This window comes from Gymnogyps californianus, chromosome 27, assembly GCF_018139145.2.
Source record: "Gymnogyps californianus isolate 813 chromosome 27, ASM1813914v2, whole genome shotgun sequence".
Classification (NCBI taxonomy): Eukaryota; Metazoa; Chordata; class Aves; order Accipitriformes; family Cathartidae; genus Gymnogyps; species Gymnogyps californianus.
In genome coordinates, this window is record NC_059497.1 from 5,079,348 (window position 1) to 5,141,192 (window position 61,845).

At 59.2% G+C, this 61,845-nt stretch overlaps 3 protein-coding genes and 1 long non-coding RNA gene across 4 annotated transcripts in view; all 4 read right to left on the reverse strand.

Annotated features, from left to right (window-relative positions):
• TEAD3 (TEA domain transcription factor 3) overlaps positions 1–11,840 on the reverse strand; it is a 24,249-nt gene extending 12,409 nt beyond the window's left edge. The window contains 1 exon segment of the mRNA XM_050911315.1: positions 11,785–11,840. The gene's annotated coding sequence lies outside the window, so the exon portion shown is untranslated.
• Positions 11,841–17,545: 5,705 nt separating this feature from the next.
• Positions 17,546–21,526, reverse strand: TULP1 (TUB like protein 1). The gene is made up of 9 exons (XM_050911226.1): positions 21,457–21,526; positions 21,200–21,334; positions 20,913–21,004; positions 20,476–20,649; positions 19,946–20,058; positions 19,318–19,426; positions 19,011–19,109; positions 18,551–18,722; positions 17,546–17,679 (listed from the first exon to the last, which is right to left on the reverse strand). Exons 1-9 carry the CDS (start codon positions 21,509–21,511, stop codon positions 17,546–17,548), a joined length of 1,083 nt encoding a protein of 360 aa, XP_050767183.1. The 5' UTR covers positions 21,512–21,526.
• Positions 21,527–27,000: 5,474 nt separating this feature from the next.
• FKBP5 (FKBP prolyl isomerase 5) lies at positions 27,001–46,028 on the reverse strand. The gene is made up of 12 exons (XM_050911225.1): positions 45,769–46,028; positions 44,990–45,088; positions 40,066–40,194; positions 38,962–39,106; positions 38,591–38,733; positions 37,618–37,732; positions 33,102–33,258; positions 32,485–32,575; positions 31,520–31,603; positions 30,778–30,963; positions 29,595–29,834; positions 27,001–28,403 (listed from the first exon to the last, which is right to left on the reverse strand). Exons 3-12 carry the CDS (start codon positions 40,168–40,170, stop codon positions 28,296–28,298), a joined length of 1,374 nt encoding a protein of 457 aa, XP_050767182.1. The 5' UTR covers positions 40,171–40,194; positions 44,990–45,088; positions 45,769–46,028; the 3' UTR covers positions 27,001–28,295.
• A 7,738-nt stretch (positions 46,029–53,766) lies between these two features.
• On the reverse strand, positions 53,767–56,158 carry LOC127026286 (uncharacterized). Its single transcript, XR_007767733.1, has 3 exons — positions 55,945–56,158; positions 54,813–54,939; positions 53,767–54,055 (listed from the first exon to the last, which is right to left on the reverse strand). It is a non-coding gene; the product is annotated as an uncharacterized LOC127026286 (long non-coding RNA).
• Positions 56,159–61,845: the final 5,687 nt, after the last annotated feature.

The following is a 61,845-nucleotide window of genomic DNA, read 5'->3' on the forward strand; positions in this document are numbered from 1 at the left end:
AAGGTCTCCGGCGCAGACATCTCCTTTTAAAGGAACTGCAGCAGCCCGCTGGCTCAAGCGCGCTGCGAGGCCTTTTTTTTTTTTTTTTTTCCTTTTATAAAAAAAGAAACTTCCCCCCCCCCCCCCCCCCCCATCTCTCTCTCTCCCTCGCCGTGATGTGATGTCAGCCCCTCCGGGTCCCCGCCGCCCGCCCCTGCCCGCCGTCCCCCCCCGCCCGCCGCTCCCCCTCTTGCCGAGCACTGTGGCCAAATAAGGAGAACTGGATTGTAGGATCGAGCCAGCCGGCCAAGGGAGGGATGGCGGCAGCGGTGCCGGACGGGCCCACGGCACCCCGAGTCCCGCGGCACCCCAAGTCTCGCAGCACCCCAAGTCTTGCAGCACCCCGAGTCCCGTGGCACGCCGAGTCCCACGGCATCCCGAGTCCCACGACACCCCAAGTCCCACGAAACCCCGAGTCCCACAGCATCCCGGTTGTGCCTGCTGCCGGAGTGCTCCGCGCGGCAGCCCCCGGGAGGGATGCGTTGTCCAAACCGAGCGGGGTGTCGGGGATGGGAGGGCGGGGGGACGCTGGGACGAGGCGCTGGGCAGGGACGGTGAGGGTGACACATGGGGATGGCCCCATCGGGACCCCCCTGCTCCCCCCCCGCCACCCAGCGAGCGCAGCAGGGCTCCATCCCAACGTGGCGCCTACAACGGGGCGTGCGGCTGCCTCGGTCGGGTGCTGAGCCCTGGCTGCACCACGGCAGCCCAAGACCCCCCAGCAGCCCAGGACCCCCCAGATATGGGGGAGCCAGAGACCCCCCCCAGCTGCACCACAGCAGCCTGAGACCCTGCAGCCCCCAGACCCCGCAGTCCTGCAGTGACCCCAGAGCCCACAGTGGCCTGGGACCCCATGGCAGCCCCATGGCAGCCCAAGACTCCCCCAGCTGCACCGTGGCAGCTCAGGAGCCCCCAGCCTCAAGATCCCGCAGTGGCCTGGGACCCCACAGCCCTGCGCCAGCCCGGGACCCAGCAGCGTCCCGGGACCCCACGGCACCACGGGGCTGCCATCAGCTCACCCCAAGAGGGGAAAGCCCCAAGAGCTGGTGCTGGGGGGGTGGCTTTGCAGGGACCCACCAGATCCCCTGCCCTCCCTGACTGATGGGTGCTTTTGGGGCCAAGGGCAAAGCTATAGGGCCAAAGACAAAGCTATAGGGCCAAGGACGAAGCTATAGGGCTCAGAGCAAATCTATAGGGCTGGCTGCACCACTGCAGGCAGGATCCTGGAACAAGCAGCGTGACCAGTGCCCTGGGTCACCGCCCCCATGTCGGGCACTGCATGCACAGGCAGGGTGCCGGCTGCCTGCACACCCTGCCTGCAGCACACGTCCCCCCGCTCCTCAGGAGCTCCCCAGCCCCCCCCCTCGGCACCCCCAGCCCCCTCCCACCCCACTGCCCCCCCAGCAGGGAAACCCCAGCCCAGCCTTTTCAGGGAAGCCGGGAGAGGAGGGAGGGTGATGCTGGGGCCCCAGCCAAGGTGCGAGGAAGCAGCTCCTCCTCCTCCTCCTCCACTGAACCTGCTTTTGGCCAGGCCAAGACATTGGATTTCCTGGAGGGAGGGTGCAAGGCACCGCGCTGACGCAAAGCACGGCCGAGCGCCGCACTCCACCCAGCCCTTACAAAACACCAACAACAGGAGCAATTAGGAAACCGGCACGGCTGGACGGCCTGCGGAGGGACCGCCGGCCAGACCTGCTCCGGGCAGGGAGGGGACCGGACCTGCCGGAAAACATGTCACCAGCTCCTGCCTCCTGGCTGCTCCCCGAGGACCAGGGGGGAGAAGCCCCCTCCCACAGCGCAGGCATCTCTGCGGGGCTCAGGGACCCCAGGACCACCGATCCGCAGTGGGGATGCTCACCCCCCGTGAGCAGGGACGCTCGCTGGCACCCATGCCAGGAGGGAGCCCCCGCATCCAGCTCGCTCACCCCTCTGCACCCTGCCTTTATGGGGTGCCATGCTCCAGCCCAAGGCTTTAGAGGGTGCTGGAGGGGGGGCTCCACCCTTGTGAGGTCCACCAGCGGGTGCGGGATGGGTGCCCGCAGCGGGCAGGGGAGGATGCCGCTGGGGCAGCCCTTATCTCCCTGCGAGGCCAAGGCTGCGCCAGGAGACGGGGGTGGCATTCCCAAGGGCTCACAGAGCTCGGCCCCGGCACCACGTGCGGGGGGTGCGAGGGAGACCGGGGTTTTGTGCAGGCAGCAGGGCTGCAGGCAGCTGCCCGGTCAGCGAGAGCTGCTTGGGGCTGGAGAGCCTGGAAAAGCAACGAGAAGCCTCTTTAAACCCTGCAAAAGCAAAGAGGAGGGTTGCAAAGAGGGAGGGGTGCTCGGGAGACGCGTGTTTTCTGGTGGGTCGGAGGAAGGAAATATTTTGGAGGCAGCAGCTGTGGTTGGAGCGGCGCGGTGGGCACCCAGCTGGGGCCGGGCGCGGGTGCCGAGGTCAGGAGGAGGGTGCTGCCGGGACCAGCACAACCAGCCGTGATAGGGATCAGGTCAGGGGCGTGCGGGGCGGCACGGGAGAGAGCACTCGGGCTCGGGAGCACGGGGACATCGCTGCTCAGAGTCGAGGGCTGTGGGGCTGCAACATGGGGAGAGGTGCCCATCACCCCCGCAAAGCCCCCGGGCACGGGGCAGCGCCCTGTCCCCTTCCCTGTCCCATGCTGCCGAGCTCGGCAGAACGGTGTGTTCCTCTTCCCCAGTGTGCTCAGCCCCAAAAGCGTTGCCCCATCTCGTGCACCACGAGGCATGGGCCCGGCAGCCCCCGCACCGCCCCAAACCCCTGTGTCCCAGCCGCACCAGGGTGCACAGCAAAGAACCAGGGTCTGCCCAAAGCAGTGGGGTGATGCCCCACTGCCCACCCAGCCGAGTACCCCACCTCGGCCAGTGCCACGGCACAGGGACCGATGCCTCTTGACATGCTTCTTGCTGGCCCTGGCCACCCCTGCCCTCCTGGCTGGTCCCATGGCCAGCAGCGGTGTCACCCCTCCCTGGGTGCAGCCCCCAGGCTGCTGCTCTCTTGCCCTTTGCAAACTGGGGGGGGGGGGTGGCTATTGCCACAGCATCCCCCCGAACCACCAGGGATGCAGGGCACGGCCACCGGCACCCACTGCACGAGGGGGCCTGCAGCACAGCGTGTCCCTAGCTGACACCATCCGAGGGGACAAGGTGTGGGGCAGAGCGGCCCCAAGGTCCCCTCCTTACCTGGGGCTCCCCCGACCGATGGCGGGGCAGCACCAGGACCCCACAGGACCATCCCCTGCGGTGCTGGGGACGCCGGGGGGGGGCCAGCAGACCCTGCAAAGGGGGAGGGTCTGGCTGCATCCCGGCTCCATCCCACCTTCCCATGCGGGGGCCCTGGGGCGAACCAGCCCTCCTCCCTCCCCCCCCTGCACCCAGACCCCACGGCGAAAGGATAAAAGTTCACCGACAAGCCCGGGCAGGCGCGGCACAGCGCGGTGCTCAGCCTCGCACCAGCACAGGCAAAGCGCCGCCGCCAGCCGCCCGCGCCAGCCCCGGCGGGGGGGACGCGTGAGGGCATCATCACCCCCTCCCCATCACCATGACCGGTGGCACCTGCACCCCAGGGGCGATGGGGGAAAGGAGCCCCCATCCTCCCTGGTGCCAAGCGTGCAGCCCCCCGCCGGGGCCGGCTTGGGAGGGGGGCCGGGAAGCCACCCTAGCCCCACTGTGGTGAGGTCCCTGGGGACAGCTCTCCTGCGGGGACACCGAGAGGGGCTGCTCCGTCACGCAGCAGGCTCTGCAAGACCCCAAATGAGCAAACCCCAAAGCCGAGGCTCCTGGGCACCCCAGCTCCTCCCCGCGCCCTCCCGGCACATTGGGGCTCAGCGAGAACATGGTTGGGGGTCCGACAGCAGGCGTCAATTTGTAGGCAGGCAGAGGCCTTCGTTAACGTGCTCCTTGTTTCGGGCAGGGGAGCGCTGGCCGGGGGCAGCGTCCCTGCTGCTGCCCCTGCCCACCCCGTAACACGGCTGGGAACAGAGCCGGGAGAAACGCTGCCCGCACCGTCGACGCAGCCACCAGCTCCGGAGAGCCCTTCGAAGCAAACCCAAAAGCCTTGGGGCTCCCGGGGGACCCCAGCAAGGCCACGACACGCCAGGGAAGATGCTGCCCTGTCCACTGTCAACCCCAGCACCGTGCACAGAGCCCCGACGCTCTCGCCTTGGCCGAGCACAACCCTACAGCACTTTTCTTGTAATAGCCAAATGCTTTTTGCGGGAACCCCGTATCCCTGGCAGCTCGCCCAGGGACCCTTCGGGAATGTCCTGCCCCACGTCCTGCCCCAGACCCTGCCCCGATGCCACAAGGGACACCGTCCTGGTTGGCACGCAGGCATCCCGGGGACAACCAGCACCCATCGAGGCGGGTGGCAGCAGCCAAGCGAGACCTGGCTCCGCGGGGAGGGCGGTGGAAGGAGGTTTGTTTACATCACTCTCCTCTTCCAAACAGCTCTCGGGGCTGCGGTGAGAGATTCCCCAGCTCGGGAAGGGAAGGGCGGCCACCCTGCTCCCTCCCACCCAGGTTTGCACCTCCCTGCCAGGGAGGACCGGCCACCTTCTCCCCGAAGGGACCCCCGGCGTGGGCTAGGGACCCAGGCGGTGGCAGAGCCCCCCATGCGCCAGGCTGGCTCCCCGTGAGACAGCCCGACTAATTTCCTCCCTTCTATCGCTTCCTGTCCCTTCCGCCTTGGCGGGCGGCTCAGGAAGCAATCGGAGCGGGGAAACCACAGGAGGCCACGTGGCAGCATCCCACCAGGGTCCACAGCGCTGCCCGGGCCACCCCGGGCACGTGCCCCCCAGCTCCGGCCAGACCCCTGCAGCCAAAGGGTCCTCCAGCTCCCAGCGAAGCCCCGAGCCCCTGCCCGGCAGGGATGCGGCTGGTCCTCACTCAGCAGCACGAGGCTGAGGGATGCTCAGACCCCTCGTCCCAAAGGGCTGTGGGTGAACAAGGAGGAAACTTGAGCGATTTGTGCCGAAAAAATTTGGGCAGGGAGGAGGGAGGGGATCGGGCAAACCCCAGGGCACAGCCCGAGATGCTCCCTCCTAACGGCAGAACTGCGGGCGTGCAAACCAACTCCTCCATCTCCTCCTCTTCCTCCAGCCCTGGTAGGGTGGCAGAGCTGGGTTTCGGCTGCTGGAGGACCTGAGCCGGTTTTGCTCAAGCCTCCAGGCTCAAGACCTGAGGGCAGGGGACAGACGGACACCGTAACCCAGCTTCCCTCCCTGGCCCAATTACGGCTGCCCTGCCCAGCCAGGATGGGGTGTTTCACCCAGCAGCGCATAAATAGAAAGCTTTTGCAGCATTAATTGCTCTCTGCATTATGAAACGAGCTGGATGGAAACAACAGGGTTGGAGTTGCCTGCTGGGGACGGGCCACCGCCATGGCCGTCCCGTGACAAACCCCAGCGTCGGTGGCCCGTGGCACGGCCAGTGCTGGGCACAGCACCCACTGGGGACCGTTGAATTCGCTTTGCTCCTGCGCCAAAATGTGCCCATCCCGGGATGTCTCCCACTGAACATCCCCTGTAGATGAGCTCGGAGCGGCCACCGTGTCCCGAGTCCCCGAGGACTCCCAGCACCACTTGTCCCAAGGGGAAGCCAAGGGTCTCTGGGGTCAGGGAAGCCCCGGGGGAGCCCAGGGCCAGGCAGCCCCATGCCTGCAGTGGGATGGTGTCCCACCGCCTGGGTGGGCCAGGCATCCCGGGTACCCTGCCAGCCCTCGGACCCGCTCCTGGGAGAAGAAATGCCTCCACGGGGAAGTTTCGGGTGCTGCTGACCCCATTTTATGCCATTGCAGCAGGGCCGGGGAAAACATCTTCCGGGGGACGCCGGCTGCCAGGCGAGGAGGAGGAGGAGGAGGAGGAGGAAGGTTGCAATGCATTTCACACCCGCCCCCGGTCGCCTCCACCCCCGCGAAACCCAACCCTGCCCAGGGAGCAGCTGCGCCCGCTGCCCGTGCCGCGGCACCCGCCGGAGCCCGGGGCCAGCACCACCGCGCTCCCGGCTGAGTGACCAGGAGGAGAAACTCAGCGGGGTGGGGGGGTGCAAGAGCTGATCCCCCCCCCCGCCAGGCACCCAATACACAAGGCAGTGGGGTGCTGTCAGGCGTTACCGTCCCAGCTGAGACACGGAGATGTCCCTGGCTGCCAGAGTCTGGGCCAAAACGTGACACGGCCATGTCGCTTGGCCACTGTCACCCCTGCGAGGAGGCACACTCCCCTGCCCTCCTGCGATGAGTTCACGAAGCTCGGGGCAGCACCAAGCTGAGGTCCTGCATTTAATGCAGGAGCTGCATTAGCACGTACGCACTGCCCCGCGCAAATCGCACCGCCAATTTATTCCCAGAAAGGGATATTTCGGTTTAGCACCATTTTACTGCGTGCCGTCACCCCAGACCGGCCCGGCGAGCAAACCCTCACCCAGCGAGCAACCCGGAGCGTGCTGGGTGCCCATGGCAGAGCATCGCCTTCTCCTAGCACCTCTCGCCGCTGCCCGAGCCAAGAGCTGGAAACAGGCACAGCGACTCCCGCTCCCGCAGATTGAAAAATTGCTCTGGAATCCTCGGGGAGGAAAGTTGCTAAAAATACACGAAGGCAGTATTCTTGGTAAAAGAAGGAGCTCCAGCAAGAAGCATGGCCCAAGAGTGCCACAGAGCCTGGCACGGCGCGCTAGACCCCTGCCCGGCACGCTGACGTCCAAACGTCAGAGCTGGACCCTGACCCTCCGCTCCATGATGCCGCCCGGGCAAGGCTGCGAGCAGAGCACAGCGGCCACCCCGTGCGAGAGCCGGAGCCCAAACTCACGCCATAGATGAGCACAGGCGCCGGCGAGCACCAAGCGAGCACCAAGCGAGCACCCTGCCCAACTCGTCCGCCAAGCATGCGGGCAATAAGCCGGGCAGGGAAAAAGCAGGGTCTTGCACCAGACCTTTGCTCCTGGACTGCAAAGCGCCCAGATCTTCCCGCTAATAAAAACCCGATGCTCGCTTGGGTCGGGGGCTCGCGTGCCTGCGTGCGGGTGTGCTTTTTCCTAAATCCGAATTGCCTAAGTCGGGGAGGGGGGGAAGGCAGGAGCTGGCTGCCTCTGGGGGAAGGGCGGGCGGCGAGGAGCTGGCATGGGAACGGCAGCCCATCCTCCACGCACGCCGCGCCGCTCCGCGTCTGTAAACTTTGAACATCTTCCGGAGAGAAGTTAGTGGCTATTGTGAACAGCTGGATCTAATTTTACGAGGAGCGAGGAGGAGACAGTCGTGGGGAAATAATAAGGCTTGGCGCTCCCAGGCGAGGATCCCCGAGCCCGGCCAGCCCTCCTGCCTCCACCGCACCCCGCCGGGGGGGAGCGCCAGCGAGACGGCCATGGGGAAACTGAGGCACGGAGCTGCGTGGGGCTCAACTGCGTCCTGGGTAATGCAAACCGGGAGTCCAGGCATCCGGGGCATCGCCCTTGTGTGTGTCCCCCGACTTGTCACCCCTCCAGCAGCCGGGGCATCAGCGGTGGCACAGCTCTCCCCCATGATGGAAAGCCAGGCTGCCGATGCGGGACCACCTCCTCGACCCACGGCAGCATCTTCAGACCCGGGGACCCCCGGCGCTCGGTCTCGATGCTCGTGGGCATCGCAGCACGACACATCCCTCCAGCCGGCTGCTTCTCGCGAGGCTCTGCCCACCTCCTAAAATTAGCTCCAGCTCTGCCGTCCCATCCCCAGCCACCCCCCACAGCCAGGGAAGCTCTGCCAGCACACGCTCCGGGTCCGTACCGATCCCCCCCGGCGGCGAGGGGGAAGGAGATAAACCAGCCTCCTCCATCGCTTGCATCTCGCTCGCCAGCCGCGAGCCACCTGCGAGCAAGCATTTCCCGGCGTTATTTCTTACAGGGTGAAGCGCAGCCCTGAAACGCGCTGAAGTCACCTTCTGTGCCTCTGGCTCGTAAGAGGATGGCTGAGGATGAGCTCCGGGTTGGCTTTAGCCAGCTGAGACCCGGCGCATCTCGTGACACATGCAGCGCCCAGCTGGAAGGCGGCGGCGTGCGCGGTGGGTGTGCTGGGTTTCGGTGCCGCTGCTGTCTCATGGCACCTAACGGGGGACGTCGGGGACATCGGAGCATTGCATCTGCTTGGGACCAGGTGAGGGGACACGCTCCGGCGGGATTTGCACCACCGGGATGGGACGTGCTTCGTGCAATCGGACACTCGTGTTTCTCCGGACCCTTCGCCTGCAGGATCCTGTCGGCTGTGCCAATGTAGAGCCCTACGCGAAGGCCGTCCCCGCAGGGCCACCAGCTGCCACCCCCAGGCATGAGACCATGGGGCTCATGGCCTGTCACCTCCGAAGGGCTCAGCCACACGTGCTCACCATGAAACCCTGCAACAATCTGCACGGGGAGCCCGAAACGGCTCCTGGCACCGCGTGACCCCCCCACTCCCCACCGCCACGGGCAGGCGAGCAGCCATCCGGCACCAGGAGAAGGTTTTGCCGGGGCCCCTCGCTCCCATTTCACAGGCGGGGAAAACCGAAGCACCGGGAGTTGTAGTGGCGTGTCCAGACCCGCAGCAGGATCCAGCCGCGTGTTATCGCAGAGCCGGGGGGGGGGGGGACCGCTCCTGCCGCGTGCCCGCTGCAGGCTGGCGCGGGGCACGGCCCCGCCGGCTCACCCCATCATTACCTTCCCTCCCTCCCTCCCTCCAAAAAAACATTTCATAAGCTGCCACGTGACGGTGGCAATAGCAAACGCCCACGCGCTTCAGGTGCCTGCCCCGACCGCAACACGCAGGTGCCTGGGCTCGGCCACCGCGGCCCCCGGCACGCTCCCGGCCCGGGCACCGATCCCAAATAACACCTCGGATGCATTGCTGAGAAGCTCAAAGCATGGCCTGGCCACCCGGCAAATCCCCCGGCGATGGGAGCTCCCAAAATCAAAGGTATTTGGTTATATCCCATCCATCAGCAGCGCCCAAGGTGGTGCAAACACCATGGCAGCCCCGCCAGCCCCTTGCAATTGCCGTCAAGGATTTACTAAGAGAGAGAAGCTCCTAGAGATGGGACGTCTTTCAGGTAGCATCCGTCCCGTCCGTTGATGGACAGAGGGATCCCAACCCCACAAAGAGCCCCAGGATGGTTCTCGCCACACAAATCCCGGCAGCACCCTTGGTTAGGGCTTTGCAGCCCGTTCTCCTCTCTTGCCCTCCGTCCTCCGCTCCCATGGACGGGAGAAGAGGTACTAAGGCAGGAAAACACATTTTTTCCCTGCGAACAGCCCAAAATTGCCCATTTCCCCCCTTTCCAGCCGCTGCGTGCCTGCACCACTCCCGCTGCCGAGCTCACCTGCCACCGGCCTTGTGCTCGCTGCGTGTTTGACGGGAGCTGCGCAGTTACTCGCTTTTTAATACATTAATTATAGCTGATTACCACTGCCACCCCCACCTCCCCAGAGCCACGACCTGCTCACACACCGCCGGGAAAAGGCTCCTTCCTTCAGCACAGTGCCGGGGCCACCGGGACTCGCCTCCCAACTCACTCAGTGGTGGCAAGATGGGGATTAAATGGCGATTAAAAGGAGATGCTGTTTCTGGTATCGTGATAAATAGCGACCGTATGTCATGGGAAATGGATCCAAGTCCCTTTTATTGATGGACGTGGAGGCTGGAGGGGTTTTTGCTTTGCAGGAGGGGGATGTTAGAGGTGGGATGGCTGCTGGAGGGTTCGTCTCTGTGCCCCTTTGCCCCCCAAAATGCCCCAGTCGAAGCATCCCCCCGCGCCAAGCTGAGCCCCAACACCGCAGTCACGCGGGTCGGGATGAGGGTCCTCAAAATACCTGGGTGCCTCTTACGCAAGGCGGCTGGAGCCCACTGCAGAGCCCACCGCTTCCGACGCGTTATTTTTGTTAGAAAAGCCAGTGCGGTGCTAGCCACGCACCCACCCCGGAGAGGGAGCTGGGTGCCCAAGGTCCCCTGGGGACGGGAACGTCCCCCCGTGTCACCTGGCTGGGAGGGGGCGGCTGCTCACCCCACACCCATCTGCAGCCCCTTCCCATGGGAATGCCAGCCCCGCAAACCCAAACAGGGCCAAATCCAGTGCCTTCTCCCAACAGGACACTCGTGCCCGTCCTCTCCGGTGGGGAAGTGCTGGGAGCACCGCTTGGGCAGCACCGTGGTGACTGTCACCTGTCCCACCAGTGGGGTCCCAGCCCCACCACCCCCCACCCATTTCTCCCCTGGCTTTGCCGTTGGGTGATCATGGCAAGCCCTCGCCCCCCCCCCCCCCCCCCCCCCCCTCCGCTTTGGGCATCCTCTTCCTCCCATCCTGCGGGGAAATGACCCACCCCAAGAGCCGGGTGCAGGGAAGGGCTCTGGGGCTGCAGAGGCCCCCAGGGCCAGCGAGTGCATGGGGGGCTCACCAGCCTGGCAGACCCCCAATTCTCCACCCGTCATTGCGAGCACCCTAAAACCGGGGGTGGGTGGGGGGTGGCAGCCCCGCCGGCAGGGCCCCCCAGGGTGGCCGGGCAGTGCCAAAGCCCTGACTCACGGCGTGCACGTACCCGCGCGGGGTAAAGCGATAGGAGGGGAGAGAGGACGCCGGAGCCCAAAATACCCCGGCGCGCCTGACACCGGAGATTATCGCTTCGCCGGTGGGACGGTCGCCCGGCCCGGCTCACCCCGGCTCCCTGCAAAGCACCAAAACCCCCCAAAACCTCTGCCCTCGCCTTTTCCCCTGCCACCCCGTGCTAACCACCCAACAGCGATGGAGGGCTGCAGGGTGCCAGCCACCCCAGCAGGGCTTCTGGTACCATTTCCAGCTGGTTTCTCCCCAAAATATGGGGTTTTTTTCTCAGCTGGTACAGGCCAAACGCACTGCATAGGGCCTGAGCGGTTTCGGGGGGCGGAAGCTGGCGGCACTGCGAGGGCTTGGCCTTATTTTCCTTCCAAGGGGGTTAGGGGGAAAAAAAAAAACAACAACCCCAAACCCAAGGAGGGTGTAAAAATAAAATAATAATAATAAAGATGACACACTGCTGAAAATTATACATCTAATTGCTGCCTCATTAGCAATGCGCCCCTATGACGAGGCACAAAGTGTTTAGCATACAGTCAGCGTATGGTCATCCCCTACATGCGTGTGACACACATGTAACGTGACACGCGTGTGGCCCCCACACCCCACCCGGGACGCCCCCCCCCCCCCGCGCCGTTTCCCGGGGGGGCTTCGGCCGGGGCCAAGAGGCAGACGGGACGGTTTATCGCTTTATATAACGCCTGGCGCCCGCGCCCTACGCGCTCCCGACGTATGGGCTATACCGTACACAAGGCCTCTTTGTAACCCTATAGCCCGCGCCCGCCGCGCACCTCGGGGATGCGCCGCAGCGGGGGGGACCCAGCGGAGGGGCCGGGGGGGGGGGAGCGGCGCAGCGCAGCCCCGACGGGGTGGGAGCCTGGGGACCCGACGGGGGGGGGGGTTGGGGACACCTTGGGGACACCTCGGCTGTGCCCCACACACACACATTGGGGGCCGTCGGGGGGGGGGGGAGAGGCCGGGGAGCCCCGGGAGCGAGGTACCGGGCTACCGGGGAGGGGAAGCGGCGAGGGCTGGTGCGACCCCGCCGCCCCCCACCATCCGCCGGGGCTCGGTGCAGCCGGAGGGCTGAGGGCCGGGAGGAAGGAGGCGCCGGAGGAGGAGGAGGAGGAGGAGGAGGAGGAGGAGGAGGAAGGGGGGTTGGGAGTCTCTTCCCGGCGAGCGCTTACCTGCTCCGTGCTCCGGAGGGGCTGGGCCGGCCGCGGGTGCCGGGACCGGGACCGGGACCGGACCGGAGCCGGACCGGGGCCGGGGCCGGGCCGGGGAGGGCGGCAGGAATGCGGGGAGCGCGGCGGGCTCCCAGGTCCGCGCACGGAGCCAGGCGCAGGGACGGGAAAGTTTATGCAAGGGAGGAGCAGAAAGTTGGGAGTCAATCAGGAGGCGGCGGGGCCGGGCCGACCCTCCTCCCTCCTCCCGCTGCCCTCCTCCCTCCTCCCCGGCCCTCCCTCTCTCCCTCTCTCCCTCCTTCCACCCGGCCGACCCTCTCTCCTTCTCTCCCTCCCTCCCTCCCTCCCCGCGCCCTCGGGGCGGCGGCGGTGGCGGCAGCGCTCCCCGACGGGGCAGCGGGCAGCGGGGACGCGGGGCTTCCCCTCTGCCAGGAGGATTTTTTTGGGGGGAAAAAGAGCAGCCCTGGAGCCCGGCTCGGCCCGGCCCGGGCTCTGGGAGCGCCCTCTAGGAGCCTTCCTCACCCTCCTCCTCCTCCTTCTCCGGCCCGCAGCCCCGGGATGCAGCCCCGGGCCGGGGCATGAGGTTGCTGCTGTCCCGTCCTGTCACCAGCCGGCCAGGGTCCCCCGTGCACACCTTCATCCCCATCTGCACATCTTCATCGCCCTCTGCACACCTTCATCCCCTCCGCACATCCTCACCCCCCTGCGCTCACCACCTTCATCCCTGTGCTCACCTTGATCCCCCTGTGTTCACCTTCATCCCTGTGCTCACCTTCTTCCCCTTCCACACACCTTCATTGTCCTCTGCACACCCTCATGCCCTGCCACACACCTTCATCCCCTCCTCATCCCCATCCTCACACCCTCATCCTCTCCAAACACCTTCATCCCCCTCCTCATCCCCATCCTCACACCCTCATCCCCCTCCAAACACCTTTATCCCCCTCCTCATCCCTCACACACACCCTCAGCCCCCCGCACCCCAGCAGCACACAGATTCCCCGTCTCTCCCGGACACCCACCCCATCCCACGGTACCCAGGACGGGGATCTCAGCCCACGCCGTTGCGATTTCCCAAGGGAACTGAGCCAGGAGCCAGGCCGTGGTCATTTCCTCGGAGCGAGCCGATGGGTGGTAACGTGCTAAGCCACAGCCGGCTGATTGCATGCGAGTCCCTGGCCGCGACCCAGCCCGACTGTCGGGAACCGCGGCCCCGATACGGGCAACAGGCAGCAAAAATCCCGGCCCTGCCGGCTACGGGGTCCGGCACCTGCCGAGGACCGGTGCCGCGGTACCCGCCGAGGACCGGTGCCGCGGTACCCGAAACCCACAGAGGTAAATCAGGGAGAGGGATCCTCTCGGAGCTCTGCTTGGAGAAGGGATGCTCTTTGCATCCCATCCCTTCTAGAAACATATTTTTCTAATTTTCCTGCTGAGCTTGGTTGTATTCAAGCATTTCGGGACAAGACAGCCAACGCTGCAGCCCGTAAAGTGACAGTCTCCGAAGCATCCAGCTCATTCAGCAATCGTGTGTGATTAATAAAGTCGTATCGCATTCTTCCACCCTTGGCCTGGTGCTAACTTGTAAGAAATCTGGACCAAAAACTGCAACAAAATGGCTGCTATTCTCCAAGGGCCGTTCGGAGCACTCGTTACTCATCCCTTACTTGGGCAAAAATGACATTGACTGCTCCTGGAGATGACAGGCTTAATTGAGTTCAATAGGAGTTTAGGCTGAGTAAGGCATGAGCAAACAAGCGTGCATTAGCCCATGAATAAAAGCCTGATCTGCAAATGTTTAGGAACACATGTAACGCCGCGCAGGGGAGTACCGAGGGGGTCACCGCTGCGCCAGGCCTGCCGGGTATGCAGGGGTCGGGCTTCGGCTCTGTTACAGCATCCAACCCAACTGCTGGCGATGCTGGGATGAGCTTGTTCTGGAGCGCGGCGATTTGAGCCCGGCTCGGTGGTTTGTTTCAGTCCTGCCTCTTAATTTTTATTTTTTTTCCTCCTTCAGAAGTCCGTAATCCTCGTTTCTGCTATTCTTCGTCCACTGGTGGGAACAGCAACTTCCTTTCCCAAATTATAATATAAAAGAGCTGCAAGCAGCAACGCCATAAATAATATTTTCTTATGGCCAGAACATCCAAGTCTAGGCAAGACACCAAGAACAGCTACAACATTGTAAAACTCCAACACTTCTCCAGAATGGATTCACTAATTAAAAAATGATTCCTTTTTAAAAGCAATTGAAAAATATTGGCTTTCCCATTACTGCCTGTCGCTTGCTGCGCTGAGAAAGAGCCCATCCTGCAAACCCGCAGCCCAGCTTACCGGCCACGAGTCTGCCTTTCCCTCTAAAAAATGTCACCAAAATAAATACACAGGGAGGGGAAGGGGAGAGAAAAACACCACGTCACGATCACTTCTTTAATTAATTAATGTATCACCACTTCAAAGCAGGGAGCGAGAGCCCCCGAGGCTGAGGCGATGCTCTCTGCTGGGCAGGGCACTCGCTGGGAACCAAACAGCTCCGGCCCTTCCATTGCCGGGCGAGGAGTTTCCCTGCGCTGGCCTCCCCTCCCGTACCTGCCGGGATGCAGCCAGTCCTCTCCCTCCGCAGGCTGCCCGGCTGATGGGGCATTTGCCTTTCGGAGCCCCATGGAAATACCCTGCAGCCCCCCCCAAAAGTGCAGGGGCTGAGCCTGGGCTCAGGGCTGGGTGCATGGAGCCCCCCGAGCCCCGGGGGTCTGGGGCAAAGGGAGAAGCGAGCGGTTGGAGAAGAGTCTCCCGCTTCCATCCTCCTGCTCCGCTCTGGACCAGCATCTTTCCACTCATTGGCATGGGATGGGGATGCCAGCGACCACCGCCTGCGAGAGCCACCGGCACCGCAGTGACATTGGTCCTAGCCAGGATGCGGCGCTCAGCACCGAGGTGGGACCTTATTTTTTTCCCCTCCCCTTTGCCTTATAACCATCTTTGCAAAAATAAAACCCATTTCCCAGGAGGTTCCCTTGAGGAGCTGCCGACAGTCGCCTCTGGCCGCTGGCCATGCTCATGCCCCTGCCTGAGCGCTTCATGGGGTTAAATCCATCCCTGCACCACCAGCCTAACACCAGCCTCCTAAAATGAAGCTTCAGAAGCCTCAAAATCTTGTGCTGCGAGGAAAACATCATCCCTGGGGACTGAGAAAACCCTTTCTCCAAGGAAGACACACACTTTGGGCTCAAACGCCGTTGATAAGGCTCCTTCTTCTCTTTTTTTTTTTTTTTTTTTTGATCTTTTCTTGCAGCGAGCATTCCTTTCACACCCACGCACACTCCAGCATCCCCAGCCATTGGTCTGCTGGCGCATCCGTCACACTTTCCGTCGGCCAAAGTAGATACACATTTCAACTGCTTCCATTCCTCGTCTCCTCTGGTGTTAACAGCCAGCGCAAACAAAGGGCCCGAATATCCATCGCCCTATTAAATTGTTTTCATTTGTTTCTTGTGCCGCAGTTGGTTTGGGTTAGAGGGTTTGTGTAAGTGATTTGGGGTGGGCGGCTGATGCGGTAACTGCGCTCTGGGATGGGGTGGCATTGCGTTGGACACTCATGGCAGATTTTTTGCTCCGCTCGGGCTGCAGGCTGGGAATCCCGAGGGGTTTGCAAGCAACAACGGGCAACACGGAGACTTTTTGGGTGAGGGGAGGGAGAAACTCCCTGGGGAGCAGCTGGGATAATGGCAGCTTGTGCTCCAGCGAGAGCGTGGGGAGCCCAAACCCCTCTTTCTCACCCTACTTTTTGGCTTTTCTGCTTCCACCGGAGGAAATGGGGACAAGTGTTAGCTCAACCGTTAGCTGAGCTTTTCCCAATTTCAAACAGATGTTGGGTTCGTGGCTGGATTTGGGCAGAAAGCTCTTGCTTTCCCCACATTTGCTGGCCATACCTAGCCAGGGGATGCTGGCCCCGAACCGCAGTGGCTGGTTCTCCCTTTAGCTCACAAGAAGGTCTCTGATCTCACCACGTGGGTAAGGGACGATGTCCCACGCCGGCCCGTTGTCCCAGAGCTGTCCGCCTCCATCTGCCCCCACCGCGACGTCTGCCGATGAACCACGGAGCCCGGATTCGCGCAGCTGGTGGGAAAACCTCAGCTCCAACTGCAAAGCCACTGGGGCAGACGTTCGCCAGTGGTCCGGCTGCAGCTCGTGGTCTCACTGTCACTGTCATCTGTCCCCAGCCCCGCACAGGGATGGGTTCAGGCTGTGGCAGTGTTGTGACACTGCCCAGCGAGGACGACCATCCCGCATCTGTCTCATCCGTCTCCTGCCCCTCGGCCTTTCCGCCCCAGATACTTCTCGCAGCGTTAACTTGGGGGGCTCAGATCACCCCCAGAATGGGGGAAAGAGCTGTATGTGTCCCAAGAAAGGGACCCCAAATCATAGCAGCCCCCCCTGGGGTCAGTGTGTCAGCCGAGCAAGTGAGAGAAGCATTATCGGGGAGTCAAGAATGGTGTCTCGGGGCACGTTGGCATGTCCTGGTGGTTTCTCATCGCTGAATTAATCAGATTTGGGACTATCCGTGCTGCCAAATCCTCACCCTGGGCTGCTCCCCTCGAGCTGCTCCTCTCCAGCATCTCCCTTTCCCAATGACTCCCCACAGCCCCCCGTGACACCCCACGGGCCTGTGCCACGCGGTGGCACCTCCCGTTCACCACCTCCCCGCGAGCAGGGGGCACCAGCGGGGCCGGTCCCAGCAGCGGGGACACCCGGGATGTGTGGGGCTCCGTGAGACCACCAGCCCAGTGGGGTCCGGAGGGATGCCATGGAGCACCGGGGCGGTGAGCAGCGGGGGCACGGGGGGCTCGGCGGGGCCCGGCTGGGTGCTGAGTGTGACTCAGCGCCGCACCACACCTCGTGAGTCACCCCGGCACTTCCTGGTGCACCCAGAGTTTTCCCTTCCAGGTCCCTCCTGGCGGCACCGACCCAGCCCGGCCCGATGCCAGTGATACCAGCTCTGCCTCACGTGGCTGCCGGCCCTCCTCCGCTGGCACCGGCTTCCCTCGGCACGTGCCCACGTGCCACTGGTGCTCTGGGTGCCAGGCTGCTCTTCAGGGACCCAAATGTCCAAAGGCAGTGGGGTTACACCCAATGGGTGGAGAGCCCGGGGCGTGCAAAGACACCGCGGACACCGCACGGCCACTCGTGCAAGGGCAAAATGGGGCAAAACAGGGGTTTTGTGCCCGGTGGGTATCGAGCCGGGTGGGGGGCCCCTCGCTGGGCGCTTGGGCAGAGCCCGGCTGCGCGTGGGCTCTGTGCACACTCACAGGGGGATGAGGAAACACGAACCGAGGAGACCACCAACCCCCCTCTCACTGAGAGACTGAGCTACAAAATACAAACCAGAATCTAAAAAAAAAAAAAAGGGGGGATGAGTTTCCAGGATCTGAGTCCAAGAAACGTCTCAAAGGGATGAGATCGGGATTGCAGTCAGCCTCATCTGCTAAATATACCCCGGGCCTGACTCTGCCATCTGCCCCAGACCAGCGATCTGTCCCAAATTTGCCTGGAGAGGGTGGCCGCGGCCGGATGAGCGTCCCACGGCACTCTGCGGGCACCGTGCACCTCGAGCCACCCCGGGAGTGGCTGTAACCACGAGCATTCGCCGGGCAGAAAGTGGAAACAGAGGGAGCGGAGCAGGAAGGGGATGCAGGAGCATCCACCAGGCACCGGCACACAGCCCTGGCACACGGCCCCGGCAGCCCCGGCAGCCCCGGCACGGGCGCTACTCGCAGGCCAGCTTCCCATCAAAGCTGGAGAGGGCGATGGCGAAGGCCTGCACGGCGCAGAGCGGGTAGTTGTAGTCCATGGTGAAGGCGTCATCCGCCACGCGTCCAAACTGCATCACGATGTAGTCGGCTGTGGGAGAGAGAGGGCGAGCCGCTGGGATGTCACCCACGCACCCATCCCGCCCTTTTCCCAGGGCACCCAACGCAGCAGCGCCCCAAAGAAGCCGCCCCCGCCTCCACCGACCTCTGCCCGCAGTTCGTGCACCGGCTGCACCGCACCGCAGCGCATGTTACCAAAAAGCATCATTTCTCCATTGCACGGTCCAGCATGGGACCACGGCACCCTTCGGTCCCCTCAGCACCCCCTCCCCGGGAGCCGCAGCCCCCCAAGGGACAGGGATCCCTGCTCACCCCCCCGTGGGACCGCTGCTACCCGAGGGCGGGTGACAGGAAATCTGTAAAAATAACCAGGGGCCCCCGAGAGGTTTTTTCTGTCCCGTAACCCAACACCCCGGAGGCCGAGGGCTTCTGACTGCGCCGGACAGGTGACGAACGGCCGCGTCCGGCCGCTCGCGCGGGGACAGAGCCACTGCCACCCCGGGGGACTGTCCCCGAGGGACGATGCGCCCCCGGGGTGAGCCCGCCGGCAATGTGGGGTGCGTGCTGGGGGTGATGTTCTGGGGGTGGTCTGGGCTGAGTGGGTGGCTGTGGTGGGATGGAGGGGGGGGCTCAGCACCCCGCAGGATTTGTCCTTGCCCTAATCTGCCTGGCAACAGGTGACCCGCGCGCTCCCTCTGCCGGCACCCGGGGCCCGCAGGCAGCTGCCTGTGCGGTGCCGCACGCCTCGTCTGGCTTCATCCCAGCTCCAGCAAAGGCAGGCAGAACCCCAAAGCAACCATGCATGAAAAAACTAAACCTCAGCAAAAAAAGGGGGTGCTGGGGCCAGCTAATAGCAGTGCTCCCCCACCATCACCCCGCGTCCCGTCCCCTCCCCAGCTCACGGTCGCTGCCGTGCACGATCTGGAAGTTTTTAACAGAGGCATGGGTGACCCGGCCGTGGAAGTTGAGGACGTAGGACTGGGTCTCGTCGTTCCACACCGGTGCCTTGTTGTGCAGCTCGATCACGTTGTCCATGTTTTTGTTCTGCCATCGCATCAGGAGGCCGTCATTATCCTGGGGAGGGTGAGAGCGGGGAGAGCAGAGTTGGGGTGACCCCAGCCGGTGCCCTGCCACCTCCCATGGCGTGCCCAGGGGGATGCTCTGTACCAGTACCCAGCTGGGAGATGGGATCCAGTGCAGAGAAAAAAAAATATAGACACCTCGTGTCCCACCTCCCAGGGAGGTTTCTTGAATTTTCAGGGACATCTGAAAGCCTTTCCATGCCCCAAAATGGGTAAAATCCAAGGTGAACCCCAGTAAATCCAGCTCCCAAGGAGTTTCTCCCGGTCTGGCCCAACTTACGTTTCGGGGCCGGATGGGCACCCTCTCATTGTCAGCGTTCATCCCGGGGATGATGACCGTCATCTTCCGGGGGCCTTTGAACCCTAAAACATTGGTCTCCTGCAAGAGAAAACCCGTCCCTAAAACCAGCGACCGCCGCGGGCTGCAGCCTCTCGCCGGCGGCTGAAGGAGGGCTCAGGGACAGAGCCAGCCCATCCCGCATCTCTGCAACTCCCCGGGGCAGTAGCCCAAGTGAAGGGGTGCAGGTCAGGACCCCCTCGCCGCCTGCCCGGGAGGTCCCAGAGGGCCTCTCCGCGCCGCTGCTTACGTAGACCACGGCCGAGAGCTCCTGCCGCACGTTGGACCAGTCGGCGTTGGCCCTGTCGGGGTTCGTGCCGTTGTCGAACACCGTGAACTTCGTACCCATCAGGTTGGATCTGCAGCCGAGGATGGGAGATGGCTGCGGCCGGTGCCACCGAGCCCCCTCCGACCCCCCCTGTCCCCTCCCCTCCAGGCACAGCCCTGGCTTTCCTCCAGCTGCAAAACCCACATGTAGCCCCCGGCCAACGCCGTCCTTCCCACCCTTTAGCTGTTTGCTCGGGTTCAGGGCACTCCTAAATCGGGGTGTTATAGGATGCTGCTGCCACGGGGACCCCCCAGCATCGCTGTGTGGCTGCCGGCGGTGCAGCGGGCCAGGACTTGCCAGGCTCGCCGGGCGCTGTTTCTAGCCGTGACCTGTCTGCCGGGAGGAACCAGACAAGCCTGTTTTTCCCTCCCGGCCCCCCGATACTCCTCGGGTCAGACCCGGCAGCAGGGAATGCCAAATTTAGCCTCCTGCCTGACCCAGCCATCGCTCTGGGCAGCCGGCAACCCATGGTGCAGGAGCGGGGTGCTGCAGGAATGGGGTGCTGCAGGAATAGGATGCCACTAAAACGGGGTGCCACCTCCGCTCTTACCTTAGCTTCCCGATGAAGTTCTCTCCCCCCCGTGACAGGTCGGTGGGGTCGATGGAGATGAGGTAGTTGGAGGTTTTGCTCTTCTTACGCTTCCTCCCGGCGAGGAGGAACACCTGGGAGGGCGGTGGGACCGCGTGGGGACGGGGCATTGTCATCGCCATCGCCGCCGCCGTCCCCGGCTCGCCGCTCTGCCGTGCCTTCTGCGCAAGGCTTGGCCCAACACGTCACTGCCATGACGTTGCACAAGTCGTGGAGTGAAGACAATCCCCAAAATACTGGCTGAGCCATGGGGCGGGAGGGTCTGAGCCCAGCCCGGCATTAACGTGGCTCTCCGGACGACGTTTGCTCATCATCCCAGGTACCATCGACACGAGGCATTTCCCAAGAGGAATTGCAGGGGAGGGGAGCAGCCCCATCCAGGACCCACCACCATGGTGGGATGCAGGCAGACATCCCCCCCAAAACCCTGAGGGTGCTCCCCGGGGTGGGTGCAGAGCCCCAGGGGTCTCCACGCCCCCACCCCAGCTCACCTTCTTGTCGTTATCCAAGTGGAGGTAATAGGTGGGGTAAAGCCCCCGGTCCATCCCCTTCTTGTCCCGCGTCACCCGGCACTTGATGGTCACCCCCTGCGGCGCCGGCCGCAGCACAAACTCCTCCAGGTTGTCCACCTCGATGACGGGTGACGGGGGCCTCTCCTCCTTTGGCTGCAACACGAGAGGGGACGGTGACCCCAAAGCCAAACCTGCCAAAAGCTCCCCTCCTTTCCCAACTGATTGCTCCTCGCTCCCCCTGGGCTGTGGCTCTGCAGCTGGTGGCTTTGGGGACGGTGCTGCGGTGGGTCTCCCTGGGGGATGCTCCAGCCTCCTGACCCTCCCTGGAGAGAAGAGCTGCTGCCCCCCCTTCCAAGCTGCTGACCCCCTAAGGGTCCCCCAAGGGGACCCCCACGGCTCTGAGGGATTTTTTGTACCTTCTTTGATTTCTTCCCTTTCCCCTTCTTGTTGGAGTTTTTCTGTGGGGTCTCCGGGGTCTCCTCCTCGCTCTCGGCCGCTTTGGGAGGAGCTGCAGGCAGGAACGGGCAGGGGCACGGCAGGGGGAAGAGCCTGACTCCGCCGAACCCCAAAACCGAGCTTGGCATAGACCCATGCCAACGCCATTGATCATAACCCCCCTCTCCATGGCCAGGCTCACCCGCATCCCCGCGAGCCCCTCCAGCACCCACCACCCTCCATCGCATCGCCGACGCCAGGCTCTCACCTTTCTTTTTGGTTTTCTTCTCCTTGGGGGGGTCCCCGCCGGTCTGGAAGAGGGACGCCGGGTTTTTCTTCTTCTCCGACCTGATGGGTTTGGTGCTGGAGTCAGAATCGTCCTCCTCATCGCTGCCGGTGGTGGCTGGGGGGGGACACGGGGGACACCGTCACGCAGCACCGGGTGCTGTCGGCTCAGGGTGATGCCGTGGGAGGGTGGGACTGGCTGCCACCCCCACCCCCCACCCCCCCCGGCTCGCTCCATACCTTTCTTCTTGCTTTTCTTCTCCTTCTTCTCCCCGTTCACCTGGAACATGGACATCGGCTCCTTCTTGGTGCTTTTGGCAGATTTGGCTTTGCTGTCAGGGTCGCTCTTGTCTCCTGGAGGGATGGAGGAGCCGATGAGCGGCCGGACAGAGGGACAGGGACGGGCGGTGATGGGGACAGGGAGGTGGCAGGGTGGGGGCAGCGGGAAGGATTGAGCTGGGGGGAGATTGCACGGGGAGGGGGCGATTGCCCTGCAGCCCCCTGAGCCTCCCGGGACAGCAGTGGGGACGGGACGCGGGCGGTCCCCTCGTCCCAGCAAGGACAGATGGAAGTGGCAATGGAGCCAGGCTCAAGCTATCCCCGTCCCCCGGGCACTCACCCTTCGGCTTCAGCTTCTTCTCCCGGCTCTCGCCCGAGGGGGGCTCTTTGGGCAGCTTCTTCTTGAGCTTTTTTGGCGGGTCTTTATTCTCCACCTCCTCTTCCTCCTCCTCATCCTCCGAGTCCTCGGCCGGCTCTGCCCGGAGGTGACACCATGGCATCAGCAACACGACGGCCTCTTGCATCGGGGACCCGCAGCCTCGTGGTTTGCGAGCAGGGAACCTCCCTCGGCAGTGCCGGCCGACGTGGGCACCCATCGTGCCATGGCCAGGGTGCTGGGGCTGTGGGTCCCCTGCCCAGCCACAGCGGCCAGCAGCGCGTTGGACATGTCCAGTGCCGGACACTGCGTGCGAAGTCACACCGCCATCTCGCGGCTGCAGCCCCGGGGTGCTGAGTGGGGGGGACGAGCCCCATCTTTTTGCCCACCCCATCTTTTTGCTCCGGCAAGATGTCCGGGGAGCTGGTGGCACCGACCAGCCGCCGACTGCCACATTCCCAGGGACTGTGTCCCCCCCCTCTGACCCTGACTCCCCAGCCAACGCCATGCATGCAGGTCGCCTGCCACATCCCCTTTCCCCCCCCGGTGCGTAGCTGGATTTTGGCCAAAAAGCCCCCCCCGGGATGTGCAGAGCCTCTCCAGACACCGGGAGCATCAATGGCACCGGCGGGACATGGTGCAAGGGGCTGTGGTGCATGGGGACATGAGGTGCCACGAGCAGGTGCCCACAGAGGGGTGGGTGCTGCCCCCCCACCTTGCTGCTTCTTGGGGCCCTTGGCCACGTGGGAGCGGGGGGCCGGGCTCTCCTTCTTCTTCCGAGGCTCCCTGGTGAATTTGGAGTAGGGATCCTTGTCGCTCTCCTCCTCCCCCTTCTCCTCCTTCTTCTTCCTCAGCTTCTTCACCCCTGCGCATTTCAAGAGATGCTCGTGATGGAGAGCACCGCGGGTGCAGGATGGGGCCGTGGGGGGGGACCAGCGTGTCCCCCCATTTCCGTGGGAGCTGTGGAGGGTCTGTGCTTACCCTGTGCCGCGGCACAGGGCTCCTCCATAGCCGCTGGCTCGCCTGGCTTCTTCACCCGCAGCCGCCGGGGCTTGGCCTCGGGCTCTGGCACAGGCTCCTGCCGCTTCTTCTTCAGCTTCTGCCCCCGCGGACGGTGCTGTGGAGACAGTGCCGGCCTTAAATCCCTTTTCCCTTTGCAAGGCAACCCCTGCTCATACAGCACCGGCTCCCTTTCCGAAATACAGCCAGGCTTTTTCCCAGCCCCACGTGGGAGCAGGGACCCACTCTGGGGACGGGGACTTGCTCGCACCTTCAAACGACTAACTTACCATGGGGCAGCCCCCCGGGGAAGGCAGAGGGAGGAAAACAGAAAGGGCTGTTAGCAGACAGACGGGAGAGCATCAGCGCTGGGACAGATGGCCACGTGCCAGCCCCGAGGATGAGGGACGGGATGTTGGCACTGCCCCGACACCGTGGACCATGCCGGCATGGAGGGACAAGCCACGCTATGCCGTAGGGACCCCAGCCAGGAGCCACCCCGGGCACTGGCTCATCTCCTGATGGGCATCCCAGGGGACCTGAGCCGGGACAGGGGACATGGGGACAGGCAGGCAGCCTGGCTCTGCACCTCCATCTCCTCTCACCCCCCTGAAAGGCTCCCATCAAAGGCAAGGAGCTGCGGGGCAGTGCTGGGATGGAGGTCAGCAGGAGCGGGGGGATTAGGCACAGCACACCTAATCCCGGTTAGCCGGGGCTATAAATAACCCTGATTTACCAAATACGGAGCATGTGAGGCAGCACTTGGCTCCAGACAGGAGATACTTGGGGAGTGGGTGGCAGCTCGGGGCCCTCAGAAAGTGATTTAAGCAAATCCAGTTACACCAGAGCACCCACCACCCGACAAAGCACCTTCCTTCTCGCAGGGGTTTCGTCCCTCCCGGGTGCCCCAGCATGGTGGGTGAAGGCGTTTTGCAAGAGGGGAGATCCAGCCGGATCCCAGCGCTGCGGATTTGCGTGGGGGGGGAAGCTGGGGGTCCCACAGCAGAGCTGGGAACCGGCTGGTTTCTTCCATGTCATCAGTTCACGTCGAAAAGCTCCTTCGCATCCTTTAATCCCTTAAGCAGCTGGGGGGGAGGACAGCCACTCGCTTCGTTACTTAATGAAGCCCTTTGAGGAGGGGCTGCTGATTGAATCGCGTGGTCGATGAAATTGCTGCCGAGACCCCTCCGAGGCTGGGGGGCACCGGAGGGCTGTGCCGAAATGCAGTGAGGGGGGGCTGGCCTTAGGGGTCACAGCCTGGGGAAAGTGAGTCACGGCTGATGGCTTAACTGAGAGGCTTAATTAAAGCATTAATTAGGAACTGAGAGCCCACCTCATTGGGGTGCTTTGAAGTGATGGAGAGAGGGTTTGGAAGGATGCACAAAGGAGCAGGGGGGGGCTGTGGGATTTCCTCTACCTGCCTGCTCTGAAGGGGGTCCCCCAAAAGCTCATGCCCCCCTGGAGCTGCAGCAACGCAATGGAGCAGCCTGTCCATCCCCAAGTCAGTCTTGGTGTGGGGCCGGGGTTTGGGGGTCTCTGATGTCCCCAGCCCTTGGGGACAGCCCGCAGCAGGGGACGGTGGCACTGGGGATGGGGGGGGAAGGATTTTTTCTCACCTGCTTGGGCTTGTGCTGCTGAGGGCTCCCCGGCTGCTCACTGGGGCTGTGGGGCACAGAAAGCAAAGGGGTGAGGGCTTTCAGCCCTCCGCAGCTCCTGGGGGGCTGATACCCTCTGGCCAAGCACCACCTCAATTTTTGGGGTGGAGGGGGGAAGGTCAGCCTTTCATTTGGCTCCAGAAGCAGCTCCCCCCATCTCGACCGGGTCGAGCTCGGCCGACAGCATCCTTCCTAGCAGAGAGCACAGGACAGGCTCTGCCTTGGCCAAGGGTGACAGCAATGAGGTTAATTTGGGGACCCCCCTCTAACGAACGCTTTTCCTCCCTGTAAGCCAACGAGCATCATCGCGCCGACCCCCAGAGCAAAAAAACTGATAAAACAGCTCATTAAATTGCAATTAAACTGAAAATAGGAGAAAAAGGCTCTGGAGGAGATGAGAGCCCGGTGGGGATGCCCAGCACATCGCCCACCCCACGGGTCGCATCCTGCCCGCCGGCCCTCACCTGTCGGCAGCCCAGACCTCGCGCAGGATCTCCGTCTGCAGCGGCATGGCTCCGGGATGGCTCCCTCCACCCTGCCCCGACCTGCTTCCCTCCTCCCCGGCACCGGCCGCTGACCCCCCCGTTGCTGTAGCCCCTACCACTCCGGGGCTGGATCCATGGCCTCAGCCACGGCCACAATGGTCCGAGCGGCCGAGCGGCATCGGCTCGGCCGCCTCTGTGAGCCCCTGCGGTGGGAGGAGGAGGAGGAGGAGGAGGAAGAGCAGGCGAAGGAGATGATTAACTTTTTATTTCTCCTGAAACTCGGTAATAGGATTTCAGGGGCTGCCGGCCAGGCATGCCGGGAGAGCAGCTGGCAGGGTGGTAATCCCAGGAAAAGGGGGCCGCATGGGAGCGCAGGGGGGCACAGGGGGTCAGTTGGACCCCAAGTACCTTCTGGGGGTGCACGGCTCCCCCCACGCTGGGTGGGGTCCTTGGCACGGCAGAGCCATTTGCTCCAGCCCGGTGCGGGCAAAGGGACGCTGCCTGACCTCGTTTAGGGTTACCTTCCCTGGATGTGCCTTTTTCCACCCAAAAATGTCCTCTTGGTGATAGAAAAGCAGGATTTGGGCTGTTTTCCATGAGTTGTGCATAGGGAGCACATGCAGGGGAAGGCTGCATCCCCGGCTCCGGGTGATGCTAAGGGCTTCCCTACGGACCACCGCTCTGCTCTGACTCCCATCCCACGTCCCCAGGTCCCTTTGGGTGACGGGTTTCACACCCTGCACATCGCCGCTCCCACCTCGCCTTGCCATTAACAGCACTTCATATTTAGCTGTTAATATTCCCCTCCAAAGGCCGCCTGCAGATGCTTTCCAGTTGCAAAGCCGGACGAGCCAAGTACCCCCGGTGACCCCACTGGACCCTCAGCCTTGCCCAGCCCACCATAGACACCCCAAAACCCTCTGCCACCCCATTTTCCACCCCGTGCCCAGTGCCACTAGATGGCATTTGAACACCGCACACCCGGGACCCACCAGCACCGCAAAGGTTTCGACACCTTCGGTACAAAATCCTCCCGGTTTCCCTTTAATCTCTAAACCGCATCTCATCACCTGCCTGAGTTTAATTTCCCTTCCAAGGGGGAGAAAAGCACCACGCCAAAATAAGCCAAAAATCTGCTTAAAAAGGGGGGAAAAGCCCAGAAACTGAAAAGCAAGTTGGTTTTTTTTCTGTAGAGGGTTGTTTCCTATGGAAAATGTGACTTGTGCTGCCCCTAAATGACTTTTTTGCCCTGCCTGCAAGAAAAAAAAGCCAATTCTTTGCAGAGGCCCTGGGTCTCCCAGCACCCTCCCTAGGCAGCACCCACAGGGATGCTTTGCTGGCTACGAGACACCCCAGGGGTGGTGTAAAACCGGAGACCTGGATGAGCAGCCAGAGCAGCCACACAACCGCCGTGCCGGGAGTATCTACTGCAGGGAGGAAAACAGACAGGCTTGAGAAATGATGCTTCGGGTACCACCTCATGGACTAGAGAGGAGGAATTTTAACCAAATCTGGTTTATCCTCCCAAGATTGTGGCGGTGGGGGTAAGAGAGGGATGGGCAGACCCCACTGGCACGGCTCTCTGCCCCCTCTACACCCTCAGCCAAGGGGCACAAACGCCTCCTCCACCCACGCGGGTTCCCCCCAGGGAGCCCCTTCCCAAAGGTACATGCTGGCAAAAAAAAAAGAAAAAAAAAAAAAAGGCATCAGGATAAACCCCCCTCCAGGCTGGAAAAACAGCTGAGACCCCCAAGTAGCATCCCCCAGCCAGGCATCTCCGAAGCACGGTGTGCTAGCCCTTCCCCGGCTCTCCAGGGAACGATGGCGCTGATAAAAAGGGGCAGCATCGGTTCTTGGGGACACTAATAATTCTTTAATGAACCCCTCGCTGGCACCAGGGCATCTCCACCCAGGCGAGAGCACACCCGTCCTCCCCACGGCCACCCCCTTTGCTGAGCGGGATCCAGAGAAAAAGCACTTTGTTTTGGTTTTTTTTTTTTTTTATTTTCCTTTCAGTTGTTTATTTTCAAGCTCCAAAAGGGGTACTACAAAGAACAGACAGGAAAAATAACAACCGGAAAGCCGTTCTCACACGGTAGTGATGGTGTCCCTTCAAGATGGAGGGGGACGATGGCCGAGATGGCAGCAGCATCGGTGCGGGGACACGATGCGCCCCGCGCACGCCGGGGTCCCCCCTCGCCACAGCAGCAAGCGCCCTGGGAAAGCTGCTCGCTGATGAGCTGTAAACCCGTGCTAACCAGCTCAGACCCGGTCACTTGCTTTCTGAACCATAACATGTCAACCTGCTCTTTTTTTTTCCCCCCGTATGGACCCCAAATAAGCAATAAAACTCCCATTTAAAGATGGGAGCCGAGGGATGGGGTGCAGGCTGCGGATTGAGTGCCTGCGAGCAGCAGAGCTGGACAGGAGGCTTTTGCTCTCCAAGGAAATAGAAATCAGCTTCTTCAAAAGATAAAATCCATCCCCCAAAACAGTGCTTCAAAGGCGAATTACATCCCTGCACCGAGGGGTTGCAGCGGAGGTGATGCGGGTCCTCACCCTCACGCCTGGCTCCGCATCGCAACCCCTTTGGCCACAGGCAAGAAGCCACCAGGAGAAAGAAAACCAATTTCTGCCCCCCAACCCAGTGAGCACCCATGGGTGAGCGAGCTGACGGGTGCTCCGGGGCGCTGGGTCCCCGTGAGCCAGCCCTGGGCTCCAGCAGCCCACTGTGCCCGTGCCAGCAGCACTCCGCTCCGTGCTCAGGGCTGGCGGAGGTACCGCGGCACCCGGTGCTGGCACCGGTGCGGTGCAGCATGGTCGTGCGCCGGATACAGGCAGTCGGTGCCGGATACAGGCACGGAGGCGGCACTGCAGCGTACAAGGAGCATCTCCCACATCCTAACTCATCTCGAAGGACCCAGGATGCTGCGCCGACAGCCGACACAAAGCCAAGGGAGCCGGGACGAGCTGTCTATGGAAACCTCCCAAGAGCCAAGAGTTTCAAATTATTTTTTTTTTCCCCACCCCTCTTTCTCTCTGTTTAAAAGCTATTTGTTCCACGTGCGGTGGTCCCACGGCGTCCCGCCGCTCCCGCTCTGCCCCCGAGCGCACCCAGGGCGGTGGGACGGGGTTCGTTTTTTCTTTGCGAGGCGCTTTTTGCTTCCACGATCACACAAACTGTAACAAGCTTTACAAGAAAACACTGGCAAGTCCCAAGGTCTTGCAGCAACCTTTTTCTGCACGGGCTGAGGGCAGGAGGCTCTCCCTTCCCCTCCTCCTCCATCATACGTGTCCTTCAGCCTCTTCACCTTCCGCACCGGGAGTTTTCAGTCCCTTTTCACAAGCTGCTTTCTCCACTGCTTTTTCGACCCCCGTTTTGCTAGCTGCTTCCTGCAAAACAGCAAATAAAGCACACGGAGTTGGAAAGAGGAGAAGGAAGTAGCAGGCAAGCGATAGTGATGCTGGGGATGGGTACAGGCAGAGCAGGCAAAATTCCCCCCCCTTGGCTCCCCCCTGCCTATCGACCGCTGCAGCTCACACCGGAGGCTCCTGTTTTCTTGGCTCAGCGGCCGGCGGAGGTTAAACCTCATGGGCCCAGCGAGCTTTTGGGGAAGGTAGGGGATCCCCTGGGAATGATGTGACCCACCTCGACGGGAGCAGGGCACTGACACAGAGCGAGCCTGGATGGATGCATGGATGCAGGGGCGCAGAGGAGAGGGACAAGGAGATAAGGCAGCAGCATCGGAGTGGAGATACAGGACCGAGCCATGGGTGCAGACCATACACCCAGCCGTGGGTGCAGCCCATACACCCAGCCGTGGGTGCAGGAGAGGAGTGCTAGGGCACGGTAAAGCCTCACGCCTGCTCCAGCAATGACTCTCCCCATCACAGCCAGCTACACGAGCCAACGCACCACGGTGCCAGCAGCCGGCTGGGGCGGCTCCGCTCCCTGCCCCGAGCCGGTTAGCCCAGCACGCTGCTCCCCAGTGTCTGCACCGGTCACTTATTCCACAGCCTCAACCTCCAGGCACCGGTTCAGAAGAGACTATACTAAAAATGACCCGCGCAGACGGCTTGCAAAGCTGTGTCCTCTCTCGTTACAGTACAGCGGGTTTTGTTCAGAGGAATTTTGGATGAGAGCCTGTTACAAGACAGCGATCTCTCCGTAGGAGCAGAGGAGCAGGCTATTGCCTTACCAGGTTCAGGAAATCCATACTATCATGTCTCAAAATACCCTTGGCCTTGCCAGAGATGGGATGACATTTCATTTTACCAGTGACCAGGAGGTCATCAGCAGTCACTGGCTGGGAACAGCAAAATTAAGTACAAATGCCAACCCTGTTATCAGCCCTTGGGAGCTCACACTGCAAATACTTTTATTGATGACTGAGCATCTGATGGCAGCCTCTGCGTAAGAGAGACCAAGAAATAAACAACTTCTTCCCACTGCAGCAGGCTCTGTGCCTCCATCCTCAACCTGATCTATAATTTAATTGGTTTTAACCCATCTCTTCTCATCGCAAACCTGCCGAGCATCCTTCAGCGCAGCCTGCTAGATGGCCAAAAACGGGCAACACGCACCTTTGCATCCCTCTCCGCAAACTTTGTGAACATGTTGGCGTAGATCCTCCGGTCCCGCTCGTTGTGTTCCTTCGTTTTCTTCTGGCAGACGGAGATCTGGGATTTCGCTGCTTTATTCTGTGGATTCACTTCCAGCACTTTTTGAAAGTCACATTTTGCCAGCTCGAACTCGTTCATCAATAACCTGGCTTCGCCCCTCCGGTACAAGCCCTTCTCGTTGTCCTGGTCCAGTCCTAGCGCCTGGAAACACACAGGTCCCCATTAGCAAATTGGGGATCCCCCAAAGACCCCCTTACGGTCGAAGCCTCATTAAATCTGCTGAAATTAGGACAAGGTGGCTTCAAGTCTCCAGAGCACTTGCATCTTGCTCGACAAAAATTGACTCATCTCCATCAGCAGTTGGCAGGTCATTAAGAGAGTTTAGTTATTTCTCCTTGCTTAAAATCCCCCTGAGAGCAGCAGAGTCGGTGGGAGACAAACCCACAGACAAGAAATCAGGTGTAAACGCTAAACCTGAGCCCAGAGGAGCACGGAGAGCTCGGAGGCAAGGGAGCTGATGGATTAAATGTGGTTTTGTCTCCCTGCTTTAGCAACGACATTGTTTTCCTTTAGCAAAAGCCACATATGCATCTCAGAGATGACTTATCTTTTCGATTAAGGCAACTAGCTTTACTATCTTCCCCATATGCAAGATGCTTAAATCTAAGCCTTTTATACAAGAATTAATAGTTTTCTGACAAAGACAAGGTTGCAGCTCTTTTAGGGACTGGCAAAGCCCCATCCCACCCCTCAAGGGACTGGGAGATCCACTGCAGCTCTGGCAGAGACTGCCTCTGTCGTACCCAGATCAGCACCCAACTCCCAGATCCAGCCTGGGCAGACCCAAACAGCGTCCTAACGCTGCCGGTCCACGCAGCATCCATTCACATGGATCTGGCTTTGGAAGAAAAGCTGTCGTAAGCGCATGCCCAGGTGGATTTTGAACCCCAAAAGGCACTTTTGCTCCTGCAGTCTCCGAGCACGCAGCATCCACGGAGACCTCGAGGTGCAGAAGGGATGCCACCATCCCACTGCCGTTTGGAAATCGCTTCTTATACGAAAAGAAATTCAAAAACCCCCAAACTCCCAATGAAAACATGCAGGAGGAGAGGATGCTCCAATCCCCGGGCTTGTGCACCTCTACCTTATCGCAGCACTCGACGGCTTTGGCGTACTCTCGCAGCTTCAGGTAGCACATGGCCAGGTTGAGGAAGGCAGCCAGGAGGAAGGAGTCGGAGGCTTTCGACTCCTTTTCAGACAAGCCATACTCCATTTCCAGCCAGGACACGATCTTCCCATACTGAATCACTGCCTGCAGGTATTTGCCTTCCTGAGATGGAGCAAAGAAGAAGAGGCTAGAGGAACCCGCGCCGACAGCGCTCGGTCTGCTCCCGAAACATCCTGCAAACAGGTTACGAGTTTAACGCGGTGTGTTAAATAAACGAAGGAAGGAGGACGCCGAATACCTACAAACACACCATGGCCTGGCTGGAGCTGCTGGTGGGCAGCTTCTGTGAAAAGCCAAGTCAGAGCTTGCGTTCCTCCTCTGTGCAGAGCAGAGGAGGACCGGGATGCCCCAGCCCGGGAAGGGGAACTGCAAAGCTCCTCGGCATTAACCCTGGCCACATCCACCCCTGGGATGAGAGTCCGATCTGCCGTCCCGCTCTGCAGGGAGCGCACGTGGGCAAGGCAATGCCGGGAAAGGAGGAGGTATCTTAGGGAGTGAGAAGGCGGCAGAGGAAAGGCAGGATTCGCCTTCCCCAGCGCTGTTTGTGGGGGACACAGCTTCTCCGACACTGACGACTGCTAAGTAGTGTATCCAATGGTCACCCCCAATTTATTTCCATCTCCCTTGCTCCACCTCTGCCATCCCCAAGCTTACAAACCTTGAAGTACATCGTGCCTTTCTCCTTGACGATGGCAGCCTGCTCCAGCTTCTCTTTGGTGTCCATCTCCCACGACTCCTTGGCCTGCAAAGAAACGCTCGGAGCAATCCCAGCAGAGCACGGCAACCCACCGCACGAGCAGGACCACATGGCTTTCTAGGATCTCTCATTAAGGAGCGGGGCTCGTCAGGGCAGTATTACAGAGGGCGGATCCAGCAGTTTTTTTAATTTGAGGGGCTGGGGACGAGGAGACACCCGGAGCACATGCGGGGGTACGGACCTGGAGCCCTTTACAACAGAGAAACCCCCGCCAGGTTTGGGACTTCACCCTGAGCAAGGTGGTTCGTCCACCGCAACCCCACAGGAGGAAAAACCCTGACAAAAAATAAACCCCGACAAAAAATAAACCCCAAAAAGGGAAGAGGAGGGTAGGGAGAGACGTCCCCCAGCAGAGAGGGGATGCGGTGGGTCTCGCTCCCACTCCAGCCAGGGTGATGGGGTGGGGAGGGGACCCAGCCAGGGATGCGGCACACCAGCACCTGCCCCATCCCATGGGCATCTCCTGCATCCCGTCCCCAGCCGGCTCGGCATGCCAGCCGAGCTCCTCGGGGCCAGCTGGCCCGACACACCAACTTTTATCTGTGCAGCCCAGGGGGAAAAAAAAAAAATATATAAGAAAAAAAAAGGAAAAAAAAAGGGGGGGAAAAAAAATAAATAAAAGGAAAAAAAAAAGGAAGTACAAAAGGAACAAGGCTAGGAACAAATAAGAGAACCAGCCTTGGACCTCAGCCAGAAAAATAAAACAAACCAACAGAGAAGAACAAACTAAGAACACAGAGATCCTTGGTGACGTATCCACTTCAAGAGGGGCCGGGCTGCAGCCACGCCAGGGACAAAGGGTGGACGCTGCAGAAGGACCGGCGTTCCCGTAACCCGGGAAGGGACCAGCCTGCTCCTACCCTCACCTTTTCAAAGCTTTTCAGTGTAACCTCGTACACCAGCTCCGCGTTCGCCTGGATGCCGTATTTCGGCTTCCCTGCCTCGCCAAAGCCGTACCTGAAAGGGCAGAAAGCGGCTGTCAGAGGAGGGGGGGGAAATCTTCATTTCGGCAGCGTTTGGCCATAAACAGAGACCCGGGTTACTAAGTCTGGTTTCACACCCAGCTCTGTGCCTGCAGCTTTCTAACGTTTTGGGGCCAGGGTGACGTTATTCTCCATGAGCAAAGATATCTGACAATATACAATGCATTATATATCGGGAATCATCCTCTCCGGATGCATCAAATCCGTCTTTTTATACAGGCTTCTCTCCAGTGTAAGGACCCAGCCCTGGCGATTTCCAGGGAGACATTTTCCTTTCAGCCACAGGACTTGGATAAACCCCTTTCACCTGATCTTTTAAAGCATCTCGAGATTCCTGCCTACATGCCACCGGTCACTCTTGCCATCCCTGCCAGCATTGCTAACCCAAGGCTCTCCTGGAAAGTCCTATTTTTGGGATCGCCGTCTTCCACGAGTGCTAAAACGACCTCGGATGCTGGAAGCTTAAAACTAGACAGCATCCCTGCAGGGATGCTCCTTACCGTGGCCCGAGGTAGAGGATGCAGTGCTCTCCCCTCTGCATCTTCTCCAGGGCTTTGTCGATGCCGATGGGGATGTCGTGGTCCTCCCCTTCGCCCACGACGAACTTCACGTCTTTGCAGTCGAACCTGGTGCCGCCGCAGAATCCCTCCAGGTGAACTGCAGGGGGGGCGAGAGAGGACGAGGCAGGATCGCACCCGGAGCCACCCAAACCAAGGCAAGGTGGGCTCCAAAGAAAGCATCTTATAAAGTATCTTATAAAGCATATCTCCCGAAATTCAGCAAAGCCTCCAACCCTGGAAGCCCTGGAAGGGGGAAGACACGGGGTTGGGGGCAGCCAAGGAGCCCCTAGTGAGCAGAGAGGGATGGGGAGGGCTTGGAAACATTGCTGAAAAGCAAGACAGGCATAGCTCATCTAACCAAGGACCAGACAACAGATAAACATCATGACTAATATGTTCCCCTCGTACTCAACTGCACGAGTCAAGTCTTACTGGAACTGGATATTGCTCCTGGCACGCCGCCATGCGGAGTTTATCACGGCGATTACAAATCTTCTATACAGTGCTATATCGCCTTGCCTTCTACCTCGAAAACAAGGCTATGTTCTCCTGCCTCTAAGAACTCAAAGTACAAGATAAACTTGTTGGTTTTTTTTTTCTCTTTTTAATCTTCAACCAATAACCGTGCTGTACCAGCCCCAGACGCTGGCAGAAGCGCAGCCAGAGCGGACACCGGGTACCTGGCACATTCACCACCTGGTACTCCTGGCTGGGTTTCCACAGCAAGATTATTCTTTATTTATTCAATCCTGAAGACGTTCCAGGCTTTGGGGACAGTTTTATGTTCTTTGCACTCTGCTTGCAGGGTACAAGGCATACGCGTGTAGGCAGGTATAAAGTAAAAGCCATTTCATAAGGAACTCCTATGTACCATTAAAAAAAAGCCAAAACAAACAAAAAAAGCTTTTAAGAGGAAAAATTCATGGTAGGCATCACAACTGTGCTTCAGGACTTTGCAGCCTGGAAGGACACGAGCTTCACCTTTGCTTGCTGCGGAGCAGAGAGAGGAGACGTTGCCCGTGCAAGCGCTGCTGAACCAGGGAAAGGAGGGATGCTTGGAAAGAAAACAACTCTCGGGGCCGGGGGCTGCTCTCAGAGCCCCTCCAGCACCGTGCAGAGCCACAGGATGCAACCCCAGCTCCCTCAGGGCACCAAGCATCTCGCCCTCGGTGGCAGAAAGCGAGTGCACGGACCTCTCGGACACAGCTGAGAGGGTCCGCGCTCCATATGGGAGAGCCACAGCCTGGGCTGAAGGAAATCTGCCGGTCTCTGCCCCACGGACACTTCCCTGCCCTGGGACCTACGGAAAGTCCCCAGGATGAGACACACAGACTAAGCGAGACCGCAGGCAGATCCCCGTTCCCAGGGCAGGTCCAGCCCTCGGGCGTTAAAACACCACCGTAACACAATCCAAGGATGCTCTCCTCACGGCGGGGACAGGACACCAAGCTCTGCCTCATCACCCCGCTCCTGCCACCAAAGCCACGCTGGGACTCAAGTGCGGTGGAGCAGAGGATGCTCACCTGCTTGCCAGCACCCCGGGATGCATCCTGCATCCATCACTGGCGTGTAGGGACCACGAGGCTCAGGCTGGCGTGTGCTCACCCGGCTCGGGATGAGGACAAAAGGCAACTCCAGCTCCTCCGGGGCTGAGCTCTGCTTTTGCACTACCCAAACCCAAGCTGGCTATTTTCTTAGGCATAAGAAAGTGGAAAGTTCAGCCTAAAATACAGGTAACCCAGCAACCCCACAGCACCATGCCATCTCCCTGCGTGTTCCCAGTGAGCACAGATCCTTAATCCCTGACCCCAAAAGCAGCACTACAGCTCTCCCAGGTGCCCTGTCCCCAGCGGGATGCAGCACTGATGGCAAGATCCTGCTTTAAAACAGGACGCACAGGAGGATGCTGCGATCCCTCCCTTCGAGGATAGTTTCGCTCTATTTTAATTGCACATAAACTACACCGGGCAAAGGGGGGGAAAATCTCTGCTTGGGTTTCCAGGAGCAGGTCAGCTGGCTGCAGTTGCTCTTGGATTACAGGGGGAAAAAAAAAAAAAAAGCCGCTGAAGGAACATCACTCCGGTTGCAGCCCTGACTTATTGTTCTCTCGGTGCCTGCAGCGATTTTGTTTTTGAAGAGCTGAGAACAGAGTGTACCGAGTGCGGCTGGCACACGAACTTGATGTGCTGACAGCAATTTGTACTCAGATTAAAAACGGAGAAGGAGGAGGGGTGGGGGGGAAAGGTTGTAACAAAAGCTGGAATGCCAGATTTCGACTGCAGCCCGGGTTTTAGGGACCGGAACTGTGAATTAGGGTCTGTAAAACTTAAAACTTATAAAAATGCTTTCAAAACTCCAGCCTGGAGATGCTTGCTCCTGGAAGCATGGTTTCTTCCAGCCTAATTCCAGCGGCGCCGCACCTCCCAAATACACGGCTGACATAAACCATCGCTGCTCCCCTGGGTCACAGCCTTGCCCCAGGGTGGGCTGCCGTGCCGTCCCTGCGGCTGCCGTGCCCACTATAAATAGCATTGCATTTGGTTTAAAAAAAAAAAAAAAAAAAAAAAAAAAAAAGCCTATTTGCACCCAAAATGCTCACTGCGAGGCTGCCTGGTACTGCTTCTTCTTGTCCTCTCTCACGGGGATGTATTTAACGGTCTCCGGCCCCAGGATGTATAGGGATGTATAAGTCCAAATGAATTAAGGGCCCCACGAGCTGCGAATGGAGCGGCTGGCACAGCAGGCAGGCTGCCAGCGGGATCAGCGCAGCGTTCCCGATCTCTGCCCTGCGCAGGCAGCACCGGCTCCGCAGGATGGCCTGGCAGGGCATCCATCTCCATGATTCTGACCACGCACGTGCTCCTGCTTGCAGCATTTGCTCCGATAGATGCATTCATTTGAAATAGGTAAAGCAGGGGTAAGAGGCTGTGGGGCATCAGGCATATGAAGAGCCTCGTTGTTTGGCTCCTTATGTCCTTTCAGAGAGATGATTCCCGGCTGGTGCTCCCCCTCCCTGCCTCGGTCCCCTCCTGAGCCATTAAAGCATCGTCACGTTCCGGAAAACCTCGAGCTGCAAAGGGAACAACCATAGAGGGACCAGAGCTCTCCCTGTCCTCCGCACTGGGCACGGCGCTGCCTGTAAAGCGCTCAGACCTAATCAAAATAAAGAGGAATGCTGGATCTGTGATGATTTCAATTATATTTAGTCTTTTAGTTTAATCTTTGGGGTAGCGGAGCCGGCTTGAAGCTCGGCTGGTGGCTGGTCCCCAGCGAGGATGCTCACCATGGGAGAGGCAGACAGTCGAATCTGAGTCAAAAACTCATTTTTCCTTAAAAGAAAGCCTCATTAGAAGAACCAGCCATTTAAGGCGGCAAGCTTTATGAGGTGTCACAGCTCAGATCCAATTTCTCCTTTGCTAAAGGGAGTTAATCTTTGTGTACGGGAGCTCTGAAAGAGAGAAAAGAAAGTAAATGCCTCCTGTACGGAGAGAGTTCTGTGTCCGTGGCTGAGTGGTTCTTGGGAAAGGAAAAAAAAAAAAAAAAAAAAAAAAAATCAGCCTGGCTTCCCCCATCCAGCCCCACGAAATGTCTGCTCCAGAAACATGATCAGAACAGGGAGAGCCCACCAGGACCCGAGCTCCTCATCCTCCCGTGTCAGCTGAGACCACCCCAGCCTCAGCAAACCCCTTGTATTAATTTCCTTCCCCCTGCCATCAGCAGCAGCCCTCTAGCCGCAAGGGAAGGAAAAGAAAAGGCTCAATTCTGCAAGAGATGCGATAAAACCCACCAAAACTACGATCAACGTTGGAACAAGGAGGCCAAAGAAGCGGCTAAGTGCCTGCATCGGTGCCCGAAACGCTTAGCAAGGGATGCCATCGAGGGAGGATGTCCCGGCTACTGATGCTTTCGAGGCAAGGCAGAGCCGGGGTTTTCGGCAGCCGGCGCATCCTGGAGCAGCTTGGATGCTGCAATGGATGCAAAAGGGTCGGGGGAGACGGCACAGCCCCGAACCCCCATGAGGGTTTGCTTCCCCCATCCTCCCCACAGCCGCCGGCTGAGCAGTTCCGGGGCTCACAGGGACGTGTTTGTCAACGCGACTAAGAAAACAGAGCGCAGGTTATATTCGAGTGGTCGCTCCATCATCGCCTGGCTACTCCTGCGGCTTGAGGTTTTCCAATTGACCCTCCCGGCCAGCAGCCCTGGCAGAGCCACCGCCGGGGCCGTGCCAAGGGAGAGCTCGGAGGAGCATCCCCGGGGGGCAGGCAGTGAACCGCTGCTCTCCCAGCCCCTCTCCATCCCGTCCGGCCTCCGGATGGACGTAACTGCCTCCCGCCGTGACGCACGGGCACCTACAACCTATACAGTGCCAGCAGCTCCTTGCTAGGGAGAAGAAAGCGGGGCTGCTCCGGGGCAGGCTCATCCCTCCAGCCCCGACCCCGGAGGAACCAGCACTCACTTTCCACCGTAGCACCTTCGTTAGGGTTGGAGTAACCTTCTCCCTTCCTCTTGATCCTCCGGATTATCCCTCCGTCCTCAAACAAGTCCTCGCCTTTGAAGTCAAGCAGCTCGACCTAAAAAAATAAAATAATAAAGAAGAGGTGGGCAGAGCTCGGGGAGAGGGGAAGGAGAAGAGAAAAACAACAGAAAAGCCACAAAGCAGCAGTTCATCCTCCAGCTGGAGAGCCAAGCCAGCTCATTCTCCATTCAGCTGACGAGCAGAAGTTGCCCATAAAAGCCAGCTCCAAGCCACAGCATAATACACTCGATTTATTAGAAATTGGGACACATCCAGTACCTGAAGCGTAACACAAAGTAACAGTAAAAATAAGTTTATTAAGCCTGTAAGGGTACAACACGGCCGGTGCTGGAAGATGCTGTGAAAGCTGCCCAGGACTAGCATGGGCAGGACTTTCCCCTTCATTCTCTGGCGGGACCAGCTCCGACCCACGGCTTAGTCTCCACTCAACTTGGAAGGACTAAGCCTTAATTTAGGACAGACCCATTCCTCCCGCCCCACCGCTTTGTCCCGACGAGCCCGGCCCAGCGAGCGCACCGTGCCAAAGCCTTGGCTTTCCTACCGCCCCGCGGCACTAATCAGTTTTTAGCACCTGGAGGCATTTCCCAGCCGCTTTCTCCTTCCCATGTACATTTTTAAACCGGGAATCTGCCCGCTCCCCCCCCCGCTCCCCGGCACCGGGGCTCTCCCCAGCCGGAGTTTCAGTCCCAGCCTCCCAGCTCAGACACACATTTCTGAGAAAACCCTGGCAGCGGTTCCTGGAGCAGAGGGACACGTTTCAGGAATCCAAGCTGGGGTTTTTTTTGTTGGTTTTTTTTGTTGGTTTTTTTTTTTATTTATTTATGAGCTGGCTGGCAAGGCAGAAAGGGAGCGAGCGAGCTCATCCACGCGCCGGCTCGCCGGCATTACTTGCCTCGAAAAAGAGGGTGGCGTTGGAGGGGATTTTGGGGGCACTGCCAGCAGAGCCGTATGCGTACTCGGGTTTGCAGAGCAAGTAGCAGATCTCTCCCTTCTTCATGGTAGCCACCCCGATGTCCCACGCCTTGATTACCTGACCTAAGGGGAGAGGCAGACGTCAGGCAGGAGCGAGCGACTGGCAGCTCAGAAAAAAACCCAGCCTGGGTGCTGCGAGGATGGCACCCCAAAAAAAAAAAAACCTCCACCCTCAGAAGTCACTTAAGGCAGGGCTGACACCGTCCGTCTGTCCTGCAACAGCGTCCCACCTCCCCCAGGATCATCCCATTCTCGAGCATCCCCACGGACGGACCCCCCGGACCGGCTCACCCTTGCCCAGGCTGAAGACAAAGGGCTCGTTCCGATCGCGGCTGGAGTCGAATTTTTTACCGTTGGCCAGTTTGCCTTTGTAGTGGACGTAAACCTTGTCCCCAATCATGGGGGACTCGTCTTCGCTCCCAGGTCGTTTAATGATCTGAGAGAGAGAAACCACCCGTGAGAAGGGAGGCCATGGGACAGCTAAGGATGCATATGGGGAGGGGGGGAGAGAGAGAGAGAAAGAGAGAGACACATACACACGCATTTTTATATATGCACACACGCACGCATGCATATATAAAAAAAATACAGATATACAGACATGCATATACACCCCAGTGCTGCTCTAAACCAAAGGAAGGCTCGAGGGGGAGCCATTCAGTTTGTCCTTCCATCAACCCCTAAAAATAAATCCCAAACTGGAGCCACGGTGACGGAGCGGGACAGGGCCGGGAGCAGAGACCTGCCCATACTTTGCGGAGATGCCTGGATAAACACCGTGGTTCGAAACCTGAAGCGAATGCAATTACGCTTGCTTTCTGTCCATACACATTTTACTCGCAGGGGTGTGTCAATTCACTACTCGCTTCTTGTCAACACTTTTTTTTTTTTTCTTTTTTTGAATGCTACAGCCTGGAACAAGCAGTTCTTGAGCTGAGGATGGAGCAGGGGAGGATGCTATTCTTAGAGGAAAGGTCCTATTCAACTGGAGAAGAGCAAGCGCTGGGGAGCAGAACTATCCAGAAATGGCCCTGAATATGAAAAAAGGGTTGTGGAGCAGACTGGATGACCTCAGTAATGTGCTCTTTCTAATGTCTGTGAGTCACACACAAAAATGCTTTGTGGATTTACAGCTAATAATCTGATTAGGAACACAATAGCAGCGAAATTCATTGAGCAGCCTGAATCCACCAGTCTCAAACACCACTCCATCCTTCTTTATTCCAAGTGATGCTCATCTCCTTTGCCTTTCAAATTAAAAAAAAATAATAAAATCAGTCCTACAGCCCTGGAAGTACTACATGACCCCAAGGGCTGGGGATGCAGCCCACCAACGTGACCATGCACCCCAAAATGCAGAAAGAAAGGCAGGACCCTCCTGGCAGCCCCCCTCACCTTCAGGACCCCTCGGTCTTGAGCCGGCGTGATGTCCTCCCCGCGCTCGGCAAGAGCCGCCGCCTGCACCTCCCCTTCGCTCTTGGTGGCTTCATCGGTGGTCATGGCCTCCTTGCATAAGCCCCGGACCTGGGGAGACATGGCACGCACCCCGTCAGCCCAGCAGGACCACGCAAAGTGGTGTAAGAGGAAAGGGTTAAAGAAAATAAGCAGTTCGTTCTGCTGCGGGCCAGGGCAGGAAGCTTCGAGCACATTTCAAGCGTGCAGAGCGGAAAATCCCTTCCCAGGGGCCACCCAGGCTCCGCTGAACCACAGGGCACAGGAAACCCCGATGTGCAACACCGGCCGTCCTCGCCGCCCGGGGACGGGGAACGGCCCCGCAGCTTTGTCTGGCCGCAGCGATGGGGATGCTCACAGAGGTCCCCAGCCTTCATCTTCAGTCTCCCTAGGTCAACACTGCACCCTTGGCATTGCCCCGGGAGGCTGCCCCAGCAAGAGTTTTACCCAAAAAAAGCACCAGCAAGGTAACGCACGTGCCAGCCGACCGACTCCTGACACCAGGCAAAACATGGAAACTCATCCCGGGGTGCTGCACCCAAACCACTGGGATCTTCTGCGGTGACGCTCTACCGAGCGTCCGTTTTGACGCAGGACTAGCATTGGAGCACCTACATCGGCAGACATCGAGGGCAGCGGCGAAGCCAGGAGAGATGAAAGTGCTCGCGGGCGAGAAGCAAAGGGCTGATGGCCACCAAGCTTCACCCGTCCCTTCTGGCTCACGTAGAGGTGGGCATCCCTTGGGTATGGGTGCTAGAAATGTGTGCACCAGGCTAGCGTTTGCCTTTTGAGTTATTTTATACAGTTCAAGATTATTTTCCACCAGGAATTACCTATTTGTCAGAGACTCTATTATTTGGAAAGCAGCACCTCAACCCCAGGCAAACCTCGCTTTCTCTTGCCCACCAAGAACACCCCAAAAAGAGAGAGCAGGCTCCAAGTCGCAGGCAAGCAAAGCATCCCCCTGCATGGAAAGACCTGAATGCACAGCAAGCATCTTCTCCAAAAACTAAAGCAAACCCAACACCAAAAGAATCCCAACTATTTGGGTGGATAAAGAGAAAATTCACAGCAAGACTCTAAGAAATTGGGGGGGGTTTGGGCAAACTGCTGGAGCACCATGCTCCCAACGTCACCGCGTGAGCAGCCGAGGTGCCAGAAAAGCCACGTTTTTCGTCAAACGCAGGCTTTTTCCAATGGTGCCTGGGGAAAAAAGAATTGCCTACGGTTTAAAAAAACATATTTCCTGATGATTTCCTTCAGACCGTAGGGCTATTTTGGTAGCCACACTGCTGCGCGACACGTAATCAAGGAAACATGTGACGGAGAATTAGAAAGCGATGGGTTTTTTAAGACATAAACCAGATCTATTAAAGCCACTCTAATTGTGAAGCTTTCCCGCAGTCTTTGGTGTGGAAGCTGATGTTAACCAGCAGGAGAAATCATTCATTCGGGGGATTCAAAAAGAGCAAAGAAAGGATGTTTTCAGCTCCAAGGGCAGATAAGTCACGCTGCAAGAAGAATCGCGCTCCTTGCACCCGGGTGGAAAGGGAAGAGCTGGAGCCTGGCCCCCCCGGCACAGGAAGCCACCGAGACACAAAGAGCCCTGCAATGGAAGAAGCAAACAGAAAAATAAGGGAACTACTTGCTGCAATGCTCAATTATCACAGTCTTTGGGGTAATATTGAAAGAGATTTTGCATCTGCTCCCTTTTGCCTGCTCTGCTGAGGTTTCAGAGGGGAACATCTAAAAAAACACTAAAAAAAAGCAACTTTGGTGGTGAGACTCGTCATCTCGTGGGTATTTATACATTGGAAAACGTGCCATCGGTTACTTCAGAAGAAATTTTTTACGATGAGGGTGGTGAAACACTGGCACAGGTTGCCCAGAGTAGCTGCCCCCATCCCTGGAAACATTCAAGGTCAGGTTGGATGTGGCTCTGAGCAACCTGGTTGAGCTGAAGATGTCCCTGCTCATTTGCAGGGGGGTTGGACTGGATGACCTTTAAAGGTTCCTTTCAACCCAAACTATTCTATGATTCTACGATTTGGGCGCTGAGATGGTCTCCAAGCCTCCATGGTCCACGCTGCCCTACCACCACCATGCCTATCCTCTTGGAGATGAGCGAGGAGGTGGTGGTGCCCATCATGGCACGGGCACGCCGCTGGCACCGTGCACCGGCTCAGGGCTTCCCGGCACAGATCCTGTGCAGCACCAGGCACACAGCATCCATAACCCATTTATTAAGGACCAGGAGGAGCCCAAAAAAGGGAGCAGTTTGCAAAAGAAGTGCCACCTCCTGGGGCAGAACTTCCCAAGATCTACCAAGCAGCCACCACTGGGATGCAGAAGACGGATGGGGAGGTGCTGGCTCCGGCTCGCCGGTTGCTAAATCCCACCAAGAGACATCTAAAAATACATCATATGCATCCTCCTCATTATTTTTCTACGTAAGCAATTAGTGGAGTCATCCAGGGAAGCCGGCCAAGGCGAGCGGGAGGGGAGACGCTCTGCGTCAGAAGCAGTGGGAGGGATGGAGCCCACAAGACTGGCTATTAAGATGTGGTCCACGTTATGAAAGAGCTCAAGACTTCTCCGTCCAGCAAAAACGGTTCCAACTAGGTTAGAGAAAAGACCGCGCCGCTCCCGCTTATCTTCGGTTTGGAGCGACAGAAGGAGGCTGGCCGGGGTTCAAAATCCCAATTAATTTGAAACAAACAGTTGCAGGGGAAAAAAAAAATATCTGCTACTCCCCAAGATTTAAATACCAGGGAGCCGGGGACCGTCGCCAAGAGCTGTGCAAGCTTGCTGGAGGTATCAGAGCCTGAATCTTCTCATTGTGGGACCACGTGTGCTCCGGATACAGGGAAGGGATTAATTAATTACCTCCTGCAAAAGCCTCTGGGTGTTTCTGACACCCCAAGCAGACCCCGCTCTCCCATTGCTGTTACCTGCAAGCTTAATATTGTAAGTCTGTAAATGAAGCCAAGCTAAACCCATCCTCCCTCCTCCGAACGCCCACGCTGCTTCGTTTCCCTGGGATGTAAATACAGACGGGTGGGAGGAGGAGAGAGGGTGGGGAAGGGTTAAACCCCCCCGGGCTGGGGGGGTCCTCCTCCACCCAGAGGTGCAGCAATTCGGCAACGCATAAAGGCATCAACGAAAGGCCACCAAGAGGGAAGGGATTTCCATGCACAGAGAATAAAAGGGATGGGAAGGTGATTAAAGAAATCCAGAGCACGTCCCAGGAAAGGCGCACGTGGGCGACACGGGCAGTTCTGCATGTTTTGGGGCAGTTTTGCACAGTTTGATTCTTCCCGTTCGGAAGCCAAGTCCCTTGCAGGAGCCTGGAAACCCCCAAAAAACGCCCCTGCTCGAGCTCCGAGCCCGATGCCGGGGTCTGGTCTGTACCTCCAGCCACCACCCGGGCGCTCGTGGCTGGGCAGGGGGCTGCCTTGCAGCCACAGGGACCCAGAGCTGCCACCTCCACCCTCCCCAGGCCCTGCGAAAGGGCAAAGTTATTCCTCACAGCTAAAGGAAAGGGTTTGGGGTTTTCACTTGTTTGCTTTTAATCAGTCCTCGCTCTACCGGACAATCTGAAAATTCAGCGTAGCTGTTTAATCTGTAATTTAAGAGCTATAATAAACAAACTTTAAAATCCAGAGGTTCCGACATCTGGATACAATCTCTCCTTCAAGTGCAACTATTTCAGGGTTAATTAATATGAAATACATTAAAGAGCTTCTAGCTGAGCAAACAAGGAGGCTCGCAAGTTCAGGAGACTCCTCCACGTGCACGACGTGTGCTTCGCTCGGACCAGCACATCCCGACCCACGGCACCGACACACGCCTGTTCTCAGCCCCGCTAAATTAATATAAACTCCTTGAATTGCTCAAAAGCAACAACGGCTGCATCCTTCCTTCTTGCAAATCTGCTGTTTCCCCAAACGCCATCCTGCACGCTGGCACAAGCGGTTGCAAATATTCTTCTTCCCTCCTCCAGATGGAGAGCGGCATCACCGCGATTGATGTTTATGAGCAAACGATGCCCATGTGCAATTAAGCCGCGATGGATGCTCACAAGCAATTAAGCTGCAATCGATGCTCACGAACAATTAAGCCGGCTGCAGCAGGCACAGGCACAGCACCCTCCTGCATGCCCCGACACAGCCGGGCAGCGCTACGGCTTTGACCCTGATTTTAGCACTCCCACACAATCAGACATTAACTCAGCTGCTGCTTCAGAAAAATACATTCCGTGCCTTTTTTTTGTCTATTTTTTTAAAAGCAGGTACGACAAAAGGCTTGATTTTCTTTTTAAGCTGGGCAGTAGCTGGTGTCTTCCCCACCTTCATTATCCTCTGAGTGTTGCATGTTTTTCAGGCTGTCTGCCAGCGATGCCAGGGCACCGCACGGGCGCTTGCAGAAATGCAACGGGCGCATCTCGAAGCCCTTTCCCCTTTGCACACACCTTTCAAACCACAAAAACCCTGCTCCAGGAGGATGCACGCCATACAACACCAGCAGACGCTGCGCAGAAATCCACGCCATAAAAACAAGCCATTCGTTTTTACAATCCCCTCTCCGCACGGATGTTGCTATCTTCTAGCCCGGAGAAACAGGAGAAAATTCAGAGCGGAGAATGGGATGCAGATGTCCGACCCCAGGCTGAGGACAGACAGGTATCGCACATGCTAGGGTTTCACCAAGCACACGATCCCGAGCCACGTTTCCTAGAAATCAGCATACCAGGAATTTGCCAGCTCCAAATGGAAACTTCATGTCGCAGATCCCTCCTGGAGGCTCACGGGAGGGGAAAGGGAAGGGGGGGAAGAGAAAGGCTGGGGAGGGTTTTGAGGGGTCTCACCTTGCCACCACGCGATCGCTGGAGAAGGTTTGAAGGTCCAGGGGGGGTGGTCCGGGGAGGTGCCCACCCAGAGACACGGTGGGGATTTCACACAGATAGCTGGTAAAAGGAGGGGAAAAAAAAAATTAAAACTAAAATAATAAAATAAAAAAACATGTGCTTTATTCTAAAACAGGATTTAAGAAGAAGGGAGAACTGAGATGGCAGTTTTAAGCCACAGACCACGCTTCACCATGGTCAGAAAGGGGTGATAAGACCGTGGACAAAACCTCCCATGGCAGCTCCTCTGCTCCCCGCAGCCACGGGAAGATGCTTTGACTCGCTGTTTCCATAAAACAGCATTTAGCTTCTTAAAATCAGCTTTAAAAAAAAAAGGGGGGGGGGGGAGGCTATATTCTGTCCAACTTTTTTATTGACCGTTGCCGAAAGTCAGGATGAAAATTAACAGGATGGAAAAATAAGAGCTGACTGCTCTGGGGTTTGTTTTTCAAGACCCACTTAGCACAAAGCGCTTTCACTTCCACGGCACCACAACAGCCCTAAAAGCTTCAGATTGCAACACGGGAGGGAGTTTCTTTAAAATGCAAAGGTCAGGCTAAAAAAACAGCAAATCTAAATGCTCGGGGGGGAGACGTGGGGCCCCGAATCCTGGTGAGCATCCCCCCAAATCAAAGAACGACCCAATTAACGCAGCAGATGGCCTCTCTCCACCGGCCCACCGTGGTTTCGCTTCCCCCTCGATCGAGAAAACTATTTTTTCTAATAAAATACCTACTTACTGAGCAAACCGTCCCCGTGCAGCAGGAGAAGGAAGACCGGAGCAGCGATTTTCCCCGGACGAGGGTGTTTTAAGACACCTGCAACACCAGCCTGCGGAGCAGAGACCCGGAGAGACGGCGTTTGAGGCGGTAATAAATTAAAATTGGGATTTCTAAGAAAATACCACCTTCTTAAGCCCAACAAGGCAGCTCCACGTAATCCTCAGCTCCATCCCGACACATAAGGATGCATCTAGACATCAAGTGCCATTTCTCACACTCATACATCACAGCTTGAATTAAAAATTAACTTTTTTTTTTTTTTTTTTTAAATCCTGGCCACTTGGCTTCCCCCCCACCCCCCCGCCCCCTTTAAAATAAACAGGGAAGCCATAAAATTTAATTTATCGCTAGCTGAATAAGACTCACATGGATTGATTTACTTCCTAGCGTGCACGTTGTGCAAGCAGCTAACATCCCGGCGGGCCAGTCATGGCAACTTTTATTCAAACAAAAAAACAAAACGCAAACAGAGCTGCTTTAATTGCCCAGCACCCTGACGAACCTCCATCGCGCCCAGGGTGAACCCTGACTCACTGGGGACCGAAGCGAACTCCCTGGTCTCCTTTATCCACGGCCGGTTGCCGCTCCAGGGTTAACTCCTTCTGCCCACGGAGACCCCGGTACCCCCCAAGCATCCCAGTGCCACTCGCCCCGTGGGGACACCCCGGAGAGGGATGCGGTCGCCGATCACCTCCCGAGGACCAGAAGGTATCAGTGCTACTAACAGAAGAGCGGCAGCAAAGGGAGGTTTTTAAGCAATTAAGAGAATAACGAAGGGAGAGAAAAGGAAACTACTGCATGCGGCTAACTTAAATATGACAGTATGTGTTCCCGTCACACTTGCTTAATCATTTTGCCTAGCTAATATTTTGAAGCTTCTGAAGTGGTTTTAGTTAAGATCCAAGTCATAACTAATTTTTTTTTTTTAAATACGTTGAATAAGAGGCTGCCCTCAAGTTTCAGCTGCAGCGAGAGGAACAAGTGAGCAGGACGGCTTGCTGCTCCCTGCCAGAATAAATATTTCAACAGAAAGCAAGATGGGTTCAGCCTGTCTGCATCCCCCGGGAGCGAGGCGAGCACACTCACACCAGCGACATGCAAAAGACTTTCAGAAAGGGTTTTTTTTTTCCCCCCAGTTTACAATATAAACCCATTAAAAATAATCCGGCTCTTTTGCTGGTTATCTAGCAAGGCACCAGCAAGGAAATGCTTGCTCGGTGGTTTTTCCAGGTTGCTTCAAAATAAGAAATCGCAGGGATAAAGCTCCTTTGGACTCAACCCTCTTGCGAGCATCCCATCAGCAGCCCGAGGTCCATCCCCTCCACCGTGGGTACCCAGAGGCACAACACCCTCCGCTTTAATGCGAAATGGAAAAAAACCTAAGCAATATATATTTTTTTTTGCCCCCCTCCTTTATTCCAAAAGACAAACATATACTGGGGAAAGCAAAAGCCATAAACATTTATGGGTTGTTGCTCTTCCAAGGGGAGAAGGTGCCAGGGTCGAGGGCTTTACACACCGATGCTCTGCAGCTCCTACCCCGCCTGCCCCCGAAGCCGTCCCCGATCCCAGCAAGCGTTTCAGCTGCTCCCACCACAAAAATCTCAACAAGACTCTGCCACAGGCAGCACATCCCAAAAATACTGGAAAAAACAGGAATGCCGGAGCCAGCAGTAAAGCCTCTGCTGTCCAACAGCAGGGAGAGGCACCAGCCTGCACCTATCCTGCTCCAGGAGGGACTGACACAGCCTCGGATGATGGTAAAAAAACCCTATAATTTAAAAAAATAGTAATAATAAGTGTATAAATAGCTGTTCCACATCTGCCTGAGCTTCTCGGGAGACGGCTGGCAGAGGGGCCGAGCGCAGCATCCTAACAAGCTCAGAGGCTATTATATACAGACACTCACATAACAGCAGGGAATGCAATTTCCTAATGCTTTCATAAGTTCGGATTATGTAACTGAAGGGGGAAAAAAAAAATAATAATATAGCCAAGCAGGTTATATAAACCATCTTTAAAAAGTGAGAAAGTACTTGACATCCCGCTACCCACTCCTTGGCACCCTCTAACTGGGTTTTTTGCCATCGAAAATGAGCAGGCTCCTTTCATCGTGTCTTCTCCCCTGGTCAAAACAACCAGGGAGAACAGACCCAGCCAGGCTTTTCGGGACACTGGAAAGAAATATTCCACCTCTGGCTATTAAACGTGAAGTTCCCTTCCCCGTACAGCGCACCCTGGTAAAGCTCGACCCCTCCACGGGCGGCTCGGAGCATCCTCCTGGCAGCAGCTACACCAACGCCGAGCAAATTCAATTTTAAGAGACAGCTTGGGGGAACTAAAATAAATACAAAATGGGAATAAACAAGAAACGCCTTGTTTGCCAGTTCTGCTCCAATTTAGCCTTTTCTCCAGAATAAATTCGACAATTAAACTTGGATTTAATTTTTTTTAATTTCTAAAAGCATCTCATTGCTTGCAATAGATTTAACGGTTTCTCCAACAAACTTTCAACCAGGTGACCCTAAACCACAGCACCCCCCCGGCAGTGGAAATGCTGTATTTAATCACTTATTCCCACGCACAAGGGTTCGGCAGCATCTCGAGAGCCCCGGTGCCGAATCCTGGGGGGGGGGGGGGGATCCCCGACTCGACATCCGGCACTGCTGCCGGCAGCGCCGCGCACCCAGAAATAACCCGGTGCCCAAGCCCTTTTTTGAAGCCACGTGAGCCCCGATCGCCTATAAATGCCAAATTATATCGGGCAAACGGCAGTTCCCGGCATGTTGTGAAACAGCAGCCTGTTGCCGTGCCGAATGGGGATTTCTTGGAGAGGACAAAGAAATGCCACGAGCGGCCAAAGCGATGGAGGGGGGCCGGGACCGTCGCCGACATCGCTGGGGGATGCTGCGAGGTGCAGGGGGCTCAGCCCCGGGGCGGCTGGGGGGGGTTCAGGAGGCTGCCGAGGATGCTGCGGCTTTGGGGACGATGCTGCACCGCTGCCGGGTGACCCTCGGCTCCGCCAGCCCAGAGGAGCAGAAGCATACACGTACCAACTGTGCACACGCGTGTGCGCGCACACACACATGTGCATCGCGCGAGGATGGGGAGGGAGCCCGCATCCCGCCAGGGCTCCTCGCCGGGACCGGGGTCACATCCCAGAGACGATGCTCTTTGCGAGGCGGTGCCTCCTAGAGCTCGTTTTATTGAATTAAGTGATTAAATTTAACATAAATCAAAAAGTACTTGAAATGGGAGTACTTTTAATGAGGCTAATTTTCTAAGAGCAATACTACTATTTATGAAGACAGGACATCACAGGCAGAAGACGATTTAATTGCAGTCCCTCATCATCCCCCCTCTTCACTGCTGACAGTTACTTTACTACTATTTTCCTAATTTTCCAATACGCTCACTTGCAAAATCAGAAATCCTTATTTCAATCACAATTACTGATTACGGAAAAAGTGCATCAGCTCCATGACAAACACGTTACACGAACAACTCGTGCATTAGAGCACTCGTGGCCATTTCTTTACGCCCACAAACACACAGCATTAAAATAAAAAAACCCTTGCTAAGTAATTTATTATTTCCCTGTGACATGCACGAGATCGGTACGAGCTCCGCAGCTCCCTCAAGGGGCTGTAACAACTTTATATAAATATATATAACTGAGAGCGAACATAAAATAAAATATTAAATAGTGTAAAAGTATAAATAACTGAGAACAAATTATTCCCCAAATACTTTACAGAATATTTCCCCCCTGAGCCAGCCCATGGAGCCACAGCCGGACAGAGCAGGGTCTTGGTGCTGAGCACCTCAAGCCTTACAGCAAACTTTCTCCTTCTGCAAGCCGGTAATTAAAACACACCTAATTACACAGCAGTAATGTTCCTGAAGGACGCAGTTTGGTTTTTACTCGGGAACTGTCCTTATTTTCTGGCTCATCCCAGCAGGGAGATGCTTTAACAGCGCTCGGAAAGGACCTCAGCATAATTCAAGCGTGTGCTGGGCAAACACAGCCTTGGGAAGCTACAATTATTTGCTTTTATTTTATTTTTTTAAAAAAGAAGAAAAAATAATTGCACAAGCTGTCATCCCAGTAACACACCTCTGTTCTGGGCAGGATGGGCATCGTGAGCAGCCCGCATCGTGCCAGCCTTCCCCCCCAGAGCCCCCTCCGGCACCGGTCCCGCTCCATCCTCCAAGCCCAAAACCACAAGAGAGTCCACGTGCCATCGTCCCTCCCAGCGAGCTTCAGCAGAAGCGATAACTTCTCCACCAATTCCCCAGAAATCTTCTTTTTTTTTTCCACACCATCACACATTTTCTCCAGCACAAGCCCTTCCTGCTTCATCACCCCAACCCCCCCGAGAAGTCCCCGGCCGCCCCTTCCTCCGCCGGCACCCCATCACCTCTGGCTCCCATGAGCACCCAGCTCCATCGCACCCTCGCCTTCCTCCTCCTGCGTTGCACGGGTTGCTGTCACCACCCATCACGCCGCGGGGCCGAGGACCCCGGCACCCCACTGAGGACCCCAGCACCCCACCTTTGGGCTGCAAAACTCTCAGCACCACTGGAAAGTTAATCCTGCTCAGCCCCACACTCCTGGTTCGCCCCTTGCCAGCGGCGGCCGTCGTTCCCTCTGCTTCGGCACCGTTTCTGTCATCCCGTGTCCCCCCCCAGCAGTTCTGTCCCATCTCTAGGGTACCAGGTCAGAAATAAAACCTGAGCATTTCCAAGTCGCAGCATCACCGCCTGACCCAAACCCACCACAACTTCGGGAAAATAGCCCACAAAAGCCAGATACAGGCTCTGCCGGACAGATTTAATGACTTTCTTCCCCCCAGCCCTTCGCAGGGCAGGGAAGGAGGCAGGAGGGATGCAGGAGGGATGTAGCTTCCCCATGTTTTAAAGGAAGCAGCAATTTGTGCTTTCAACTTTTCTTTTTTAACTTGTAATCCCAGTTTCCAGGCTGGATTTGATGCCCCAGCGATGTCCCAAATCCACTTCAAAAGTTGAACAGCTCATTATGGAGAGACATCATTTAAACTCTACCTTTAAAACCCTAAAGTATCAGCTCCTGGCTTTTTTTTTTTTTTTTTTCCCCCCATTTTTCAAGTTTGTTTTCACCAGTGCGGTCCTGTTTGCTCAGCACGGCGAGGACAGAAACACGGCTGCAGCATCAGAGCCTCGGCTGGAAACTGCTGGCTGGGGACACGTCGATGATGGACGTATCTCCCATAAGCTCTTATAGCTCATCGCGTAAAATACTCTTTCCTGATAAGAGCAAGCTCGCTCGAACGTGCGTTTTAAAAACAGAAGCTTTGAAAGAGATTTTGTGCCCAGAGAGGAGGGAAAAATAGCAGAAGCTTTAAAAAATATTCACATTTACCTTGTGCAATCACTTATACCTACTGCCAATGAAACTATGTATGTATGCATACACCCCATGGGGTATTTTTGGTAGGCGGCATTAGAGGAAACGTTACAGCTGAGCACAGGAGCCTCCTTTTGTGCGGGAAAGTGGGAAAAAGAAAAATCCCCTCCCTCGAGCACCGTCCCACTGGCACAAATGGCGGGACACTGACCCCCGCCCCCTGCGACCCCATCCCGCTGATGCCACCTCAGCCCCTGTCCTCATCCCAGTGCATCCCAGTGTCCCCAGCAACGCTCGGGCACCTCTGTATTAACTCCCCCCGGACATCCCCTGCACTGGAGGGGGGAGGTCTATGGGGTGGGGACCCCCATCCTATCCTCACCCCACAGCCACAGCTGGGGGCACCATCCCCCTTCCCCACACGACTCCTCAGCCCCACGCAGGACCCCAATACCCCCCATGCACCCCCAGGCAGGCTGCATCAGCCCCACGCACGCCACTCCTCAACCCCATACTGCCCCACGCTATTCCTCCCCCCACCCCCCCAGACCTACGGCATTTCTCCAGCCCCACACAGACATCCCCCACACAGAATTCCCCCCCCCCCCCAGCCCCACACAGTCCATCCCACAGAATCACGCAGCCCCACGCAGGGCACCCCACACCCCAGCCCCAAGCAAGGCATCCCGAGCCTCCCCCCAGCCACACGCAGCGGCCACGCAGACGCCCCCAGCCCCACGCAGGGCTCCCCCCGGCCCCACGCAGGGACCCCACGCAGGGACCCACGCAGGGACCCCACGCAGGGACCCCACGCAGGGACCCACCTGCCGCCGCCGCCGCCCCGCGCTCCGCCGCCGCCCGGCTCCGAGTGGCACCGCGCGCCCGCGCCGGCCGAGTCTCCCCGGCCGCCGACGCCCCGCCTTCCCGCCCGCGTCCCATTGGTCGCTCCGCCTGCCCGTCTCGGTGACGGCATCCGCCGCGCCTTCTCATTGGCTCGAGTGGCGGCGGTATGCAAATCAGAACGTTCTCCCCTCCCCTGGCGGGTCGGCTCGCCCCGCGCACTTGCCGGGCACAGCGGCGGCGAAGCCGGGCAGGAACCGGGGGCGGGGGGGGGATCCCCGGCTCTGTGCAATGCCCCTGGGGGGTCCCCGGCCCCGTGCAATGCTTCTGGGGGGTGTTTGGCCCTCTGCGATGGCCCGAGGGGGGGCCTGGCCTCGTGTAATGCTCCGGAGGGGGCCAGACCTGTGCAATGTCCCGGGGGGGTCCTGGCCCCGTGCAATGCCCCGGGGCGGGGGGCAGCTCCGTGCACTGCTCCAAGAACACCTCGGCCCCATGCAGTGCTCCAAGGTTCCCCCAGCCCTGAGCAGTGCCCCTTGAGGGGGTGGGGGCACCTTCGTGCAACACGTGTCGTCCCCCCCCAAGAGCACCCCCCCCCACCCCCCCCAAGGGCACCCCAGCCCCAGGACCAACCAGCCCCGTGCAACGTCCCACGGGTACCCCAACCCTGTGCAACCTCCTCGGGGTTTGTTACGGGAAATCATGCCCTAGAAAGCAAATAACAGTCTCCCACAGCTGGGGACGGAGAGGCGCGGGTTTGGAGGACACGCCGGCTGCTGGGACACGCAGGAATGTTCCCGTTCGGTATGAAGGAGATAAGATTTTTGTTAAGAGCTGCCTCAAAATACCCCCGAGATTAGAAATAACATGCATTTGCAATTAAACATCCCATCACTGCTCATGCACATTCAGCTTATGGCAGCGCCTGAGCCCAGAGGGGCAAAAAAAGCTGGGGGGGGTGGATCACTGGGCAGATTTAAAATGCGGCGTCTCTGTTTTTATAACGTGTTCATTTTTACCAGGCTTGTGTTGGAGCTGGTGCTCACAGCTCCCAACCTGCGCCCCGATTCCCGTGTGTTGATCCAATGAACCCCCCAGGGCCAGGCTTAAGGCAGCGCCGCTTTGATGGATGCTTGCTCGCAGGTCTGCTCTTTGATGCCGAGTTCGATTTTCCCAGCTGTAATTCAGACACCGATGGCACTCATTGGAAAGACGGAGTTAAAATTAGAGCCCACTTGAGAAAAAAAAGATTTATTTCCACGACGTTTCATTTTTCCCTCTCTAAAATAACCCAGGTGAATCTTGCATTTTGGTTTTAAACATTTCCCACCTGGCCTCCGAGAGCTTTCAATTGCCATTTACCAAAGAAATATTGTGGGTTTCCAGTATCAGGAAACCCCGCAGCTTAATTTCGTGCAGGCCCCTTAGGTTAACACCCAAGCCTTGAAAAATCCCACGGGGCTGACGGCAGCAGCGGGGGGGGGTCCAGCCTGGTTTACCCTTCCACCACAAAAATGGTAAATTTGTTTGTTTGCATAGGGAAAAAAAAAAAAGCAAAATACATGGGAAGAAAGCACCAGAGCGGTTTTTTTAAAAGACACCTTCCAAATCACCACGATACCAGCGCCGGATCCCCTGGCTCGCTCTGCTTTCTTGGGTAGTGGGATGCCCAAACCCATTGCCCCCCCACCCCAGCCCCGCGGTGCCGGGGTCTGCCCCGTCCCCCCCATCCCTGTAACACAACCTGGAGGAAATCTGCTCCATAAATAATCCCGGCTGGCCTCGGGGCGGCTGCCAGGGGCACTGCTTGTTCCCCCTCGCCATCCAGCTGGCCGCACATGTCCTGCCCCAGCCCTGCGCCCACCGTGCGGCCGTCACCCGGCCCCAAAAGGACGGGGGGTCTGGGGGAAAGCCTTGCCCCCCACCAGAACCGGGGAGCAAAAGCCGGAGACCCCCTTCACTGGTGATGTCCTTCCTCGTGCTGGCCCCCAAGCCCCTTGTGTGATGTGAGAGCGGTGGCTCCTGAAAAAGAAAAAAAAAAAAAAAATTAAAATAGGGGATATTTTTATTCATCCTTGTCTTCTGCTAAAAATAACCGGCGTTAATCTGCCTTGAGAGCGCAGGGAGGAGAGGCGTCCCTCCGCCTCGGCTTCACATCTAAAAGCCGCATCAGTGAATCTCTCAAGCACATTGGAGAGCGGAGGAAATGGGTTTTCTCCTGGTTTCCTTCCGTGTGTGACAGCACAAATCGATGGCCCCGGGAGTAAATCAATGGCCCCGGGGAAGACGATCCATGCGGGGTGCTCCTCCTCCCGGGGGGACCAAATCCATCCTTCCCCCCAGTACCCAGATACCCACCCGCTGCCCATTTTGGGGAGCAAAGCAGCTTTTTCCAGCCCGGTGATGCCGTGGCACCCCGCTCCCCGGCACGTGCACCCCTCCGAGGGCCCGGTTTGTCACCCAGGGCAGGGGGTGCAGCGTGGCGGGAGCCCGGCAGCGGGATCGAGGGGAGCTGGGTGTTTACCGGAGGTGCAGCCGGGTGTTGCACAACAGGCAGCAGAGTACAGGAGGACACCCTGTCCTCGCCGCCAGCCCGAGGTGCAGCTGCGCCGGCGGCACGGACGGACAGTGGGGACAAGGGGACGTGGGGGGGGACATGGGGGGGGGGGGGAGGCAGCAGGGCAAGACCACCCGCTTGGCGTGGGGATACTTGACCCAGGGGGTGCAAAGCAGCCGGCAAGCTGCTTTCTGCGTGAAATCCCCCCTCAAATCTTCCTACCGGAGAGGCCGCAGCAGGAATGCTGGGTGTCGTCGTGGAGCCTGGCCGGCGGCGAGCAGATGGATCCAGGCCGGGGCGATCCCTCCTCCGGCTGTGAGCCCCCTCTCTTTCCTCGGACTCACGGCTCCTGCAATGAATTTTTACCGGCAGAGGGGCTGAGGCATCCCTGGCATGTGGGGGGACCCCGGAGCAGCCCCTGCTCCCTCACAGGCCTGATCCTGCCCCATCCCCCAGTGTGGCCAGTGCTGGCCCTCTCCCCATGCATTTCCAATCCATAAATTTCGGGGTTGTGATCCGAACGCCGGCACCCGCTCCAAAAAACCTTATGCAAGCAGGCGGGGGCACCTCCAGCCAGAGGCTTTACTGGGGCTGGATCCATCCCCGAATCCCCATCTCCTCCACGGCGCTTCCTCCCGGACACCAGAGGAAGCTTTTACCAGCTGAAAGGACACAAATATTTTCCGAGATTATTTCCCTCCTGGGGAAAAGGGGGAAAATCCCCGCACCCCCCCAGCTGGAGATGAGCGGCGGGGGGGTGGGCAGGGTCCAGGGCTCCCCCAGCCCTGCCGGAGATCGAACCCTGCACAAGTGAGGGCAGGATGGAGCGGGGCCGGAGTGGGGAGGATAAATAAAGTCCGGCTTTGCCGTCCTGGCCTGGGGCCACTTCTAACACAAAGTACATTCCGGTCTGGACGTAACGAACTGTACCAGCCTCCGCTGGGGCGGGCGGGTGGCTGGGGGCAGCTGGGGCTCCCCGCCTGCCCTGCCAGGATAGGGATGTCGGGGTGGGGTGTGGGTGCAAGCTGGCACCTCTCTCCTGTGTTGGGTGCAGGGGTGGCGGTGGGTGCGGCACCCCCGGGGATGCTCAGCAGCGAGGCCGTGCCGTGCGATGAGGATGCTCCTGCCAGAGGGATCTGCACCCCAAAAACACCCTGGGGGGGATTCCCCCCCCGGGCACCCTAATGCTTGTTGGGTGCCTGGGGAGCCCCGGGGTGGGGAGACACCCAGCAAGGACATCGCACCCAGCAGGGACGTGCACAAGCGTGACTCAACCCAGCGCTACGTTGCATCCCCCCCCCCCCCCCCCCCCCCCCCCCCCCCCCCCCCCCAAAAAAAAAAAAAAACAACCCACCCTGCAGCTCCCAAGGGCTTTCCTCCCGGCCGCGGCATCGCCAGCCCCATGAGCCGCATCCAGGGAGCCCGGAGGGGCCGCCCGGGGCCGGGTCCCTGCCCCTGCTCGGAGCCGCACCGGGCGGGCGGGCGGGCGGGCTGCCAGGCGCCCGGCGTGGGGACGCGATGTACCGGCCGCGGGAGCGCAGGGAACGGCCTGACTCAGCGGCCGGGGCAGTGGGTGTGCGCTGCTGCGAGGGAAACGGCTCCGCAGGGCCCGCCGGCGGCCCCAGCCCTGCCGGGGGGGGCAAGACCCACGGAGCGGATTACCCCCCCTGCTCGGTCCCCGCTGGGTGGTGTGGCCACCAGTATAACACCCCCCCCCCCCCCCCCAATGCCCAGCATGCCGCTCAGCATAACCCCTGGCATCCCCCCCCCCCAACATCACCCCTGGCATCCCCCCCCCCCAACATCACCCCTGGCATCCCCCCTCAACATCACCCCTGGCATGGCCCCCCCAACATCACCCCTGGCGTCCCCCCCCCCAACATCACCCCTGGCATCCCCCCCCAACATCACCCCTGGCATCCCCCCCCCCCCAACATCACCTCTGGCATATCCCCCCCCCAACATCACCCCTGGCATCCCCCCCCCCCAACATCACCCCTGGCATCCCCCTCCCAACATCACCCCGGCATCCCCCCCACCACCATCACCCCTGGCATCCCCCCCCAACATCACCCCTGGCATCCCCCTCCCAACATCACCCCTGGCATCCCCCCCCCAACATCACCCCTGGCATCCCCCTCCCAACATCATCCCCTGGCATCCCCCCCCCCAACATCACCCCTGGCATCCCCCCCCCCCAACATCCCCCCTGGCATCCCCCCCGTCATCCCCCCCCAGCATCACCCCCAACACCCCTTTCAGCATCCCCCATAGCGTATCCCCAGCACCACCCCTAGCATCCCACACCCCCCAAATATCCCCCCCTGCCTTTCCCTCCCACCCCCCGGTGCTGGCCCGCTCCCCCAGCCCAGCTCACCAGCATTTCGGGGAATTTAATGCTAAAAATACCCAGCGAGGGGGATCCCAGCTGGGGGGAGCCACACACCCCCCCCCGCAAACCCGGCTGTCGCAAAGCACCCAGCCTGGAGCTCTCCCTGGGCTGATGCGGCCCGTCAGCCCCCCCTCGCCCTCCCCACCTCCCAGTATTGAGCTAATTAATTCCTCCAGCAGCGCAAATAATTCAGCCCGAGGATTTTTCCACTTGTGCCCCACTAGAAAGCATCGAGAAGGGTTCATGGAGGTGCGTGGGGTGCCTGGATGTCCCCCAGGGCCACCTCAGCGTCCCCACGTCCCACTTAACAACCTCCACTGCTGCCCTGAGCTGGGCAGTCCTCAGCCCTGGGCTGCTCTGGGCTGGGGGAGCATCCTCGAGGGACCCCACCCCTGGCCATGATCCCAGCCCCAAAGCCAATGCCGAGGATGGAGGAGGGATGGGGACCCCCGCAGCAGGTTTCGGGGCCCCCAGGGCTGTGGTTTGCCTGGAGCTGGTCCCTACCCTCCCACCGGGTCCTTCCCCTCTTCCAGCCCCAGGGAAAAACATCAGAGTGGAAAAACAGGAGAGCATCTGACATTGTTCCCTCCGTCACATGTGAAGGCAAAGCCGGAGAGGCCGGGAAAAATCTTCAACAATTGGTTTTGGCAAGAAGAGGCAAACCAGAGCTTTTCATGAATTTTTTTTTTTTTTTGCTAGAAAGGTTGCTTTTCCTCCAGTGAGAGCGGGAAGGATGGCTTCTCACCAGCTCCATCCCTAAACCATCTCCCCAAGATGGTGCAAACCTGGCCCAGATTTAGGAAAACCCAATTGGGAGTCGCAGGATCAGGCCCCCGCATCTCTGGGGGCTGCAGTTGGGTGCGTGGGAGGGTCTGCACCCCGTTGTGCCCCACGGCTTGGACCTGCCGCGGGGACTTTGCTGCTGCAGGTGCAGCTTGAGGTGTCCCACGTTGGCACGGGGCGGTGGGGGCAGACTGGGGCATCTCCCCGGAGATTTGGGGTTCCCTGAGCCCCCAGTGCTGCCTGGGGTGTCCCACACCCCGCAGGGACGTGCTTCATCCCCGCGGCTCCTGCCTTGCAACCGCAGTAGCCACCTCCAGCCAAAAGCCACGCTGGCCGAGGGATACCCCGAGAGGGGCCACGCGCCCCCCCCGGCTGCACCGGCCACCCCCTTGCCATGCCCCGACGGAAACCGAGGGGAAAAAAGTCATCCAGAAGGGGAGAAAAAGAAAACCCAGCCCCAAAAGCAAGCGGGCAGTGCCAGATGCCTCTGGGCACCCCTAAATACCTCTGGGGCACCCCCAAACGCCTCCATGCACCCCCACACACCTCTGGGCAGCCCCTCGGGCACGTTCTGCAGCACAAGCCTCCCATGAAGCGCAGGCATCCCCACCACCCTCCCACCCAAACCCCATGAGACCCCCTGACCCTGCCGCAGGATCAGGCCCCTGCATGACACCAGTCTGCAGCAAACTGGGGGGGGGGGCGGGGGGGAAATCAGGCTGTGCCTGGGGTCTGCCCCCCCCCAAAATCACTGCCCCAAGCTGGGTGCTACAGGGCTGCCACCTGCCTGGGCTCCTCCGTGGGGGCCGGGGGCAGCTCAGCCCCCCAAGAAGAATTTACCCCCCCCACTGGGGCTGGCAGCCCCCCTGCCCATGGGGCGAAGGCTGCAGGAGCAAACCCCCCCCCCCCAGGACCCCCTTTTTCTTGGGGTTTTTGGCAGGGCTGGGAGGGTGCTCCCCGTTTGGGGGTGTCTGCAAGGATGGGCATCGGGTGGGCACCCCACTGGAGACCCCCCCCTGCAGCCACAGCTTGTGATGGGATGGGGAGGGGGAGCGCAGTGAATTGGGGGTACAGGGACACCCCGGGATGGGCAGAGAAGGAGCTTCACCGCCACCTTGGCAGAAATTAAAAAAGAAATTAAGAAGGAGAAGAGGAAAAGGCAGCGTTTGGCCCAAAAAAGGGTTAAAGCCGCGCGGAGGAGAAGAGGTGAAGGCCGAGGGCTGGCGGAAAGGGGGGGGGGAGAGGGGGGGAGAGAGGGAGGGAGGAGGGAGGTTGGGGAGAGGGAGCGCGGCTCTGCGAGAACATCCTGTACCCTCCTGGTAAAAACAGCCCAGGCGGGGGGGGGGGGGGGGGGGGGGGGGCAGCGGGGGGGGGGAACCTACCAGGCCACCCCCCCCCCTCCCCCCCCCGTATAAGGGGGGGGGGGCACTGCGGGCACCCCATGGGTGAGCAGGCAGGGATTGGGGTGCAAAGTGGGGTGCAACGCTGGTGATGGGGTAAGACTGGGGGAGGGGGAGGAGGGGTGCTTGGGGTGCCCCCCCTGCGACACCGCTTCAGTCTCATCCTCGTTGCTTTTTAACCAAGGGGGGGGGACGCTGTGCAAAGCAGGGTGGGAGGAAGGGGCACCTCAATGCTTGCACCCCTTTATTGCCCAGGGTGAACCGAGGTCCCCGGGGGGGTGCATGTCCCCATGTTGTCCGTCCCCCCCCAGCTCCAAACAGGGTGCAGGAGGGGACACCAGGGTCACCCCAGCAGCTGGGGATGGGGTTGCACCGCCGCCATGCAAAGTGGGGCGCAACCCTGGTGATGGGGTGAGTCTGAGGGGGGGCTTGGGGTGCTCTCCCCCCCCCCACGATGCCCCTTGAGCCTTGTACTCCTCTTTGTTGCTTTTTAGCTGGGGGGGGGGGGGGGGAACCCTGTGCAAAGCAGGGTGGGAGGAAGGAGCAATGCTTGCACCCTTCCATTGCCCAGGGTGAAGTAGGGTCCCCGGCGGGTGGGGGGGTCCCCAGGGGGGGGACACAGGGGGATGCACCCCCCCTGCCCGCCGGGGACCTCACTGCAGCAAAATCTGCCTGCACAAGGATGCCCTATACATACTCCCCCTCTCCCAGCTCAGAGTGCCCCCACCCTGGTGTGGGGGCCCCCCCCGTGTGTCCCCCCCCTCCGTCCCTGGGGCTGGCAGCACCCCACACGCGCCGGGGGCCCCTTCCTGTGTTTGTTAAGACGCCGTGAGTCAGGCGTCTGGTTTTCGGTTTAAGCCAATATTTACCAGCCGAGAGCTGCCAAAATAAAGCCACCGCTTCACCAGTAAATATAGGGCCGAGATGGGGGGGGGGCATTCATGTGTTTGTGTGTGTCCCCCCCCAGCACAGCCACCCCCTTCCCACCTCTCCGGTGCCCCCATCCTCCTCCTGCCAACATATGGACACCCCAAAAATGGGGACACCCCAAAATCCCCATCATATACACCAGGAATTGGCCCAGGCTGCGACCCCCCCCCAATATCCCCCCTCTCTCCAGGGAAGGGGTGACCCCCAAAGCAGGGCTCAAGGGGTGTCAGGGCTGTGGGGCTGGGTGCATTTCAGGGCCCCCCAAGGCTGAGCTGCCCCTGGGGTCGGGGGTGTCCCTGCTACGCTGGGGGGGGTCCCCAGGGCTGGGGGGTTCCCAGGCTGTGGGCACGCTGCGGCTGCCCTCTGCTGGTCCCAGCACGGCTGGAGCCCGTGCATTGGCCGCATCCTGCCCATGCCAAGGATGCAAAGCCCCGGGCGAGGCTGGCCCTGGGCAGGCAGGGCTCCCAGTATCCCCAGTATGTGTCCTGGGTGATGCCAGCCTCTCCGGGGTGCTCCCCACTGGCGTGGAATGGCGTGTGGGGCTGAGGACCCCAGGCAGATGGCAAGGCCAGGGAGAGATCTCGTGTTCCCTGTCCCCTCGCTCTACCCGGGGGTGCCTGTCTGCCGCAGGAGAGGGGCTACTTGTCCCCGTCCCTATCCCCGTCCCCATCTCCCCCTTCCTCCAGGCCTCATCCCACACCCACGAGGACATGGACCTGGTGGCTTCGGGCCAGGACCACCACGACAACGAGACCAAGACCCTCAAGGCTTTCACCACCCACCACAAGTTTAAAAATAAAATCCAGGTCTGCATTTTCCCCTCCTGCAGCTCCGCCAAGCCAGGCTTGCAGAGGCCAGTGGGTCCCTGGAGCACCCCCTGCCCTGTCCCCACGCTGCTCCCCATGTCCCCCCCCACAGTGGAGACCCCCACCCCGGCCGTGCCACCCTCCCAGCCGCGTCCCTGGTGTTTCTGCAGGTGCAGATCCTCAAGCTGCTGGTCACCCTTGTCCTGGAAAGTTAGTTTCCTGCAGGACATCCTCAGCTGCCCAGTATAGCCCCTGGCCCCCCGCAGCCCCCCCACCCAGTGCAGAGCTGCCGTGGGGTGCCCAGCCCCTCGGGGTGGCGGGGAGCGGTGCTGTGGGTACCTGGTGCTCATTCTGCTCCCAGGGATAGAAACACATGGGGTGAAGATGGCACCAGAGAAGCCAAGACCCCCCCTCCAGTGACCCCCTTGCCGCCTGCTGCCCCCCCCCAGCTCTGCCAGGCAGGTGCCTCCTCTTCCTCACTGCCCCACAGCATGTCTGCGCCCCCTCCCCATGCCCAAACCGCTGGCTCCGAGCTGGCCATCACCACCACCCCCCCCCCCCGCAGCCCACCCTGCCCAGGGCACCGCTCCGCCGGGGGCAGAGTTAAGGGGATTTGCCGCCTCGCTGCCAGCCGGGGCTGCTCCCAGCATCGCCTCGCCCCAGGTCCAGCCCGAATTCCCAAAGCTCCTGCACATCTCGCAGCCGGAGAAGCTGCTCTGCGAGATGCCGGTGGAGGTGCTGCACAAGGGGCCCCCATGGCGCGTACAACCGCTGCCCGTGCAAAGTCCTTTTCGGGGAGGACTCCCACCCGGCCGACCACCTCCTGGCCCCGTCTGCCCACCCCGAGGAGGAGGTGCAGGTCCCGGCGTGCAGGGGCATCCAGAGCCCTCAGTGCGGCACGGCGGAGGTGGACATGACCACTAAAGCACCCCGAGCACCCCGCA

Bases quoted from the DNA above. Each gene is read 5' to 3' on its own strand.
- TULP1 (XM_050911226.1), bottom strand. From the start codon at position 21,511: ATGTCCATGTTCCAGGTGAACGGGGAGAAGAAGGAGAAGAAAAGCAAG. The intron at 20,059-20,475 runs GTGAGCTGGGGT...CCGCCCTCCCAG, and splicing joins ACTTGGATAACGACAAGAAG to GTGTTCCTCCTCGCCGGGAG. The intron at 19,110-19,317 runs GTAAGCAGCGGC...TTTCTCTTGCAG, and splicing joins AGCTCTCGGCCGTGGTCTAC to GAGACCAATGTTTTAGGGTT.
- FKBP5 (XM_050911225.1), bottom strand. From the start codon at position 40,170: ATGACCACCGATGAAGCCACCAAGAGCGAAGGGGAGGTGCAGGCGGCG. The intron at 39,107-40,065 runs GTGAGGGGGGCT...TCTCTCTCTCAG, and splicing joins AAGACCGAGGGGTCCTGAAG to ATCATTAAACGACCTGGGAG. The intron at 28,404-29,594 runs GTGCGTGTTGCC...GCTGTTTTGCAG, and splicing joins TTGCGGAGAGGGATGCAAAG to GAAGCAGCTAGCAAAACGGG.